Below are 72,089 nucleotides of genomic sequence, written 5' to 3' on the forward strand. Positions count from 1 at the left end.
GCAAAAAAAAAATAATAAAAGAAAATCAAAAGTAGTTCCAAGTCATCTCTCATGTAGCACGCAAATCAAGAGGCAATTTGGGATCCTCACGGAGGAAGATCAGGATATGGGTCCATTGGAGATAGAGGTGGAATTCAAGACAAAAAACTCTCAACATCATCCACAACTCAAGACATGTCTCTGAAGACAATTCAAGCACTTTGAATAAGAAGCATTCAGCATCAAGCAAGAAGTCCTTATGGTTTTGAAGATTCCCCGCGTTACACTTTCACTTAGGTTTTAAATTTCAAATTTAAATAGGTTTAGAATTCCTAGGTTCAATATTTGTCTTTGATATTTTAAGAAGCCATTGATCGGTTTCGGTGATCACATCTTAAAAGAACATGCGGAACGGGCCGAGAACAAAATTAAAAAAAAAAGAAAAAGAAAAAGAAATTACTCTTCAAATTATAACCAATATTCGAGTAAAAGAAATCGAGAAAGAATGGAAAAAGGAGTCGAGGGAGTTAACATACCCTATGTCCTTGGTGTCCCATCCCTTGATTTTAGCAGCCTCCTTGAGTGCCTTCAGCCAGAGACGCACTGTCTCAGTCTCATGTTTTAGCTTATGCTGAGTTAAGTTTCACGTCAGCAGGTGTCACATCATAGAAAATGGGCAGAACCTCCAGTTCATTGGTTTTCCTGTGCTCCATCATGTGTTTCAACTCGCGAAGGCACCAACTACTAGAAGCATAACTTTTGGAGAAGATAGGAATGCAGATTTTCGAATCATTGATGGCCACAAAATTTCCAGACCAATCTCTTCACCAATGTCAATCCCCTTCTTGTCAATGAAAACATGTATACCCTTATCTAGCAAGGCATGATAGAGGGAATCCGTGAAGTTAGCGCGAGTATCCGGTCCTCGAAAACTTAAAAACACATCAAACTTAGCTCCAAATGTGCAGTGGCTAGTGGATCCCGTTTCTAAACAACTCCTTGTTTTCATCATAGCTGCGTCTACAACCCTTAAAAAATTCACAAAATATTACAAGCTTGGGATGAAAAGAAATTTGATATTATGCACTTCAAGCAAGTTTATATTAACAGAATTCTGGGAAATCAAGTTTTTGTTTCCATTACTAGTGTCGGGGAAGAACCGGACAACAAATCACCATGAACTAAACCTAATCTAAAATTAATGTCTCCCCTAAAACTAAATTGACTGAAATCGACTTAGCCCAACAACGACCAGCCAATACAACCTTGCAATAAGAATATGACAACGAAATGATAATGAGACAAAACCAACAACACCACTAAGGTTTTTCGTGGAAACCCAATGCGGGAAAAATTGCGAATCATCCAAAAACTTCCACTAGTCAATAAGAATAGTACGATGTATAAAATATTATTCTCTAATCACATATTAGAGGCTCAATATTAATAGTACAACTGTAACTTCATTGAGACCTACATTTTCCATTTGGAGAAGAAAAAAAACATAGGTTTATGATTATTGCCTTAAAGACGAGCCTACGACCCTCGTTTAGATGCAAACTTTCCTAAGCTTATACTCCGTGTGACATTGTGGTATTCAATTTAAGTTTCAAATTGACATTATAATGATTTTTTTAATGAGGAATTGTCACAAGTCAATTGGGATCAGCTAAAAATCAAGCAAGGTATGAAAGTATACTTCACTTTTTATGCAATCAAAGAAGTGTTTTTTCGGTACCTAATCTTATTCATTTTAAAAAAATGTTTGTTAGGCAATTTGGATTGATTTTAAACCTATCTACTTACGTGTGAAATGATCATGTGAATGCGAATCATTACCCTATCAATTAGCAACTAATGAAGCATTAAATAAATTGCAAGAGAAAACAACAATCTAACTAAGAAATAGGAAATATACAATTCCTAACCAAGCTAAAGGAAACCACAATTAACATATTGAAAATGTGCAATCAAGAGTAATTGAAATAGAAATGCACAAACAACAACTTGACATTTGTCCTAAGAACACTTACACCCTGTTTTAAAACCCTTAAGACTTGTTCAATTTTAAACAATTTTTTTTTCCTTTTCAAGGAGTTTCACACACTTTAAGAGAAAATTACTCAAAAACTATTTTTAAGCTTTTCCCTAATTTAGAAAAAATAAATAATTTTTTTGGAATATTTTTAATTTTTAGTATTCTTATTTTTTTTAAAATTTAATTTTTTAAATTATTTTTTAAAAATAATTTTTAATCCTAAAAAGACCCAAGTCGGATCCTCGAATCCGGTTCGGGTGGAACCGACCCAGGTTGCGAGGCCCTCAGCTAGAATGGGCCTGACGTGCGGGCCCAGTCCGACCCAAAATTTTAGCTAAACCCTTAAGAAACTAATAAACTAAGCTCGGCTCACAGTAAAAAACAAAAGTAGGAATTGCACTAAACCAGCCCAACTCGGCCAAGCTAGCCCAGAATACAAACAAGCCCAGGCCGACCAGGCCCGCGAGCCAGTCGGACCTGGCTCGTTCTCCCCTGTTTCGCGGCGTCCTCGCCGCGACGGAGACGACCGCAGCAAGGGACGCCGCCCGTCTCCATCAGGCCACAGGAGCGCCGCGGCGTCGCCAAGGCCTCGGGCCGCCATCCCCCGACTGTCCCCGACAAACGGCCGTTTGTCGGGGACAGTACTCAAACCTGCGCCAGAACCCTCGACCGACCACATGCCCGAACAATGGAGACAAAACAAGGGGGTGACGAGGGCTGGGGCTCGCATGAGCCGGACGGCTGCGAGCTCCGTCCCGACACGCCCGAAGCAAGGTAAAACAGGGGTACACACAAAGAGGGCGAAACCGGGGGTCGGCCAATGTATGTTCCTACCCGGCTCGGAGATGACGAATGGAGGGCGAGCTTGACAGATCGGGCAACGCCCGTTCGTCTCGCACGCCTCCCAGCCGGAATCCATGGAAAACGACCCAATCCGAGTGAAATCGAAAGGGAACCGTGACTTACCGGAGGCTGCTGGCTCAAGGGAGCGGCTGGGAGTCGTCGGACGAGGCTCCGGCGTGGCCGAGCTGCCGAAGGACTCCTTGCTCTCGGTCTCGCTCCCTAGGTTTCTCTCACGCCCAATCTCCCTCTTGGCGGACTCCTCTCTCTCTCTCCGTCCGAAACCCCCCATCTCTCTCTCCACCTCTCTTTCCTTTTAAATGGCCACCGGCCCACATGGCCTCTGCCATGCCAATTGCAGCCTGGTCCCCGACAGGACGATCACGCCGTGAAGTCCCTGCTCCGTTCTGTACGTCGTTCTCTTCTCTGCCGCCCACGTCCCCTGTTCAGCAAGCATGAGGGAAGAGAGGAAAGGAGGAAGAAGGAAGGAATCTGGACCGGTGGAAGAAGTTAAAGAGAAGAGGCCGGGCCGGGCTCAGGCGGAAAGAAAAGGAAGAAAAGTAAAAGAAATGATGGCCCGCCCGATCTGTTCTTCTTCTTTGTTCCTTCTCTTTTTTTTTTTAATAATATTTTTAATTAATTTTTTCTTTAAAAAATTTTCTATTACTATTAATGCAAATTCTCAAAATATTGATATACCATGTAATTTAATGAAAATAATTTTTTTGTCAAGAGTTAAATATCATTATAATTTTCTATGTACTTAATGATTAATTAAATGGATCGCCAAATGTCAACAACTTTCTCACTACAAAAGTGAATTCATATAAATAGAGTAAAAAAAACCTAACCACAAGTGGACAATTTAGAGAAAGTTCTCAATGAATAAAATTGTGGGTCTCACGAACAACATACTCAAACTTAAGCTATCATTAACATTTGACTTTCGCATCAGGACTACGAAGTAGTAACCCTTGATTCCGCCCTATTTTTCCTTTCTTCCCGGCGTTCTCTCAATGCTCTCGGTGGGCTCTCTCTCTCTTTTCTGCCTCCTCCTCCCGGCCAGACTCACGCACGAAGTAGCGACTTCCTTTTCTTGTTGCTTTTGACCTATAGACTTTTTCTTCTCTTTTATCTTAATGTTAGTTGGGCCCACATAGAGGTGGATCCAGCCAGCAATCTGCGAAATGGCGATGGCTAGCCTGCGGCCTAACCAGAGTCAGGTGGACACAATTCAGTGGAAGTCGTACTCTAACTAAAAATGTGGGGCATCGTTAGTCAAGACACCAACAAAACTAAGGCTGTGTTTGGCAGTCGGGATAAAATTCGGGATAGAATATGATAAATCATATCTTACGTTTGGTACTTACTCAGGATAAGATAAAGTCGGATATAAATGGGATATAGGCCGGATAAAATTATCCCATGGGAGAGGTGGGATAAAGGTGGATATGATTTATAATATTCATAATAGAAAAGTTATTTTTATCAAAAAACAAATTTATTAAATTAACAAAATTAAAATTATGTTTCAATATAAATAATATTTGAATTCTAATTTAAGAAATTTAAAATTAAAGATAATTTTTAAAATTTAATCTTATTTTAATTTTATATATTCAACTTTAATTCTATCTTATAGTAAACATTCAATCTATAAATTATATATTTATATTTATTATATATTTTAGGTATTTTTGTATTTTAGGTATGTTAATACAATTTACTATTTGATAAAATTTGATTAAAGAATGATGAAAGGGGAAAAAAGAAATAATAAAGAAAATAATTTTAAAAAGAGGAAAAATAAATTAAAAATAAATTAAGGAATAGTGTCATGAGATATTTTCACCATCTTTGTTTATGAACTTTTAGATTCATTTACAAGTATATGCCATTTATATTAAAAAAAAAGTACATGATATGATATAAATATATCCGACTTTACTACTGCGATTCACCAAATAATTAATATGATATAGAAAAATCCAAGGATTGTATATCCTATCCTATCCAGTCCTATCTTGCTTAGAATTTCGGACGACCAAACGTGGCCTAAAGGAACAATATAAAGCACACTAACCCAAGTAAAAAATATAAATAAAAAAGGAAAGAAAAAAAAAAAAGAAGAAGGCGTGACCATAGAAATTTCAGAAGATAAAGATCGGTGCAAAAAGCCAAAGGCTGGAGGCCAGGACAGGGAAGAAAAATCATGGTGTTATTTCGCAAGAAGATGATCAAATTGGAGAAGTTTGATGCAGTGATCGTGAATACAATTTTGCTACCCAACAATTTCGTAGTAATCGAGCCATCATGTAGCGTGATCCATCATTATTATCCAGTGATCTTAGAATGAGATTTGCCCAAAATGAAAATAATATGTGATAGATGTATCATCCCAAAGTATCTACAACCATCAGTGTGGCTTGTGTAAGTTTCTATAAGGATCAAAAAGCAGTGATTGATAGAGAAATATCACTTGGAGATATGCTTAGTCAAAATGATAATTCTAATATAGTCTTCAAAGACATGGTTGGAGATGGGTTTGAATGGACTACTTTGTGTTCACATATGATATGAGACCTGTTACAACTTATATGTTAGTTGACTCAGTTATGTTCTTATACGTTTTCCCAGTTTTTTTTTTTTTTTTTTTTTAATTTTTAATTTTCTAACGCCTGAGCTGGAAGGGTGGGTCCAAGAAGCAAATGAGTCCTGAAAAATGTGACCTTCACTGTTGTATATCAGATCTTACCATGGATTTGCGGGATTGTTGCTCCAAATCAACAGATATAGATGTTGGAAACGGAACTAGCTCCGTTGGAAGGAGATTTTAGGTCAACGAAGCACATGGAGAGAGAGAGAGATGTTGGAAATGCAACTAGTTCCGTTGGAGGGAGATTTTAGGTCAACGAAGCACATGGAGAGAGAGAGAGAGAGAGAGAGAGAGAGAGAGAGGACTTTACTGGGCGTCTTCTAAGATTACTGAAGAGCCAGTACAGCAAGAATCGAGGAAAGTGATGTTTGGTCAAGAAAAGGCACATCCGTCGTCGGCTAATCATCAAAATCCTCCTTCGCGACGTGGTGCCCTTGTATCAGAATACTTGTACATCACCGTTAGTTAAGATGTTGAGTTGTATTAAAAAAGTCCTACATTGGATAAATTATGTGATGTAAAGCAATTAATATATCCATATTGGCTCATAACTCATTAACTTAAACTTTTGCGTGAAAATCGGTTAAACTAAATATATTGATAGACTTGGATTTGGTTCTCTCTTGACAATCTCCCCTAGATGAAGGTAGTGAAGATTTTTAGTACATGTTCCCAACACCGTTAAACATGTTCATCGTGTTTGTCTGAATCCTGCATTTGAATTGTTAAAGATGGCGAGTTTTCCTGAGGTGAATCTCCGGATCGCAAGATCCATGCACTTCTCGGTAGTGACCTTATACATCTTCCTTGGAAGGCAGTCACTATTTATTCAATGATCATTAAGCGAATGAATTGACGATTTCAAAAATTAGGAAAGTGAAAAACATAAAATACTATAGATGGAGAAGTTTATTGTGAGAAATGAACGTGGCACGGTACAAAGTAATGCAATTAAACGAGCATTAGCCTTCCATAGAAGGCTGTCATTGTCTATTCAACTGGCATTAGCCACATGTACCGACGATTTCAGACAATAAGAAAGTGAAAAACTTAGAATACTTTATACGGAGAAGTTTATTGCGAGAAAAGAATCTGGCATGATACTACTGCAATTGACTCGATTCAACGTGCTCCAATATGGAAATGAAATCTTAGTCAGGCAAGATAATTTTTGCGGGGTGCCAATAGCAGTCAGCTTGCCAAACTGGACGAAGATACCTAATTTATGCCAATTAATTTTCCCTAATTAAGCTACTTGGGCAGCGAACTTGCTTAGACGTGGTAGACAAGGACCGCGATTTTTTGTTGTTGAGATTTTGAATTTTTTTTTTTTGGTTTTATTTCCTATTTTCCTAGACTAATGTAGTAGTTTGATGGATGGTGATGGAGTTGATAGGGATAAGATTGATCTGTCTGAAGAAATAATAAAAAAACAGAGAGTGATTAGATGCAGGTTTGACCATGTCATTACACGTTCTTGGCCTATGACGGGAGAAATTAAAGTAAGAAATAATCAAATGAAGAGAGTGATTAGACGCAGGGCTTGACCATGTCATTGCACCTTCTTTTCAATAAAAGCCAGAAAATTGGATATATTCTGTGTCCAAAATCCAAATGAATGCGAGATCGCTTTCAGTGACTTGAGAGGCAACTGAAATTCCTTAGACAATGAAAAATGAACTTTCAAGTGGTGCGGACTCTTAGATGGCCGAAAATGACGTTTCTCGACCTCAGATACAATTTTTCAGATCCACATGCGTGGTCAAAATTATTGAACCTACTAACATTATAAAACAAGTAAGACGCAAGCCTAAGTCAGGTGTGGTCCAAACATCACTGTTCATATGTGGTGGTGTGAGATGTTCAACCAGTAATGTGCACACTAGGTTTACTACACAATGACCATATCGGCATTTTGAGAGTCCAATCAGTTTACAACACGTTGATCTTGAAAAGATGCGAAACAGGAGATAGATAAAGGGCGCCTCAGTAATCTTCCCTTTGCAAAATCAAAATCAATCTCCATAGTGTGTGGTACAAGCATGGTAAAGAGGGTTAGCAACGAACTACGTAGGAGTAGACGCCACCCATTAGACATGAAAATAATGGTCACGGGATGGATTTAGTAGCACGAAAACGATATACTGGAAGACCCGAACGGCATTGCTTGTTATTAGATGGTGAATTGCAAAGCGAAGATGCCTTCCACTCCAACTATCAAAAGGACTTGGCCTCGGACATTGGGACATGCAGTATCTAAGAAAGTGGCAGATTTGGTACTGTTTTCCCAAAGATTCCCCTAATCAAGGTCTGCTCACTTAAGTAGACTCATCTGGACCAAAGCAAGTAATAAAAGACTTCATCTAGGTTCTCGTACGGATTTCGGGATTGCTTGGATGTCAACAAGAAGAGGGTATCCGTGGGTATGATGCAATAAAGAGATATTATACCAATTAAGGATACACAACATGCGGGCACTTGGGTTTGCTTCCTTAAGAAGACTCGTCAATGAAGACCCATGTTGAAATTACCAAATGTGATAACATGTTATCTATGTATTATTGGTTAGATGGTTACATTCTAAAAAGGAACAGGAAATAGACATGACTCAAAGCTAAAGTCTGACACTGCAAACTAAAATCATAATCATAGAGCAAAAAATTGGAGATAAAATAAGGTAAATGTTACGATTTGATTGAGTGTATTTGCCCTTCTTCTTTAGTCCCTTTATAGTTATGAGCGTCTAGCATGCCACTTTTCATATTTTATGACTTGTCAACCACATTTTGGACAATATGCTTATGAGACGTGTCTGACCACGATCTCCATTGCTTTTTATATTGTAGGAATAACTTGAAAATAACCATTCCTGCACTATTCCCCGACTTTAACCGTTTGACATTATTCTACCATGTGCGTGTCAGTCGTTTATGCCACGCATCATGTCTCGAGGTTCTAGAGTCGAGGCATAAGAGTCTTTACTTCCCTTTTCCATGCTTGCATCATCATAATTGTCAGTGTCAATCTCGCGCATGCCAAAACTCCGACTGGCCAAACTTATGCCAATCATAACTTGGTTGGGATAATTTATTGAATATCATACAATTATAAAGTCGATATTTTCTTCTCAAAATGACCAACTCCTATTTTGGACCTTTATAGGTGTTAATCCCAACTGCCCACATAATTTCAGGACAGAAAGTACAAAGACAGCCCACATGACCAAGATGCGACGTATGATTAGGCGAAAATTAGTTAATAAATAAAATATGCAGATTTGGTGAGAAGATTCGACTTAGTGGTTGTCCTCAACTCAATGAGTTTAATATAAGTGATTATTAATTTGACTTGATTTTATTAAGGGCCCGACATCAATTGGATTCTTCTCTTTACAAAAGGTAAACATTTTCAAGGTTGGGCCATCAATTATATAATTATCAATGTTTCAATTGTTGCAAAACAATGGATTTTTAAGAATGGCATTTCTCTTCCTCGAAATAAAACAAGTTACAATTTCTTAATCCCTTACGCACTTTTTAGGATAAAACTTTTTCAGCAACCAATAAATAATAGTCATTTTTATATCTATTTTCCATCATTCTTTGACGTCTTGCAATGAATTTGTAATATAATTCTAGATATATAAATGAAAAAGGATGTCCCATGATCTATACTATTAATAAATATGTATGTCAATCTATACTAATCAAGTTGTGTATATCACTTAATTCGTGGAATAGATATTTATAGAAATCAATCTAATTTTCATTTTTACGAACCAAACACACTTTGAAGAGAATGAAAATGGAGAATTGGAAACCGTTTCAAATAAAAATATTTTCCGTACCAAAAGGCTGGAATCTACATTAATTTCAAGATTGAATTGAGGGTCGAGGATCATTTTTGAAATATTTTCCTTAGTCTTCATCAACCTCATGATAAAGTGCCACGCCCAAATTGGAATTAAAATTTGGCATGGTCAGGTTGGATTTGATCAAATCTCCCCTTCTACGTAACCCAAGAATTACTCCAACTCTTCGTTAATTTTGCAGGGTTTCGTGATGGCTCACAAAACATAAAACGGATCTTTTTTATGGTCAATATCTCTCCACAGGAAGCAAAATTTTTGTCATTTCTTTCCTTCAAAGCGCTCCTATTTCTCGATAAGAACAAACTGACTTGCATAGGTAATGTCACCACACCAAGTAAAAATATACTCATTAACATCCCAAACATGTGCATTCGTTGTCATTGTCTATGATTGATTTAAAAAAACTCAATTGTGGATGGTGAAATCAACATGTAATCAAATCAGACCATTCATGAACAACAGGAGAATACAATTCAAACACAACACGGATTTATTGTGAGAAATCATGATTCAGTGTGAGATGATTTAACTCGAAGCTAACACATTTTCATCCACTATTTTGAAATCATGCTTTGAAGTTATAATGAAACATCTTGGTTATGACACGAAAAGACATGAGTAATTGCTATAACACGTTGCCAACCCGATGTCATGGGGTGCATTACATATTTTATTGTTGTTACATTTAGAACCAGTAAAGGTAGGTGCTTGAAGGAAAATCTATAAAATTAAAATTGTTGATATCTAAATTTTTGCTTTAAAATTATTCATGCTTTTTATCAAAAATTGGGATGAATTCACTGACAACGACTGAATTTAGTCCCTAGCCTAAAACATCGATCTTTTATAGTCTTGCATTCACAGTTCTTACGACATTTCTTTGCATTTAGTAACTACAGGCATCTTAGTTTTAGTACCTTGGACCTGACGTTAAGAATTTAAATTAACGAGGACATTAGAGTTCCCGAATCCTTCAAAAACACAATAAAATCAACCTTTTCTTTTCCCTCCGGTTCACACGTTCTAATCACCCACTTAATCTTACATTTCTTCATATTAAATAAGCTCCATAGGCCACCCACAATTTGCTGATAATTAGACAATAAATTGAAGGAGAAATGGGCTAGAAATGAGAGCTAAAGCCTTGGGGATTGCAGCTAAATTGACCGTGAATTTCAATTGCACCAAGGACAATTCTCAGCTAAAATTTATGAGCTGGAAGAAGGCAGGATGCTGCAGTTTCTGCAACAACTTCGTTGACCATCCAAGAGGGAATAAAAGGGGAATGGCGGGACTTTTGTGGGGCCTCCTTCACTTAATCCTCTCCTAAAGACCTTCAGTTTGCTGAGCGCGTTCGCCTATCTTTCTCATCATTCGAGGTAGGAGTCCTTCTATTCTTGTTTCATCCTTGTTTTTGTATCATCATTATGTTCCTCGAGTTCGAACCCAGTGTTGTTGCCAAATCTTGTTGGTTGGTTCCACCTTTATGCGGGTCCTAGCTAGTACATAAAATAAAAAGAAAAAAAAATCAAAAAATAAAAGAAAGAGAGGTAATGTTTTTCGTGTGGGAAACCAAGGGCTATGAGTTGATAGGTTTTTTCATTGAGAATCTCCTTCGAATTCTCCAATCTCGATTAGTGTTTTTTTGCTCCGTTTATATTAATCCACTTTTATGGTGAGGAAATACGACTATATTGTTAATGTTGAGCCTCTAGTATACAACTAGAGACTAACACTTTGTATATGCTATTATTATTAATGATTAATGGAAGTTTATGCAGTTCATGGTTTTTTTTCGCATTGGGTTTCCATATAAAACCTTAGTGTTTTTGTCGGCCTTATCTACTTATCATTTTTGCATTATATTTACTTATTGCGAGGTTATATTGGCTGTTTGTTGTTGAGGTTAAGTTGATTTTGGTTGGTTTAGTGGGAAAGATATTGATCTTGGATTGAGTTTAGTTATTAGTAAATTGTTGCCCCGATTCTCCCCAACAAATATGATGGCTTGCCTGGCCTTACTGGGCATCGCAAGCCTATCACCTTGGTCTATTAGTTGATCCAATTGGCCATAGTGTTGATTGTGTGTCATTTCATCTTTAGATCATGCAATTACTTTGTTTAAAGTCATTTGTCATGCCTTGAACCCCTTATCCAAACTTTGGCCATGAGTTTGCCTTGCCAGTTTGCTTGTTGCTTCCTCTTTTTTTTTTGGGTCATCTTTGCTTATTTTCATGTTGATGCACATTACTATTAGAATGGAGCTTTAGGCCTTTGCTTAGATGTTGTTTTGGTTGTCCATATTTGTATCTCAGTATAGGAGCACGTTATAGTTAAATTTGCATTGACTAGATTTGCTTGATTTTGATGGGCTATGTTGAGTTTTAACTTTCAATTAGAGATAAGGATATTTTAGACTGTGCACTTTTGTTTTAGGATTTTTTGAAAAATATGTTTAATAACATATCAAAAACACTAACGTCCATATTATTTTTCATTTTGTTTTTTCTTATCTTCTTGATAGATCTTTAAATCTTGCGGCTCACCAAGTAGTTTTTAGAACTTTTGGATTGTACTCTCGTACTCTTTATTGAAGATAGTGAAACCCTCCTCTCCTTATGTGATATTTCCCATTTTGGGTTACCATGTAAATTTTGTGTCTCGCATGATTTCAATTTTACTTTCATCCTTTGCTACTTGTGCTTAGATAGGTGCATCTTTTGGCATTTTTTTTTTTTGCAACAACTTGGTATCGAAGTGAAGGAATTTCAGTCTTTTTTTTTGTTCAAGATGGCATCTATCAAGTTCGAAGTGGCATCCTTCAATGACCAAAACAATTTTGAGCTATGGAGGATCAATATGAATGTGTTATTGCATTCGGAAGGTTCAGTTAGAGCCTTAGGTAGGAATTATCCTAATGATATGACTACGACAGAGATCTAGGAGATGGAAGAGAGGGTGCATAGCACCATCCAATTGTCATTGTCTGATAAGGTGTTTCGTGAAGTTACTAATGAAGAAACAGTTTTAGGATTGTGGAATAAACTTGAGAGCCTCTACATGAAAAAATCTCTTACAATAAGATTATTTTTAAAATAGCATCTTTATGCACTAAAGGTACAAAAATGTACTCTTACCAATAATATCTAGACGAATTTAATAAGATTGTTATGGATATAAAAAATCTAGATTTGACGTTAGATAATGAAGAGGAAGTTCTAATTATGTTATGCTCACTATCGAGCTCGTATGAAAATTTTGTGAATTATATGTTGTATAGAAGGAAATCCACAACTCTTGAAGATGTGAAGGTATCGTTGAATTCTGAGAGATGGGTCCAAAGTTGAATTTGAGTAAAAGTAGTGATAAAGTCGATGGCTGAATTGTTAGGGAAAGATCGAATCATTGTGATAGAAGTGCAGTAATAGTAAAAATCATTCGAAGTCTCGGTCAAGTGATAAGAGTAAGTTGGAGTATTACTATTGTCATAAATTTGAACACTGTAAAAGTGAGTGTCCAGTGCTCAAAGCTCAAGGGAAGAACCCGATGGAGAACTCCGATTTGGCTAGTCTAGTGAAAATAATGAGTTAGCTAATGCAAACATAGTTCTTACTATTTTGTCTTTAGATTTTCATGTCGATGATAAATGGATTTTGGATTCAGTATGTTCATTTCACATGTCCACATAGAGATTAGTTCCACATATATGAGAAAGTCAATTGTGGTTTAGTTTTAATGGGCAATAATGCAGTTTGCAAAATTGTGCATATCAGTACAGTGCGAATAAAATATCATAATATTGTAGTAAGAACTTTGATAAATGTTAAGAACATCCTAGATTTGAAGAAAAATATTATTTCATTGAGTAATTTAGATTCTATTGAGTGCATATACACAGGTGGAGGTGGAGTTTTGAAAATTTCAAAAGGCTCCTCGATTGTGATGAGAGGTAACCAGCATAACAACCTTTATGTTCTACATGGAAGTACTATTGTGGGTCCTTTAAATATATCATCATCTTCAGATTTTGAAAAATCAATGTTGTGGTATATGCATTTAGATCAAAAGAGAAATGACTATCTTGAGTAAACGTGGTTTACTTTGTGGGGTGCATACGATCTCACTTGACTTTTGTGAATAGTTTGTTTCCAAGAAACAGTGCAAGTTGGTTTTAGTCTTGGGGTGTACTCAACGAATGGCACAATTGACTATATTTACTCCCATTTGTGGAGACCGACACAAGTAACATCTAAGGGTGATGTGGTTTATCTTTTGATATTTATTGATGATTTTTTTAGGAAAGTCTAGGTTTATTTCTTAAAACGCAAAAGTGATGTTTTTTATACGTTCACGAAGTAGAAGATGTTGATAGAAAATCAAATTGGGAGGAAGATAAAGCGTCTCACATTGGACAATGATCTTGAGTTTTGCAGATGTGATTTCAATAAGTATTGTGAAGATTCGAAGATTGTTCGAAATCGAATAGTTAGGTATACAACTCAACAGAATGGGTGGCAAAGCGCATGAACTTTGGAAACTTTGGAGAGAGCTAGGTGTATACACTCTAATGCTAGAATTGGGAAAATTTTCTAGGCTGAAACCGTGAATACGACATGTTATTTGGTGAATCGTTTTCCTTCAATTACAATTGAATATAAAACTCCTAATGAGATATGGTCAAGTAAACCTTCTAATTATTATGGTTTAAAAACATTTAGATGCCCTGCTTATTATCATGTAAAAGAGGGTAACCTTGAACCTGGAGCTAAGAAGTGTATTTTCATTGGTTATGTAGACAAGGTTAAAAAAATAGGTTATGGTATTCTGACCCTCAGTTATCAAAGTTTATAATTAGTAGATATGTTACTTTTGATAAAAATTTCATACTTGAAAAGAGAAAAGTTGTTATTGGATCTACACGTATCTGGGAGAAGAATGTTCAAAAAGAGGTGGAGCTTCATGTAGAACATTCACGAAAAATATTTGAAGATGTTCATATTCAACCACAAAGTGACAACGAGCAACAAGAGTCAGATTTATCAAAGATTGTTGACACCTAAATTTTAATATTTTATTTATGACTCAATTGCATACAAAATTAGGAATTAGTCACTAAAAAAAAACAACAAACAACAAAACAACAACAAAAAGGAGAAAAAGAAAAAGAAAAAGAAAAAAACTCCTAGAGGTCGGGTCAGGTTAGATCTAGCATTGGCCCGGCCCACCGCGCGCCTCTCTCTCGCGTGCACCCACCCGTTTCCCCTTTGGTCGAGCCCACGCCAACCTGCCTTCTCCATCCTCCATCTTCTCGCAAGAAACCCTGGAGAAAAAAATGGAGAGAGGCAGAAAAGACGAAGAACAGACAGAGAGAGAAATACATAGAGGGAGATCGAAGAGGGGAGAAGGAGCGACGCTTTTCTGGGCAGCCAATCCTGCTCACCGGAACCTCCATTGTCATTGGATTTGAGCTCGAAGAAGGAAGGAGAGGAGAGAGCACCGTGAGAAAGAAAAAAAACAGCAAGAAGAGGAAAGGGAGGAGGGGAATGCCGGAGGAGGAAGGTCATCTACATTGCTCGATGTCGTCCAAGCTGCCGTCGCCCTCCAACCCCGACGTGTTCGAGCCATCGTAGACTGAGCCCCCCTGCAATCTGCCCGACGCCGTTCAAGCCGTCGCCATCTGACCCCGACGCCATCCAAGCCTCCGCCCTCCGACCTTGATGCCATTGCCGTTGCAACCCTCGCCGTGCCACCACTGCTGCTGCGATGCCAGCAATCCAAGCCCCCTCGCCACGCCACCGCTACCCTCCAAAAGCCAATGCTTGCAACCCACGACGCCGCACCTCTACTCGTCGATGTTGCTTGACGCCGTCTTTGCCGCCGCCACCCAACGTTGTCGCTGCTATATCAGGTGAGCCTCTCCATCACCGCCTCTTTTTTCGAGAAGCTGGTAGTCGCTAGATGAGTCGTCGCCACCGTTGACGTTCTAGCCACCCCCTCGACGCCATAGATCGCTGGATTTGAGGGCTCCAGAATCCGGGTCCACGAAGAAGAAGCCAGGTTGGGCGCGGATCGCGAGCCGGGTAGGGCTTTGAATAATTTTGATCGGGTCTAGGCTGTTTTGGGCTATCGATCTATGGTGGGCCCGCGGTGGGCCCATTTTTGCAAAAGAGGGGTTGGGTCCGCAAGCCAGGCCCAACCCCATTTTAAGTGATGGCCCAACCGGAGGTGGTTGGGCCCAACCCTTTGTCTTTCGGGCGGGCCAATCGACTCGGCCCCCCCAATCGAATCGAAATCGGGTAGGATCTCCAACCGGACCCAATCCTAGGAAAAACTCAGGTCGGGTCAGATCGGACCTGACCCGGCTCGGCAGAGTTATTTTTTAATATTATTATTTTAAAATAAAAAATATTATTTTAAAATAAAAATATTATTTTAAAAACAAATTTCAAAAATTTCAAAAATCCAAAAAGTGTAGGATTTGGTTAGGAATTGCTATGTCTTGCACTCTTAGTGTATATAGGCATTTATTTGCTCGTATATTGATTATATCGTGTGTTTAATTTGCATATTTAATTATGTTTAATTGCATGTGCTGAATTTTATTGCAATTAGAATCTTGATAGCTATGATTGTTATTTTAATAATTGCACATCCGCATGATCACCTCACATGTTAGTGGATAGGTATGAAATCAATCCAAATTGCTTGACAAAAATCTTTTATCTTAAAATGAACAAGATTATATACCGAAATGACACTAATTAGTTAATTAGTATAATCAAGTCTCCGACCCTAGATTGTTTAGTTGCGTAGGAAGTGAGGTATACTCGCATACCTCACTTGGTTTCTAGCAGACCCCATAGGCTAATGACGACTCCTTTTTGCGAAATTCTTGAGAATACTCCAATGTCACGTGAGGTATAGGTTTGGGAGAGCCCGCGCCCATCATGGGCCTTAGGTCCGTCCTTTAGGTAATACCCCTAAACCTATCCCTCCCCCCGAGGGGTAGGTCGCGACAAGATGAAGTAGAAAAAATTAAGCAACCTTAGAGTATGGTTGTAAGGAGGGCTAAACGACAAATTAAGCCTCTCTAAAGATATGGTTTTGCTTATTTGGCAACATGTGCTCTTACAGTAATTGAAGAGCTTGGTATTGAAGAACCTTCTACATTTCATAAAGCTACTATTTATTCTAAATTTGAGAAGTGGCTTGTTGTGATGAATTAAGAGATATAGTCTCTCCATAAGAACCAAACTTGGGATTTTGTGAAATTGCCTGAAGGCAAAAGAGTTTTTGGGTGCCAATAGGCCTTCAAAGAAAAGAGCAAATTTTAGAGGTTGAAGATTAAAAATTCAAGGTACATTTTAGTCAAAAGAAGGGGATCGGCTTCAGTAAAGTGTTCTCTCCAGTTGTGAAACATAATTCCATTCATGTGTTACTCGTGTTAGTAGCCATTTATGATATGAAACTTGAGCAACTTGATGTTAAGACCACTTTTTTATATGGCGACCTTAAAGAGACAACATATATGTCTCAATCCAAGGAATTTGTTGTTGAGGGTAAAGAAGATCACATTTGTAGGTTGAAACATTCTTTATATGGTTTCAAGTAATCTACATGACAATAGTACAAGAGATGTGATAGATTTATGTTAAGTCATGACTATTCACGAATTACGCATGACAATTGTGTGTACCATAAGAGATTGCATGATGGCTCTTTTATTTATTTGATATTATATGTAGATGACATACTTATTGTATCGAAGAACATATGTGAGATACAAATTTTGAAGAGGCAACTTAGTAGGGAATTTGAGATGAAAGATCTTGTAGCTACCAAGAAAATTCTTGGTATGGAGATTCGTAGAGATAAACAAGTTGGGAAGTTTTACCTTTCGCAGAAGTAGTATAATGAAAAAGTGCTCGAACGCTTTGGTATGAAGAATGCCCAACCAGTAATACTCCTTTGGCATTCCATTTTAGGCTTTCAACTTCTTTATTGCCTAAAACTAAAGAAGAGAAAGATGAGATGTCCAGAGTTTCGTATTCTAATGCTATAGATAGTCTCATATATGCTATGGTTTGCCCTCGTCAAGATATTTCACAGTCTGTTAGTGTTGTGAGTAAATATAAGGCACATTCGAGTAAAGCTCATTGGCAAGCCATGAAATAGATTTTTCGGTACATCCAAGGTACCTCAAATGTGGGTCTGGTCTTTAATAAAGATTGTAATATAGGACATTCGGTTGTTGATTCTAACTACATAAGTGATTTTGGTTAGTTGGAGAGCAATTTTGCAGGATAAAATTGATTTGTCTACCACCGAAATAGAGTACATGGCAATAGTGGAAATGGTAAAAGAAGATCTTTGATTGAAGCATTTGATTATAGAACTTGGAGTGAAGTAGGAGGGAGCTTCCGTTATTTTTGGTAATAACCAAAATGCGACCTAGTTGATCAAGAGTACGATGTATCATGAGAGCACAAGACATGTCGACATACGGCATTACTTTGTGCATGATGGGGTTACCAAGAGTACAGATATGATGAAGAAATTATTTGCGGCGAATAATCCAACAAATATGGCTGGCGAGTTGTTGGTCTTGACTTAGTCATTTGATGAACCTCAAGCCAGCCCTCATGGGTCCTTATGGCTTGGGGTGCATCACCTCGACTTTTTGAACTTTTCTAAACTGTTTTTGAGTTAAATAAAAAGTTAAGAAAAATAATTAGATGACAATCTTTAATTTACTGTGAGAATAACAATATATTATAAATTATAAAAACTAATAAATAAATAATTATAAATGGTTGTAGATTCTACCATTTTAAGAATTTATGACTTTCAATAAGCTGTCAAAATTGTGTGCATGCTGGATAGTGGGCATTTGCAAGGCTATTGGTTCATTAACATTATTGTGAAGTGTCTCGGGCCGGTCCTCATCAGCCCAGTGGCACATAGATGCATTGAGGTGTCTTAGCCTTTGCTTGGGGTTGTGTGCTGTGCGAGATGAGGTCCGTAGCCTGCCGTTCAGACCATACAAGTGGCTGGACAGCAAACTTTCAACAGTTTTCTGTTGGATAACATTTTTTCATTTTCTGATGTTTAGATCATCTAGGAAGATGAGATAATGCACTATCATTTCGTAGTCAGCAAGAGGCCTATACCTTGCATTCAGGAAAATAATTTTCTTTTTAAAAATCAGAAAATATTGGCTTTTCATAAATTTTCGTTTTCCTTCGGAATGGGCCAGAGCAAGCTGCATGCCCATCTCAGTTTGTTTTCTTGTGGTAGAGGAAAAAATAGAAAGAAGCAAAAGTCGAGAGGTAAAAGTAGAGGAATGAAACACAATAACCTTCCTCATTGCAATTGAGAATTTGGAATCAAGAACCCACAGGAATTATCCATCACTTCCTGCAGAAACATGAATTTACTGGCCGGTCGCGTGTTTGAAAGCACTTCACTTGTTCCAGGCTGACCTAGAAGATCACAAATGATCCACATCAACGGCTTCATCAAATCAAGCATGGATATTTTCTTGAGCCGTCACTTGAGCGATACCGCGTCCAACTTCTCATTGTTGACTTGGTGCCCATGGCATGGGTGTATTCAATAGGATGCTCTTGAGCAAAGCACGTGCATGAGAGGGGAGATACATTGGGACTTCGTATTTCGATCCCAACACAGCAACGAACGTAAGCCCTTCGTATACCTTGATCCAACCTCCAAGCTGATCAGAAACCAAAGAGTCTTGTTTCTGTTTGATGGTTTTAATTGGGGATGGGCTTAAGGCCCGTCCGCCCATGCTGGGCCCAAAAGGCCCGGCCCACGGGAATAGGGCCCGTGGAGGGGGAAGGTATAAAAGGGAGGAGAGAGAGAGAGAAGAAAATGTTTTTGCAATTCAACGTACGTCTTTTCTCTCCTCACGCTCTCTCTCCCAAAAAGGAAGAACAGTAAGCATACGGCGCGCTTTCCTTCCCTTCAAGGCTTCATCGGATCGAACAGGACCGTTTCTCTTCCTCTTGTCGGCGTTGGTGCTTAATCTGTGGCTAACAAGGTACGCTCGAATCCGTGGTGTGCTTTACGATCGGTGATACGTGTTTTCCCAGATTTCGTCTTCCGCATTGATTTAGGGCTTCGATTTAGTGTCGAATCCGGTATTTCGGGGATCAGTCATTCCCTACATTGGTATCAGAGCCCTAGTTCACGTTTTCCCGATCAATTTCATGTTCTTTGATTGAGTTTTCGCGAAGAAACTTTCGGCCGTACGGATCGGGAAAAAAATCCCGACACCCGAGCGTTCTTCGGCCTTTTTACTAAGTTTTTGTATGTCGAAACTGTTTTCTGAAAATATGGGGAGAAAGGCGACGTCGAGACGAGTCTGGAGGTACGTCGTGCGCCGCCGGGCGACGCCGCGCGTGCCCACACGCGCGGCCAGAAGCCGCTGCGGGTGGGCGCGACGCGCTCGGAAGCGTTGCGTCGCCCAACGCGTGCGGAACACGCGCCGGACGGCGAACCGGCGCGTGCGCACCGCCGGCTGGCGAGCCGGCACGCGCGGGTCCGCGGACCGACGCGTGCTGACGTCAGCATGACGTCACCCAACGGTCAATAACCGCTAGGGTGACGTCATCGATGACGTCAGCACGGCGACGGTTCGTCGGACGGTCACCGGCCGGCGACCCGACCGGCCAACCGACCCGACCCGCGCGAGACCCGGCACGCGCGCGACACGTGCTGGATGACGTCTGCGTGACGTCAGCCCGCGCACGCGCACGGCACGTGCCGTCGGTTCGCGCGAACCGGGCCCACCGGCCCGACCGGTCGGACCGGTCTGTCCGACCCGATCGGTCCGACGACCGACGACCGTTGACTTCCGTTGACCGTTGACCACCGTTGACCGTTGACTATCGTTGACCGACGACTGTTGACCCGAAAAAAGAAAAAAAAAAAAAGAGGAAAAGAATGTGTTTCTTTTTCAGTTAAGTCTATGTGGATTATGATGTGATCCCTTATTTGTTTTGCATTTGTTGCAGGAACAATGCCTCCCTTGAGGTTGCGCACACTTATTCGCGCAATTACCGATGAACAAAAGGATAGACTGTCTAAGATGATAGCTGAGCTGACTGATCATCGATGGGAGAGAGGTGACTTAATTGATCATGTCCTTGAAGTCAACGGGAAAATTCAACAGGTCGTATGGAATGGTCGTCCTATGTCACAGTCAGAGATGGTGCGATTTTTCGTAAACACTCTTCCACCTTAATGGCAAGATGTGTTGAATCGCATATGGAATGTCAACGGAGCTGCTTCCTATAAGAAAATTGTGATGGATTTTGTAAATGAATATTATTGTATTGTTTCAAGGGAAAAGATCAAGAAATTGAACAAAAGAGGATCTTTCCCGGTTCGTGTCTTGACTTGGTGTTAGTTGTATTGGTGATATATGTTAAGTGTGATTTGTGGACATATTATGTAATGATTACTACCTAATTGTGTTAATTGAAAGCATTATTGTTTTTATTGGATGTTCTATTATATATTGATTTCTGTTATTGCTGGTTCTTTGTGGGTAATTAGCTGTGGGTAGTTTTAGAAGTTTTTGTAGCTTCATAGAATTGATTTTGCATAAGACAATTATATTGATGATAGTTTTAAGTTAGGATTTTGGAGGATGATTGGAAACATAGTGACCTTTTGATTTTGAAACCTTACTTGAAATTATTCATTAATATGATGGGTCTATGCAAATAGGGATGCATAAAAGATAGGCATTAATTATTCGTGCATATAAGTCTGATGTGTTCAGATCGATGGTTTCAGCAACTAAGAACATAATTGCTGATATAAACGGCAGCAATTGTGAAATATTGAATATGAAGATTCAATATGTGCTGAAAAAGCAAGAAGCACTAGAAGCTTTTGACCATGTTATGGAAGATCTTATAAATGATGTGCGCCACTTTGAGCTAGCTGAGGACCGACTAACAGCATTTGAGCAGAAAATAGATATTTGCAATGCTGGTTCTAGCTCAGAAAGGGCTTTGTGCTCTAAGCGCAAGCGTATTGATTCGTTCAGTATGTGGGAATGCAAAGGATCAAGTCCTTATTGCAAGAAATCAAGAGTTAACCAACACAAGAGAGGAAAATGTCCTCAAGTAAAGAAAATGTCAAGGGTGAGGTGTTACAAATGTGACAAGATAGGTCACTATACTCGCAATTGTTGTGACCCAAAAAAAAAAAAAAAGATAAACACCTCTTGCACATTTGAGAACTTTGCTTATGTGTCGAGTTCTGCATTATTGGCTGAATCCAATCCTTTGTGGACTGTAGATTCAGGAACGACAGACCATGTAAGGAATGATAGAGGATCCTTCGTGAAATTCCGACGATACCAACTGGAACTATGTGGATCTATGTGGGAAATAATTTCAGAGTTGAAGTTAAAGGGATTGGCACCTGCCAATTGAATATGCGTGGTGGACGCACCTTGTTCCTACATGATGTCCTATATGCTCCAGAGATTCGTCGAAATTTAAGTGTCTGTTTTGATGTTGGTTAAGCTTGGTTTTAGTATGAACTTCCATAATAGATGTGTAGATTTGTATTTGGATACAAACTACTATGATTTTGGTCACTTTCGGATGGTTTTATTGTACTAAATGTTGACTGTGGTGATGTCAATATGTTATTCCCTTGTTTCACGTCTTCTACTTTATATGATAATGATGTGAATATGGTGGCATGCTAGACTTGGTCATATGGGCCAACAACATATGAAAAGACTAGCCAAAGAGGGCTTGTTGGGCAATATTGAAAAAGTCGATTTGCTCATATGTAAGCATTACCTAGAAGGGAAAACAACAATGAAACCATTTGGAAAAGATAAAGAGCTGAATTTCCTCTGCATTTAATCCATTATGATGTCTGTGGTTCAATGAATGTGAGAAGAAGGCATGGGGCTGTTTATTTCATCACTTTTATCGATGATTATACTCAATTCGGATATGTCTATTTGATTTCTCATAAATCTGAAGCATTATGTTGTTTCAAAATGTTTATGAACTTGGTTGAAAATCAATTAGACAAGAAAATAAAAGTATTTAGATCCGATCGAGGTCGAAAATATTTATCTGATGAGTTCAGAAAATTATGTGATGAAAAAGGAATAGAAAGACAGTTATCTATTCTATATACTCCTCAACGAAATGGTGTTGCAGAGAGAAGAAACAGAACCCTACTAGAAATGGTTAGGTCCATGATGGCGCATGCTAACTTACATATCACTTTTTTGGAGTGATGCGTTGTTAACTGCTGCCTATATACTTAACCGAGTGCCTTCCAAATTAGTTAGTTCCACTCCATATGAGTTATGGACAGGTAGAAAACCGGACTTAGGTTTTCTTAAGTCATGGGGTTGTGCTGCCTATAATGAATCCTCTCACAAATTTAGGAAATATGGTCCCAAATGAAAGAAGAGTATTTTCATGAGATACTCCGAACACTCGAAAGGGTATGTGTTCGTAGGTGAGCAGGAAAGTGGGAGAATAACTGAATTTGAATCACGGGATATCACATTCTTAGTGGATGAATTTCTTAAGAAGGGCGAAATAGGGGAATATTACTCCCTATTTGAAACCTTGGATCAAGATAATGATATTAGTGGAGTTCGTCCAAGTGGGAGTAATATGAGAAGTGATGAATTGAATTCAACTCATTCTCAATTACAACCACATGATGAGATGATATCGTCATTGTCTAATCCGAGTGGGAGCATAATTGGGAATGATGTGCTAAGTGTACTATCTCCCATACGGCAAACAAGTCGCCACTTTTATAATTGCTCCACAAGATGAGGATGAGCCAAGAAATATTAATGAGGCTCTGAATTGCCCTAGTAAGGAAAAATGGATTTATGCAATGAAAGAGGAGATGGAGTCAATGAAATCAAACCAAGTCTGGGAACTAGTTGATCTTCCAAAAAAAGGACGCAGAGCTATTGGGAACAAGTGGGTTTTTCAAAATAAAGCAAAAGGCTGATGGCTCGATAGAAAGGCATAAGGCTCGCCTTGTGGCGAAGAGGTATAATCAACAGGAAGGAATTGATTATTAAGATACATTTTCTCCTGTAGTAAGATTTACCTAGATTCGCATTATAATGGCAATAATGGTTAGTATGGATCTTGAGTTACATCATATGGATGTAAAGACTGCTTTCCTCAATGGAGAATTAGAGGAAGAAATATATATGGAACAACCTGCTGGTTTCATAGTGAAAGGCCAAGAAGAAAATGTATGTCGACTTTGGGGGTCGATATATGGCCTTAAGCAGTCGTCAAGACAATGGTATATACGTTTTCATAATGCCATAATGGCATATGACTTTACAATGATAGACAAAGGATCATTGTGTATATATATCAAAAGATCCAATGATCAATTTGTGATCATATCATTATATGTTGATGATATACTGATTGCCGAAAGCAATATGGAGTTTATTAATACTATGAATAATTGGTTATCTTCCAACTTTGATATAAAAGACATGGGTGATGTTGCATACATTCTTGGAGTTAAGATTTCAAGATTGCGAACCCATAGACACTCCTATTGCAAAATGTGAAGGATTGAGCCATAGACTGTGTCCAAGGACTCCACAAGAGAAGGAACAAATGAAACATGTTCCTTATGCTAGTGCTGTTGGAGCTTGATGTACGCTATGATGTGTACAAGACCTAACATATGTTATACAGTTGGAATGGTGAGTAGATACCAATCTAATCCAGGTCAAGCATGTTGGAAAGCCGTTAAAATGAATACTAAGGTATCTAAAGGGAACTGCTGATTATATGCTGAGTTATTAAGGAAAGGATCTGCAACTCAAAGGCTATTTTGATACTGATTGGGAAAGAGATTTAGATGAAAGAAAATCTATCTCTGGGTTTGTTTTCTTATCGAATAATGGCACCATATGTTGGAGCAGTAAGAAACAAAAGTGTATAGCCTTGTTCACGATGTAAGTTGAGTTCGTGGCATTATCAGCAGCAGTATAAGAAGGTGTTTGGCTTAAGAGATTTTTTGAATCATTTAGGTGTTATTGAAAGTGCTGCAGATTCATTGTTGGTTAACTATGATAGCCAAGCAGCAAAAGTGTACACCAAAGATCCAAAATATCATGGCAAGACCAAACATATAGATACCAAGTATAATTTCGTCAAAGATATGGTTGCACGAAAAGATGTGAACTTATAGTACATACTACGCATAGAATGGTAGCAGATCCTATGACAAAGCCAATACCTAGAGATGTGTTTTGTGGCTATATGAAATCTCTAGGATTGCGTAGAGGCTGATGTACTGAATATTTTAATTTCCCTAAGTGTTCACAATTTGATGAATTTGTGTTTTCATCATTAATGCCTATGAATCTTTGTTTGATCTTTATGCATCTTAATGCTCAGTGCATTACTTTAAGTTAAGAGAAGTATGTCGGACAGATATAAGATTAGCCCACTCACACGGGTAATCGCCTCTATTTACTGTGTGATAAATAGAGATGAGACTGTTTTTAAGCTTATTATCTAGGTGATAATCGAGAGCTCAAGCTTAAAATACGTATGTCGCCTTAACTAAGTGTTAAGATGAGGACATAATACTTACGATGTCCGAAAGTAAAACACCCAACATATTTTACTTTATCTGTCTATGATGCCAGATGTGAGTTCTATGAATTTTGTGATTGAGTAGATATGTGAACTCAAGTTAGACATTAGGTATGTCTGAACTATCATCTGTACGGTATTGAAAAGTGCAGACATACGCTCCATGGGAAAGGAGTTAATACCGTAATACGTATTTCATACTACGTATGCATGAGACGACCAATAAGAGTGGCAAAAAGTTTGATCTCAACTTTTATGACGTGTGAGACTCTTGAGGAAAAGAGTTCCTCAATTTTTTAGTCCCCTCAGGACTCTTACTTATTCTCAAGATTTCTATTAGTGTTTGCTATCTTAGGGTGTTGCCAATGGTCATGAGATGATTTGATCTAATGGGGCATTTCTAGAAAAGCAAGCTGGACTGAAATTGAGAGTTTGAAGGAAAGAGGAAGATCGATTTTGGAGAATCACATTGTAGTTTTTGTATTCACCGGTCGACCAATTATGATTGTCTTTGTGATAATTATAATTGTGAATACAATATATATCATTGTTTAAAAGAGATTAAGAGAGATATAAATGTGATCGATCGATCTAGGGTACTGCATACTAAATCTACTCGGAGTGTGATGCCCATTAATGAGCTGCTATATATTCCTAACAGATGTATAGCAACGAGCTCTCAAAGTATGCTGGTCGCACGGATTATTCACCGGTATGAATGTTGAAGAGAGGTAAAGAGAATATTGTTCGGCCCACCATGTGCGAGTGGGAGATGATGGTTTTAATTGGGGATGGGCTTAAGGCCCATCCGCCCATGCTGGGCCCAAAAGGCCCGGCCCACGGGAATAGGGCCCGTGGAGGGGGAAGGTATAAAAGGGAGGAGAGAGAGAGAGAAGAAAATGTTTTTGCAATTCAACGTACGTCTTTCTCTCCTCACGCTCTCTCTCCCAAAAAAGGAAGAACAGTAAGCATACGGCGCGCTTTCTTTCCCTTCAAGGCTTCATCGGATCGAACAGGACCGTTTCTCTTCCTCTTGTCGGCGTTGGTGCTTAATCTGTGGCTAACAAGGTACGCTCGAATCCGTGGTGTGCTTTACGATCGGTGATACGTGTTTTCCCGGACTTCGTCTTCCGCATTGATTTAGGGGTTCGATTTAGTGTCGAATCCGGTATTTCGGGGATCAGTCATTCCCAACACTGTTTAATGTGAGTTACTGCATGAAAGCTTTTCTTCAGCTTGATTTGAATTGCGCTTACCAGATTGTTTTGGTTCCAAGGGTACCATTTATCCTGTAGTTTGAGCTTAAGGGCTTTAACGTTGCGCCAAGCCGTTGACAAAGGAATGGCTATATCTGTAGTCCCACTGCTCAAAAAGATAAAAGTTTAATCTGTGAAAGTAAATATTTGGTACTATTAATGTCTAAAACCGAAAAAGACATCTTGATGATGAATCAATATATAACTTCCATAATTGTCAATTAATGTTTATGCACTAATTCTACCAATTGTAATACAATCATGATTGTATCTCAAATTAATTAAATGTTGCAAACTCAAGATTAAATGCATTGGCATGATTTTCTTCTCCTTTCTAACATCTAATACGCCTTACCTATATATCCAAATCTGCATTTGGGTCTCTATGAGTTCTTTTAGAATCTGCAACATCGATGATTCTGTGTCACTTTCTATGTAGTGTTCTGTCGAACCAGGTCACTGTGTAAGCGAAACCGCATGATTTATCATTCCCTAGGAATTTTCCATGCCCTTGATTTGATTGAAGTTCTTGTATCATGAACAATTCCTGGCTAGAGTATAGTTCACTGGAATATACAAAGGGTCGCTGTGGAAAGCTTCCTGCACCTCTTTCCTTCTCAAAGTGAGTACTAGTGTCATTATCCGAGTAACGTCCAAACCCATCTCTGAACATCAAATCCTACTTGCAAAGAAAAACTGAGGATTGAGTATCAAAGTGCTGTCAAGCTTTCTTACTGCTCATTTTCCGGCCTCTAAGAATAAATTTAGGAGTTATCTCACCTGTATGGGGCTCGCAGATGGTCTCATAAATAGGTTAAAATTGTTGACGTCTACAAATTCATTCATGTATGCTTCATCCCAGGCTTTATTGCAGCCATCAGAATGTCTATCGACAGCGCAAAAGTTCCGTATGTTTCCGTATGTAGTGTCTGAGATCAACCCATGATTCCACAGGTAATCAGCCATACCCGGTTCTCCAGTTTCGTCGTCAAGGAGGGTTTCCTGGCTAGGAAACTTTTACCCAAGAAAAGAGCACTAGCTTAGTCCAGTTTAATAGCAAAATAGATATGCTTCGACATTGAGATTCGACATTAGTCATCTCACCAATATTCCCTTCAGATTGATGATTGGTCGCACGATCCCCATGTTGCGGTTTGCTATCAGTCGAGCGAGTTGAGGCACACAATGTCCTGGAATAAGCGTTTATTATTAAAAACACGTGCGTGACCTAAAATTACGTTATACATTAAAATGGCCACAGAAAACGCGAGCCTGTTTAGCTCTATCGGGCAGCATAGAAGTCTCGGTATTTGTATTTCGGAAAGATTTCGAGCCATTTATTTAAGAATCTGTGACTGTCCATGGCTGAGATGGAAAGAAAAGGAAATAACTTGAGACTTTTTGAAAGAAAGTGTAGAGTGGAAGACTCAATAATCAAACCAGGGCAAACAGGTAGAGCAAGTCATTAAGTCCCGACCGGTGCTGTTATCTCCGATTGACTCAGCGAGGCTGAGGATAGAAAATCCAGCTCCAGCAGGGGTAGGAAAATAGAAACCACAAGATGTTATCATTCAATCTTCATCTTAAATATGGATTTAGTGACGACGCATTGTTTATGAATTTGAAAAATGTAATCCAAATATAAAGACAAAAATGGATCATTTAGTCTGCCGCCATGAAAAAGCCGTTACTTTGGTCTGAAGTTATACCATATAACGAGTTAAAAGGGTAAAACTAACCGACATATATAATGAAAATGTCGAGCCTCCATACTACAATCTACACACTAATTATGTCACTATTTAAACTTGGCACATTTTTTTGACAAAAAAAGAAAAAAAAAAACTTGGCACCTTCTCAATTGAGTTTCGTCTTAGAGAGAGGCGGGCTTTAAGTTTCTTGAGTTTGATTTTCCCTGATCAATAAAACCAAACAGCAAGTCACATAAGGTAATAGCCATTCGAGACATTCAACGAACGAGTCTTAATCGAGATTTAATACGCAAAGCGTTGCAGAAACAAAATTACCAGTGTTCCATGCAAATTGTCTCTTAAAAAGCTTCCCGTCGGGCAAGAACTGGAAGGGTCCAATCTCTTGAAAGGCTCCGCACCCGATTGTCGTGGCGCTGGGTCCTCCATTGAGCCATAGAAGCAGAGGTTTAGACTCTGCATCCGATGACGCTTCAACCAGCCAATAGAACAGCTTCTTTTTTTCGTTTATGGTCACATGTCTTGAATACTGAGCAAAACTCACGTCCATAGGCTGTCCCGGTAACGCCTTAATCTTGGCATTTACTGCTTCATCTACTGAAGGTCTAGCAGTGATGGCCGACACCAGTAAGTTCAATAAGAGAAGGCAAACGATATTCGATGACGCTTGTTTCGTATTGTTTCAGTTGTCTTTTGGTGGGGCTTCTTCTTGATGTTCTTGGAATCCTTTTCCTCTTATGTAAATGTATACGTTGTGGTGTTAACCATCGACTGAAGATATAAAGTTGTTTGCATGGTTGTGGGTAAATAATAGTATTATGTTATCTATTGCTAACAATAGAGATAAGCGGTTCTAGGTTCCATATAGGTTTCATTTGAAACATAGAACCTACCCATTGGAGCATGTTCCTCAATTTTTAGAACTTGGAACCCGTCCTACATACCCTAAATCCTGACACTTTCCCTGTCACAAGTTTTAGGGTTTACCTAGGTTCCACTTATATTATTAATTAAACGGTTGCAGTAAATTAAAACATTTAATGACCTCAATTTATTGTTATAATTCATTGACCATATAGACATATGAAAAATATGAACATTAAAAAGGTAAAAGTCTCAGTCATAAAATAAAAGCTCAAATTAGTACTTCCAAATTATACATTCATCATCAAGCGACATGGAAAATTGGAGGATCGTGCAAAGACATGAACCAATAAAAACATTAAAACTTATTTTAGGTTATAGGTTCCAAGTTCTAGGTTTCTCCAATCAAAGAACCCTGAATCTACCCGTTCAAATAGGTTTCTCATTTTTTGGAACTTGTAATCTACCCCGCATACATTAGAACCTAAAACCTACAAGTTCCCATCAGTTCAATTATAAGGTTTTAGGTTCTACTATAGAACCATGCCCACCCCTAATTAGCAACAATACATCATTCTTCTAGTGTTTTAGAAGGTTTTAAGATATTTATTTTGGCAATGTTGAGCTTTTTTGAGTTGTAAGCACAAGGAATGGTTGAATTAGGATTGTTCCAATGAAGGGCAATTAGTCCTGAGACTGCGATGCAAGATATGTTACCAATGAAAAAAAAAAAAGGAAAATAAGGAAAAGAAGGAAAAGAAAAGAAAAGAAAAAGGAAAGAAAAAAAAAGAAAAGAAAATAACAATAATAAATTCAAAAAAATTCATGTTAGCGCCAGCTGGTGTCCACGTTAGCGATTTCCAACCAAAATTAGCTGGATGAACTATATTGTCAAATTACCAAAATGTTTATAACTAGATTGACAAAATTGAGAGGTTTAAAATTGAATTGACATAAGTACAATAAGTTTAGTAATTTTCTCAATTATTCTGATGTCGCTAAATCCTAATAAGAAATAGGTGGCTGATTATATAAATCTGAGTGATCCACTTAGCTATGACAAATCTATTAGCATCATGCCTGATTGAGTTTTGTGAAGCCATTGCCAAGAGATATAGTGAGATTACTATTCTTGATCTGCAGAGAAAGAAAAAAAATTGAGCATAAAAATTCCTCTTCAAACTCATATTTCTTGACCGTATTTGTGCATTAGAATAAGTAAAACATATCTCCTGTGTCCTGACTTTCATTTTTGTCAAGAAAAGACATATGTCCTTATATCATATTTTGATAAGCAATTGAGGAAAACATGCAGTTGGACGGGATAATAAAGGGGAACAGGGAAGGAGAAGTTGAGATTAATAATTAATTAATCACTATACGCTTCACTTCTTCTTCTCCTTATAGTACTGAAATATCTTAGAATATTTTTATGATATAACTAGGATGGACAGAGATACGAAAATAATGGTAGCGGGATTTAGTCGGGCAACAATGTCAATATTAATAGTACGAAAGCGATATGCTAGAAGACCGATTTGGTCCTGTTATCGCAAAACAAACAGCCAAATGAAAGCCAGCTCTCTTTATAAATTCTCTTCAATAAAGACCGAGTTTAAAATTAACAAATTTGAGAACTTCTTGTCATTGTGTAATTGATTGGACGATTACAGTGTAAAAAGGTAAAAGAACCAGACTTAATAATGAATCAAAACTAAGATCTGACGGTACGAACTTCAATCATAGTCAAGTGTGAAAGCCTCACAAAAGAAAAGAAACATAAACTTTGATCGAATAAGCTAAATCTGACAGTTTGGTTGAGTGTGTGCGCTCTTCTTCTTTCATCCATTTATAATCATAAGCTTGTAGGATTTCACTTTCCACATTTCAAGACTTGTTATCTTGACCTTCTGGACGTGTCCCTGAGGTTCTGGACATTGTTTCCTACATTTTGTAAATGGTTGGTATCAACTTATGGTAGCTGGTTTGGCATTCATGTCAGTCTCTTCTCGCGAATGTGAATCTGCTGTTGTCACATCTTCATTATTACGCCCTCACCCTAGCAACCTTTGCCGGCTGTCACTTGGATTGGTGATCGGCGGAGGGAATAGAAAAATAAAAAAGGAAAAAAAAATAGAAAGAAAACTAAAGAAAAAAGGGAAAAAATTCAAAAAATTCAAAAATATTGCAGAATGCTATTTCATCCCCGGCACTAATTGAATCTCCACATTAGCGATTTCAAGGCAAATTGGTTGGATGGACCACATTAAAAAAATCTTCAAAAGATTTAGGACTAAATCGGCTAAACTTAAAAGTTTAAGACCGAGTTAGTGGCCACATGATAGAATTTTGACTTTTTTTGACAAATTACCCCCATATATGATATTCCTCTATGTCAGATGCAGTTTTTTGGATCCATATGCATGGTCAGACCCCAATAATGTGATACCCTATTAATGTCATAAACAAAGTAAGAACGAGTCTAGTAGATGGTCCATATGGTGGATTGTTTACCCATGATAGCGTGAAACATCGAACGTAAAATATCTACGAGAGGTTTTATATCACATTGACCACATTACTGATCTTAGAGTCTAAAATAGATTTACTACACATTGATATCGAGAATGGGCGAAGCAGGAGATAGATAAAGGGAACCCCAGTTACCTTCCCTTTGCTAACTCAAAATCCATCTCCAATGTATGTGTGGTACCAGCATGGGGAAGAGGATTGGCAACAAATTACACAGGAGTCGACGTTGTTTCAGGAGAGCACTGGTGGTCAGTGGCCACAAAATACCGATACCCCACGTTGTATTTTGAAACACAGGCTAAATTCTGCAACTGTGGGTACAAGGACAAGGTATTCGACGTTTGTGCTGGAACGTGGAGCAGGGTGTTGTATATGAAACTCTAGACATTAGCATCATAAAGAGTAGCTAAAGGAATGGTGAATTGCCTAGTTTGAGGACAACCGGCCATTTCGAATCAGAAAATGCAAGCGTTCCATGTCTTCTATCAGAGGAGAGGTGAAGGCCCATAATGTATTCTATTGGCAACATAGTGAAAGGCCTCGTTTGGTATCTTGAAGATTCTCGTAGAAGGTTTTATCACAAATTGCCAAATAGGGCTTCGGCCGCATTGCCTGTCGCAATACCGATCCGACGACTTATCAGCAGTGGCTTGATTTGGGGAGCCTTGCTGGGCGTCTTACCACTGAAGAGAGAGTACAGCATAAGGAAAGTTATGTTTGGACAAGAAAAGGATTGTCCGACATTGTGTGCTCATAAAATCCTTGCTAGCGACATCGTATTCGGTATTTGATGCCTTGTATCATGACACTTGTATTGTACGCTAAACGCATTAATCCTACTTGTCTAAACCCTAAGGTAAATTTCCATATCAATAGATCTGTGGACTCCTCATGAATTGCCCGATTTGCCTTGTTTTAAGGCCGTCATTATTTATTTTTATTTTTTTGGTTGGAAAAGCCGTCATTATTTTATTCAATCAGCATTAGCCAAATATGGAAAAATTTATCAGCGGAAATGAATGTAGCACGATGTTGACGAACTTAATCGGGATGCAACTTAACATGGTATTTTTTGCAACTTAATCTTTGCTGGGACATGTTGAGAGGGGATGGCAAAATTATCATTTCAAGCCAATAGCAGACAGCCTGCCAAATTTGACCAAGGCCCAAAAATTAATGCCAATTACTAAATCAAGTTGCCTGGGCCCTAGGCGACGACCTTGCTTGGACGTAGTAGACTTGGACCACAATTTTTGTGATATTTTGACATTTTATTTATTTATTTATTTTCTTGAGACTTCTTCACTAGTTTGATGAATGGCGACGTGATGACAATGATAGGGATAAGCCAAAACATCTTACATATATATATATATATATATATATATTTTTTTTTTTCCTTATCGATATGAATATGAGTTTGCTTTCAAAGATTTGGACTTTTGCTCGAACACAAGTTGGACCGTTGAACTTGAGAGGCTATAGAAATTCCAAAGACATTGAAAAATAGAAATTTAAGTAGTTTGCACTTCCATAATGGCCAAGAATGTGGCTATTCTACATAGGATACAATGTTTTGGGATTTGCATTGCGTGGTCAAAACCCAATAATATCATAGGCCCAAAAAGTTCCAACAAAGTTCTAAGAGGCCTAACAACGTATGTATCCTTTGTTCATCAAAAGTAGAGGCCTCAGCACATGAAATCCTCCATGACCCAAAAATAAATAAATAAAAGGAACCTACTAGTATCACGGATCAAATAAAACACGAGCCAACATAATAAGGATTTGCCAATCCTATAAGCTTTTTTGAAGTGCTAGAGTGGGAGATCATCACTTCGAGCTACTTGTTTTCCTCTCGCCAAATCTGTCACAAGAGCATCAACATCCCACTCCGCCAGCTCCTTCCAGGTGGATAGATCAGGTAAACAAAGCAAGGGACTGCAGTGTTTGATGTAAAGACTTTTCAATGATTCCAGTCTGTCAAGACCTCGAATTTCAACTAGACTCGAACAATCCCATACTGTAAGGTCCTCGAGATTCTTGAAGTTAGATAAGTTGGAAAGGTCCACAACTTCAAGAAATCTGCAATTGGTAACTGTAAATACCCTCAAATCAGAGGGCAGATGTCCAACACAACGCAAGTTGTCACAGTTCTCAAGTTCAAGTTCTTTTAGACAATGAAAGCAACCCAAATATGAGCTTCTGCTGGTGAAAATTGAAAGTTCTAACCTACAATATGGGTTGGACATGTAACTTTTTGGAATCCTGGGACACACAAGGTATGTAAGGGGAAAACAAAATTCCAAATTTCTTAAATTCACTAAGTTGGAGATCTCAGGAGCTTTTTCCGAGACTGTTGAGGACAGACATAGACTTACCAAACTCTCTGGAAGCTTTGGTATATTCTCCATACGAGTTTCTGTTAATTTCAAAATCTGCAAGTATGATAGTCTCACAATATCACTTGGAATCACTTCCAGCTGCCGGCAACCTTCTCCATAAATTTCCTCAAGTTTCTCCATCATCCCAATGGCATTAGGTAACTTTTGCATGCAACTCCCGTCAATCTTCAAAACTTTCAAACTCTTTATATTGACAATGCTATTTGGCAACTCAACAATTCTTGTGAATGAGACATCCAACTTAACTAAATATTTCAGCATTCCGATCGAGTCGGAAAGTTTTGTAAGCATTTGACACCCATTTAGAATTAATTGTTCTAAGGATAAAAAAGCAGAGAGCTCAGGAGTTTCTTTCAACATTCTGCAGTCTGACAAATCAAGAACCTTCAATCTGGTAGCCACCTGTCGAATGAAAAGATATATCCAACGAGTTTAATTTATATTAGTTTTGTAGGACATAAGCAAATATATCGACTAAGCAATCATTCAACAAAAGTAACTTTATAAATACTCTCTACATGCATTCCTAACATGAGCCAAAACCACTCTTCGTTACCCTTTATTTCTTCAAATATTGTCCCCATCAATCGATAAAATAACATGGATCTTTCTTTAAATTATCCTGACATTGAATAATAAAAACACAAAATATAACCAACACTACTCTTATAAAATGAAACTTCTAGAATATTACAGGAAAACATAATTTTAGATTTTTAAGACTCATTAAATTGGAGATCTCCGAATCTTTTTCCAGAAACATGTGAGTGTAGATGTAAACTTACCAAACTCTGTGGAAGCTTCGGTACATTCTCCTCACGAGTTTTAATTGATTTCAACGACCCGAAATCTTGTAGTTCCCGAATACCATAAGAAGTCACTTCCGGCTGCCGGCAACCTACTCCATAAATTTCCTCAAGTTTTTCCATCTTCTCAATGGCATCGGTAACTTTTGCATGCAACTACCATTAATATTCAACACTTTCAAGCTCTTTAGGTTGACAATGCTATTTGGCAACTCTACAATGTTTGTGTTTGAGACATCCAATTCAACTAAATATTTCAGCATGCCGATCGAGTCGGAAAGTTTCGTAAGCATTTGACACCATTTTAGAATTAATTTTTCTAATAATAAAAATGCAGAGAGCTCGGGAGTTTCTTTCAACTTTCTACAGTTTGACAGATCAAGAACCTTCAATCTGCTGGCCCCCGTCAAATGATTAGATATATCCAACGGGTTTATTAGTTTTGCAGGACATAAGCAAATATATTGACTAAGCAAGCATTCAACGAAAGTAACTTTATAAATACTCTATACATGCATTCCTATAAGCCAAAACCACTCTTCATCACCCTTCGTTTCTTCCAATGTTGTTCCCAACAATCGATAAAAGAACATGGATCTATTTTTAAATTACCCCGACATCGAATAATAAAATGTCAGATTATAATTAACACTACTCACATAAATGATAACATATAGAATGTTATGGGAAAACATAATTTCTGAATTTTTAGACTTACGAAATTCGAAATCTCCCAACCTTTTTTTCTAAAACATGTGACGATAGATATAAACTTTGCCAAGCTCTGTGGAAACTTCGGTAAATTCTCCACACGAGTTTCTATTAATTTCAAAATCTGCAAGGATCTCAGTCCCACAATATCACAAGGAATCACTTCTAGCTGCCAGCAACCATCTCCACAAATTTCCTCAAGTTTCTCCATCATCCCAATGGCATCAGGTAACTTTTGCATGCAACTACCGTCAATCTTCAACAATTTCAAGCTCTTTAAATTGACAACGCAATTTGGCAACTCTACAATACTTGTGCATGAGACCTCCAACTCAACTAAATATTTCAATATTCCAATCGAGTTGGAAAGTTTTGTCACCATTTCACACCCCTTTAGAATTAATTTTTCTAATGATAAAAATACAGAAATCTCATGAGTTTCTTTCAACATTCTATATTACGACAGATTAATGACCTTCAATCATGTAACCACCCGTCAAATGATTATGTTATATCCAACGAGTTTAATTCATATTAGTTTTGCGGAGCATGAGCAAATATATTGACTAAGCAAGTATTCCATGAAAGTAACTTTATAAATATCGTGTACATGCATTCCAAACTTAAGCCAAAACCATTCATCGTCACCCTTCATTTCGTTCAACGTTGTCCCCAACAACTAATAAAAGAACATGGATCTATTTTTAAATTACCCCGGCATCGAATAATAGATAGACAGATTATAACCGACACTGCTCTCATAAACAATAATATCTACAAAGTTACGAGAAAACATAATTTCAGATTTTTTAAACTCACTAAATTAGAGATCTCCAAATCTTTTTCTGAAACATATGAGGGTAGACAGACTTACCAAACTCTGTGGAAGCTCCGGTATATTCTCCATGCAAGTTTCCGTTAATTTCAAAATTTCCAAGGATTGTAGTCTCACAATATCACTAGGAAACACTTCTAGCTGCTTGCAACCTACTCCATAAATTTCCACAAGTTTCTCCAACATCCCAATGCACTCAGGTAACTTTTGTATACCACTACCGTTAACCCTCAACACTTTCAAGCTCATTAGATTGGCAATGCTATTTGGCAACTCTACAATGTTTGTGCCTGAGACATCCAACTCAACTAAATATTTCAGCATTCCGATTGAGTCGGAAAGTTTCGTAAGCATTGTACACCCCTTTAGAATTAGAAATTCTAAGGATAAAAATGCAGAGAGCTCAGGAGTTTTTTTCAACATTTTGCAATCCAACAAATAAAGGACCTTCAATCTTGTAGTCGCCTGTCAAATGATTAGGTATATCCGATAAGTTTAATTTATATTAGTTTTGCAAGACATAAGCAAATATATTGACTAAGCAATCATTCAACAAAAATAACTTTACAAATACTCTCTACATGCATTCCTAACTTAAGCCAAAACCACTCTGTCACCCTTCATTTTTTCCAACGCTATCCCCATCAATCGATAAAATAACATGGATCTTTCTTTAAATTACCCCGACATTGAATAATAAAAACACAGAATATAACTAACACAACTCTTATAAAATGTAACTTCTAGTATGTTATGAGAAAACATAATTTTAGATTTTTTAGACTCGCTAAATTGGAGATCTCCGAATCTTTTTCTAAAACATGTGAATATAGACATAGACTTACCAAACTCCGTGGAAGCTTCGGTACATTCTCCTCACGAGTTTTAATTGATTTCATCAACTGGAAATAATGTAGTTCCCGAATACCATAAGAAGTCACTTCCAGCTGCCGACAACCTACTCCATAAATTTCCTCAAGTTTTTTCATCTTCTCAATGGCATCAGGTAACTTTTGCATGCAACTACCGTTAATATTCAACACTTTCAAGCTCTTTATGTTGACAATGCTATTTGGCAACTCTACAATGTTTGTGTTTGAGACATCCAATTCAACTAAATATTTCAGCATGCCGATCGAGTCGGAAAGTTTCGTAAGCATTTGACACCCTTTTAGAATTAATTTTTCTAATAATAAAAATGCAGAGAGCTTAGGAGTTTCTTTCAACTTTCTGCAGTCCGACAGATCAAGAACCTTCAATCTGCTGGCCCTCGTCAAATGATTAAATATATCCAACGGGTTTATTAGTTTTGCAGGACATAAGCAAATATATTGACTAAGCAAGCATTCAACGAAAGTAACTTTATAAATACTCTATACATGCATTCCTATAAGCCAAAACCACTCTTCATCACCCTTCGTTTCTTCCAATGTTGTTCCTAACAATCGATAAAAGAACATGGATCTATTTTTAAATTACCCTGACATCGAATAATAAAATGTCAGATTATAACCAACACTACTCCCATAAACGATAACATATAGAATTTTATGGGAAAACATAATTTCTCAATTTTTAGACTAACGAAATTTGAAATCTCCCAACCTTTTTTTCTAAAACATGTGAGGATAGATATAAACTTTGCCAAGTTCTATGGAAACTTCGGTAAATTCTCCACACGAGTTTTTGTTAATTTCAAAATCTGCAAGGATCCCAGTCCCACAATATCACTAGGAATCACTTCTAGCTGCCGGCAACCATCTCCACAAATTTCCTCAAGTTTCTCCATCATCTCAATGGCATCAGGTAACTTTTGCATGCAACTACCGTCAATCTTCAACAATTTCAAGCTCTTTAAATTGACAACGCAATTTGGCAAATCTACAATACTTGTGCATGAGACCTCTAACTCAACTAAATATTTCAACATTCCGATCAAGTCGGAAAGTTTTGTCACCATTTCACACCTCTTTAGAATTAATTTTTCTAATGATAAAAATACAGAGAGCTCATGAGTTTCTTTCAATATTCTATAGTACGACAGATTAATGACCTTCAATCATGTAACCACCCGTCAAATGATTATATTATATCCAATGAGCTTAATTCATATTAGTTCTGCGGAGCATGAGCAAATATATTGACTAAGCAAGTATTCCATGAAAATAACATTATAAATATTGTGTACATGCATTCCAAACTTAAGCCAAAACCATTCATCGTCACCCTTCGTGTCGTTCAACGTTGTCCCCAACAACTAATAAAAGAACATGGATCTATTTTTAAATTACCCTGGCATCGAATAATAGATAGACATATTATAACCGACACTGCTCTCATAAACGATAACATCTACAATGTTATGAGAACACATAATTTCAGATTTTTTAAACTCACTAAATTGGAGATCTCCGAATCTTTTTCCAGAAACATGTGAATGTAGATGTAAACTTACCAAACTCTGTGGAAGCTTCGGTACATTCTCCTCACGAGTTTTAATTGATTTCAACGACCCGAAATCTTGTAGTTCCCGAATACCATAAGAAGTCACTTCCAGCTGCCGGCAACCTACTCCATAAATTTCCTCAAGTTTTTCCATCTTCTCAATGGCATCAGGTAACTTTTGCATGCAACTACCGTTAATATTCAACACTTTCAAGCTCTTTAGGTTGACAATGCTATTTGGCAACTCTACAATGTTTGTGTTTGAGACATCCAATTCAACTAAATATTTCAGCATGCCGATCGAGTCGGAAAGTTTCGTAAGCATTTGACACCCTTTTAGAATTAATTTTTCTAATAATAAAAATGCAGAGAGCTTAGGAGTTTCTTTCAACTTTCTACAGTTTGACAGATCAAGAACCTTCAATCTGCTGGCCCCCTGTCAAATGATTAGATATATCCAACGGGTTTATTAGTTTTGCAGGACATAAGCAAATATATTGACTAAGCAAGCATTCAACGAAAGTAACTTTATAAATACTCTATACATGCATTCCTATAAGCCAAAACCACTCTTCATCACCCTTCGTTTCTTCCAATGTTGTTCCCAACAATCGATAAAAGAACATGGATCTATTTTTAAATTACCCCGACATCGAATAATAAAAAGTCAGATTATAACCAACACTACTCCCATAAACGATAACATATAGAATGTTATGGGAAAACATAATTTCTCAATTTTTAGACTAACGAAATTTGAAATCTCCCAACCTTTTTTTCTAAAACATGTGAGGATAGATATAAACTTTGCCAAGTTCTATGGAAACTTCGGTAAATTCTCCACACGAGTTTCTGTTAATTTCAAAATCTGCAAGGATCCCAGTCCCACAATATCACTAGGAATCACTTCTAGCTGCCGGCAACCATCTCCACAAATTTCCTCAAGTTTCTCCATCATCTCAATGGCATCAGGTAACTTTTGCATGCAACTACCGTCAATCTTCAACAATTTCAAGCTCTTTAAATTGACAACGCAATTTGGCAAATCTACAATACTTGTGCATGAGACCTCTAACTCAGCTAAATATTTCAACATTCCGATCAAGTCGGAAAGTTTTGTCACCATTTCACACCTCTTTAGAATTAATTTTTCTAATGATAAAAATACAGAGAGCTCATGAGTTTCTTTCAATATTCTATAGTACGACAGATTAATGACCTTCAATCATGTAACCACCCGTCAAATGATTATATTATATCCAACGAGCTTAATTCATATTAGTTCTGTGGAGCATGAGCAAATATATTGACTAAGCAAGTATTCCATGAAAATAACATTATAAATATTGTGTACATGCATTCCAAACTTAAGCCAAAACCATTCATCGTCACCCTTCGTGTCGTTCAACGTTGTCCCCAACAACTAATAAAAGAACATGGATCTATTTTTAAATTACCCCGGCATCGAATAATAGATAGACAAATTATAACCGACACTACTCTCATAAACGATAACATCTACAATGTTATGAGAACACATAATTTCAGATTTTTTAAACTCACTAAATTGGAGATCTCCGAATCTTTTTCCAGAAACATGTGAGTGTAGATGTAAACTTACCAGACTCTGTGGAAGCTTCGGTACATTCTCCTCACGAGTTTTAATTGATTTCAACGACCCGAAATCTTGTAGTTCCCGAATACCATAAGAAGTCACTTCCAGCTGCCGGCAACCTACTCCATAAATTTCAGCATGCCGATCGAGTCGGAAAGTTTCGTTAGCATTTGACACCATTTTAGAATTAATTTTTCTAATAATAAAAATGCAGAGAGCTCAGGAGTTTCTTTCAACTTTCTACAGTTTGACAGATCAAGAACCTTCAATCTGTTGGCCCCCTGTCAAATGATTAGATATATCCAACGGGTTTATTAGTTTTGCAGGACATAAGCAAATATATTGACTAAGCAAGCATTCAACGAAAGTAACTTTATAAATACTCTATACATGCATTCCTATAAGCCAAAACCACTCTTCATCACCCTTCGTTTCTTCCAATGTTGTTCCCAACAATCAATAAAAGAACATGGATCTATTTTTAAATTGCCCTGACATCGAATAATAAAAAGTCAGATTATAACCAACACTACTCCCATAAACGATAACATATAGAATGTTATGGGAGAACATAATTTCTCAATTTTTAGACTAACGAAATTTGAAATCTCCCAACCTTTTTTTCTAAAACATGTGAGGATAGATATAAACTTTGCCAAGTTCTATGGAAACTTCGGTAAATTCTCCACACGAGTTTCTGTTAATTTCAAAATCTGCAAGGATCTCAATCCCACAATATCACTAGGAATCACTTCTAGCTGCCGGCAACCATCTCCACAAATTTCCTCAAGTTTCTCCATCATCTCAATGGCATCGGTAACTTTTGCATGCAACTACCGTCAATCTTCAACAATTTCAAGCTCTTTAAATTGACAACGCAATTTGGCAAATCTACAATACTTGTGCATGAGACCTCTAACTCAACTAAATATTTCAACATTCCGATCAAGTCGGAAAGTTTTGTCACCATTTCACACCTCTTTAGAATTAAGAGCTCATGAGTTTCTTTCAATATTCTATAGTACGACAGATTAATGACCTTCAATCATGTAACCACCCGTCAAATAATTATATTATATCCAACGAGCTTAATTCATATTAGTTCTGTGGAGCATGAGCAAATATATTGACTAAGCAAGTATTCCATGAAAATAACATTATAAATATTGTGTACATGCATTCCAAACTTAAGCCAAAACCATTCATCGTCACCCTTCGTGTCGTTCAATGTTGTCCCCAACAACTAATAAAAGAACATGGATCTATTTTTAAATTACCCCGGCATCGAATAATAGATAGACAAATTATAACCGACACTGCTCTCATAAACGATAACATCTACAATGTTATGAGAACACATAATTTCAGATTTTTTAAACTCACTAAATTGGAGATCTCCGAATCTTTTTCCAGAAACATGTGAGTGTAGATGTAAACTTACCAAACTCTGTGGAAGTTTCGGTACATTCTCCTCACGAGTTTTAATTGATTTCAACGACCCGAAATCTTGTAGTTCCCGAATACCATAAGAAGTCACTTCCAGCTGCCGGCAACCTACTCCATAAATTTCCTCAAGTTTTTCCATCTTCTCAATGGCATCGGTAACTTTTGCATGCAACTACCGTTAATATTCAACACTTTCAAGCTCTTTAGGTTGACAAAGCTATTTGGCAACTCTACAATGTTTGTGTTTGAGACATCCAATTCAACTAAATATTTCAGCATGCCGATCGAGTCGGAAAGTTTCGTAAGCATTTGACACCCTTTTAGAATTAATTTTTCTAATAATGAAAATGCAGAGAGCTCAGGAGTTTCTTTCAACTTTCTGCAGTCTGACAAATCAAGAACCTTCAATCTGCTGGCCCCCTGTCAAATGATTAGATATATCCAACGGGTTTATTAGTTTTGCAGGACATAAGCAAATATATCGACTAAGCAAGCATTCATCAAAAGTAACTTTATAAATACTCTATACATGCATTCCTATAAGCCAAAACCACTCTTCATCACCCTTCATTTCTTCCAATGTTGTTCCCAACAATCGATAAAAGAACATGGATCTATTTTTAAATTACCCCGACATCGAATAATAAAAAGTCAGATTATAACCAACACTACTCCCATAAACGATAACATATAGAATGTTATGGAAAAACATAATTTCATATTTTTTTGAGCTAAATTTGAAATCTCCGAACCTTTTGTCTAAAACATGTGAAGATAAATATAAACTTTCCCAAATTCTGTGGAAACTTTGATACCGTCTTCACACGAATTTCTGTTAATTTCAAAATCTGCATGGATCTTAATCCCACAATATCATTAGGAATCACTTCTAGCTGCTGGCAACCATTTCCTAAATTTCTTCAAGTTTCTCAATTATCCCAATGGCATCAGGTAACTTTTGCATGCAACTATCGTTAATCTTCAACACTTTCAAGCTCTTTAAATTGACAATGTTATTTGGCAACTCTACAATACTTGTGCAGAAGACTTCTAACTCAACTAAATATTTCAGCATGACAAACAAGTCAGAAAGTTTCTTAAGCATTTTACACCCCTTTAGAATTAATTTTTCTAAGGATAAAAATGCAAAAAGTTTATCAGTTTGTTTCAACATTCTGCAAGGCAACAGATTAAGGACCTTCAATCTTGTAGCCACCTGTCAAATGATTATGTATATCCAACAAGTTTAATTTATCTTAATTTTGCAAGACATAAGCAAATATATCGACTAAGCAACTATTCCACCAAAATAACCTTATAAATACTATGTATATGCATTCCTAATTTAAGCCAAAACCACTCTTCATCGCACTTGTTTCAAAGTTGTCTCCAACAACAAACAAAAAGAAATGAATCTATTCTTAAATTACCCCCCATCGAATAATAGAAAAAAAGATTATAACATTGCTCCCGTAGACGAGAACATCTACTATGGTATGGGAAAATATAATTTCAGATTTTTTTAAACTCACTAAATTGGAGATCTCCAAATCTTTTTTCTGAAACGTGTGAGGATAGGCAAACTGATCAAACTCTGTGGAAGCACTAGTATATTCTCCACATTAGTTTTTGTTAATTTCAAAATCTTCAAGGATGAAAGTTCGACAATATCACTAGAAATCACTTCTAGCTACTAGCTGCCAGCAACCTATTCCCTAAATTTTCTCAAGTTTTTCCATCATCCTAGTGGCATCAGGTAACTTTTGCAAATGCAGTCAATCTTCAACACTTTCAGGTTCTTTCGATTAATAATATTGTTTGACAACTCTACAATGTTTGTGCATGAGACATCCAACTCAACTAAATATTTCAGCATTTCGATTGAGTTAGAAAGTTTCGTAAGCATTTCACACCCCTTTAGAATTAATTCTTCTAAGGATAAAATTGCAAAGAGCTCTAGAGTTCCTTTCAACATTCTGCAATCCGACAAATCAAGGACCTTCAATCTTATAACCACCTGTCAAATGATTATGTATATCCAACGAGTTTAATTTATATTAATTTTGCAGGACATAAGCAAATATATCAACTAAGCAAACATTCCATAAAAGTAACTTTATAAATACTCTGTACATACTTTCCTAACTTAAGCCAAAAGCATTATCACTTTTTTCATTTCTTCCAATACTGTCCCCAACTACAAATAAAAGAAAATGGATATGTTCTCAAATTACTCCCCCCTCGAGCCAACACATCCTATAATTATAACATTCCTTTTCAACGTCATCATCAAAGTAGCGATTTTGTCCCCACCACTCGCACTTATGGCTGTAAACTCCACGGTTGTTCCTATGTGAATGTATCTTCTAAATTTCAATATAGAAAATAATCTTACATGTTTTCTGACTATAAACTAATTTATATTTGCACCTTTACTTTTTACTTTTGTGTTTCATTTATTAAAATAAGGGCCGTATTAGCTTTCACATAAGCTCAAAAGAGTATAATGTTCATTTAATAGTATTGATGTTCAAAATAAATTAGTTTGCATGTTCAAATTTATTTACCAATTTTTATTATTTGCTAATTTCTCTCCATTGTTTGCTTTTTCTTCTGCATAGCATCCTTGTATATTATAGATGGTCACTACTTATATTTCACTTAACTTTAAACATTTATTATTTGTGACAACTAGTTAGGGGGATTAGGGAACTCAAAACAACGTGAATGTTTATAAATTATTCTTTAAATAGTAATGATAGTCAATAGATATTAAGCGGTGACATTTATTCCATTAGACAATCGAAAAACCTTACAAATTATATAAATCACGAAATATGTATGAATATCTAATCAAGTCATTACATTTATCTATTGTGCAACCCAAAAATGTAGTTACTAGTAACATAGAATGTACAAATTACAATACCTTTTAATCATGCCGCTACAAGCAATTTGAATTGAAGAAAACCATTGGAGAAGAATTGGCATAAATGGTAAAACAACAATAACATAATATCAATGTAAAACTATAAAATGCAATGCGGATTGATGACTGCCAACCAAATCATAACATCTTTTTCCTTTTTTCGGTAAGTTGATTATTTGATTAGGTAAAAATGACAAATGCAATCTTGAAAAATCTACACAAGCTAAATTCTCTCCATTAACACAACAAATTATCTATTAACACAATATTGAATCAACGAATAAAAGTGGTCAAGGGTACCAGTCTTTCCGTTGACCAAAGTGTCTTCACCGGGGATATACAAGTGGCATTATCTTTTGAATGACATCTAGGACATAAATGTAAAGTAATTGTTTGATTTGATGTTTTTCTAGTGAAAACATAACGGTTAAGTTTCAGACCTAAGGAAAGAGGGATTGGTGTCATAAGCCTTATTCAATACCAAGAGTTGTTTTATGAATTAAACCAATAGACTTCAATAAAATAATAATAAAAAGGAGATCAAGGATGACAATCGACGACCACATGCGACACAAGAATTGGTGTGACCGGAAGAAAATACAACTTGTTATCCCAAATTATTTGCACACACATACATACCTTGAGTTGAGTCCAACCACCCCAATGTTCATCTATTGAGCTGCTCTGATACAGGTCAAGGATGACTAGATTTTTTGGGCAAAAGTTGGTTGCTTGTATTTCTTTTGGACAATCCCCCCAAGTAAGCCATCTCAATTCTGAAAAGAGATCCCCAAAGTCTCCAGAGAGGGTCCAACCAGACAATGAGAGAAATCTAATATTTGGCACTTTGATAAAGTCTTTTGATGTCAAAACAGAGTCTTGGAGAGGCTCCTTAGATTGATCATAGTATGCTGCAACAGTTTCGGTTCCCTAAATTGAGAAAGAGTCGGTTCAAATTGTGGAGTTCCAAATAGAGCCCAAAATAAAGGCAAAACAGACCAAGGAAGTTTTCTGCAATGAAAAAAGAATACGAGGGTGCACTTAGACTTATACCTTCTTTTGCTGGACAATATTTGAACCACCTTGCCAATCCCGCCACACTCGAGAACCCTTTGTGGGGTCTTTGCAATTTTCTTCATACACAATGCTCTTGCCTAAGTCCTTAAGCTGATCATGCATCCATAGTTCATTCCATTCTCTAATCTTCACTAAGGACATTAAAAGCAGAACATCAATCCCCTCACTTGGAAAAAATCCACAGCCATCCCACATGTAACATGGATAGCTCTTATCTTGTCCAGCTAGAAAGCAAGCGATATCAAGAAATATTTGTTGTTGCAGATGATCTAATGCCTGATAACTCAACATTAACTTTTCCTTCACGTCCCTCTGTTGACAATATTCCATCTTTTTCAATGTATCTTGCCACACTCTTTCCTCTTTTTTTCCACATAACAATGAGCCAATAACTTCAATAGCCAGTGGAAGCCCTCCGGTTTTTGCAATAACTTTCTTAGACAAACTCAAGAATGCATTTGGAGGAGAGTTGCTTCTAAAGGCATGCTTGCTAAACAGTTGAAGAGCTGTGAGATTGTTGAGTTCCTTAACTTCATAAATCAAACAATGTTCAAACTGATATTGGAGTTTACAGAAAACACTTCTGTCTCTTGTTGTAACAACTATTCTACTTCCCGAACCAAACCATTCTTCCTTTGCTACCAATGCCATAAGTTGGTGCTCATGATCTACATCATCAAGAAAAATAAGAACTTTCTTTCTGCAAAATCGATTTTTGATCATATTCTTTCCATGATCAATGCTAGAAGGTTCAACCACTACGTTACCAATGATGTCAGAGAGTAACTGCCTCTGCATATTTAACAGACCAGAACCTTGCGATGCTTCTCGAATATCTGAAATGAAGCTACAACTGTCAAAATTAGTAGATAGTTTGTTGTAGACAACCTTGGCAAGAGTTGTCTTGCCTATTCCACCCATTCCCCACATACCAATGAGCCTTACGTCCTCAGATGTAACATTCAGCAAATCTACTACTTCATTTGCTGACTCGTCCATTCCAACTAAATGATCGGATATATGCACACAAGACACCTTAAGTTTAACCAACACTTTCCGAGCAATCAAATGGGCAAGTTCTCCGTGGCTGTGTCAGGACACAAAACATTATCAAGTGAATTACTAGATTGCTGGCAAACTTTTTCACTTGCAAGATCAAAGAATAACATGAACTTACGAAATTGACGCTGGACCCAGCAAACAAAAGAATAAATACATGACTCTCTGGTTATGTTCAATCTAGGATGATAGGTTATCATGCTTATGTCGAACAATGAATATCAAGTGAATTTTAAGATTGGTGGCAAACTTTTTCACTTACAAGATCAAACAAGAACCTGAAGTTATGAAATTGACGCTGGACCCAGCAAACAAAAGAATAAATACATGATTCAATATGGTTTTGTTCAACCTAGGACGATAGGTAATCCTTGAGTCGAGACAATGGAGTGTAGAATTCACAGCGATATCCATCATAATTTTTGGTCCAGAACTAAGAAAAAATTGTGCTTTTCAAATCATAATCTGCCTTCAAGCAAAAGAAACAGAGAGAAAAGGGAAGATGGAGTGGAGTGAGTTAACATACCCTGTGTTCTTGGTGTCCCATCCCTTGATTCCAGTAACTTCCTTGAGTGACTCCGCCCAGCACTGCACAATCTCAGGCCCATGTTTTTCTTTATGCAGAGTTAGTGCATCCACATACACTCCGGTTTCAAGCTTCACGTCAGAAGGTTCCACATCATAGAAAATGGGCATAACCTCCAATTCGTTGGTTTTCCAACGCTGCATCATGTGTTCTAGCTCGCGCAAGCACCAGCTACTAGAGGCGTAATTGCTAGAGAAGATGGGAATGCAGATTTTCGAGTCATTGATGGCTTGGTAAATCTTGGGACCGATCTCTCCACCAACGTCAATCCCCTGCTTGTCTATGAAAACACTGATACCCTTATCCAGCAGGGTATGATAGAGGTAATCTGTGAAGGTAGTGCGAGTATCCGGGCCTCGAAAACTCAAGAACACATCGTACTGAATTCCAGAGGAGCCATGGCTCGTGGATCCCGTTTCCAGAGAAGAGCTCCTTTTTCTTTCCATCTTATCTGCGTCCGCTAAAATTCTGAAAGCAAATCACAAAAAATTTGACATGCTTTAACAGAGGCCAAGAAACAATGGTCAGATAGGTAAGCGAGGCTCAGTTTCCATTTCCGTCATGTTGCGGAATTGATCGAGAGAAATTGCAGATATATGATTGAAGGATTAAGAAATGGCCAAAGCACCCCAAGTTGACTGGTAGATGGTAAATTCGGTATCGTGTATTTCGAGCAAGTTTATATTATTTGAGTCCTGTGAAATTCCGATTCCGAAGGTTGGCCCGGGGCCCACCAGAGTAAAGTCTAAGTAAACCTAAAATTAGGAAGGCATATTGACGTTAGTGTACTGCTCTAGAAATGTTATATTAAATCAAATGTGATGATTAAGTTTTCTTTTCTGGATAATTTATGGATAATGTTAAGGGAATTATTGATAGGCCTAAGTATACGCATATTCTAGTTTCACAAATGACATATAATAAAATAGAACGTAAGGAGGAAATCCCAATGATCAGAGCAGTTTTCGTAAGACTTAATTTTTTGTGCTTTTTAGAAAGCATAACTGTTCTTACCAAAAAAAAAAAAAAAAAGCAAAACCGTTTACTTTGTTGTTAAAATTTAAAATGTTATTCAAGTATAAGAAAATCATACGTAAATTACTTATCAATTTTTATGTGTTGTGAAAATATATATATTTCAAGGGAAAAATGTATAATTGTGTCGGCAATAAAGATCTAATCAAACAACCAATAAAACATAAAATTCACCGATGCAAGCTCGAAACCAGGTTTTTTTTTTCTTATGCTAGTGAAAGGGTAAAGCTGGAAATCCACTATCGGTGGTAGACCATATCATTGTCCTTTAATTTTATTTTATTTTGGTCGGTTTTGTCCTTTAATTGGAATGTGTCGTCTTTTCGCTTTTTCCCTTTTTTTTCGTTACCTTTTTTTTTTCCCAGAAAGGTGACCAGAAAAAAAGGGTAAGAACCGTGTTGGTGAAGCAAAGCCACAAGTTTTCACTTCCGTTGGCCTGGGGCCCACCGGAGTTAAATCAACAAAACGCAGAAGTTTGACGTCTAAGTAAAATGTAAATATGAAGCACATGTATCTAAAAAGGAAAAAGAAAAGAAGAATTGGCACTAGCTTGAGATTAAAATTTCTCATTGAAAAGAAAAGGGAAAGGAGTTACTTGACAAGATGACAATCCAAAAAATAAATTAAAAAGAGAGACAAAAAAAATGCACCCCGATTGCAATAGCGTCAGAAGCAAACCTACTACTGTGCAAGGATGCTTTGAGTGGCCTGATCGTTTTGTTCACGAACAAAATGCTGCTTTTGTGGAGTTACTTTATTGTACTTTTACTAGTTAAAAGCAACACGAAAAATAAATCTAAAAAAGCTGGATTGTTGACAATTTTAGATGCTTTTTTATTTTAATTATATATGCATTTCCAAAAGAAGATTGGGAAAGTAGAATTTTATGAAACTTTATTAACTTATATTCATTTAGGTTGGATGGTTTGTTTATGTAATCTTTTATTGAATTAAAATTTACGTATAAGGAAAATCAAAATTATTATTAAATTTAAAAAAAAAATTGTTTATGCAATCCATAACCCAGATCAAATTATTGAAATAAGAAATTTCCTAACATGGAAATGCTTAAAAATCTCAAACAAATCAAGATTATTATCGAATACTATCAACTTAGATAATCAATAATTGCTACCTATCAAATTGGTTCAAGAAATTACCTAGTTTGAAGTATTTCTTTCCAAGAATTGGGACTGACGACGGGCAGCTTTACAGCGACGGGTGAGGACGGACGTCAGGACCAAAGCAGCAGCGATGGCAATTCAGCACGGACGCAGCAAATTGCAGACAGGTTCGCTAGAACAAAAGATGCAACGGTGATGGTTCGTTGGTGTTGGCCAGTCTAACTAGAAAGGTGGGGTCGCCCGGACCCTCCCTGACGGCGACAGTGTGGATTCGATCAATGCTAGTCTGCTCTATGCAACCTGCGAAAGGAAATCAAACGTAGCAGACGAAACAAAACATCAAGCGGTGGCGTCAAGTGGAGCCCGGATGCCGCCTGGAATCACCGGAAACCGCCAGGGACTGCTGCTGTGGTGTTAGAATAAGCCGGCAAGCGAGGTAGAGGCGCGACGATGGCTAAGCCGGCAGTAAGCGCGGTGAATGGTGAGGGGCCGCGGCGATGGGCAAGCCGGCAACAAGGTCTCGAGAATTTCGAAGAGAAAGCAAACCAGACCGCCGGACGAAAGCAGCAACGACACCGAGAAGTTTGGCAAGACCCAGCCTTACGGATCCACATCTCACGCTACGGCCTTCGTCGAATAGATGAATGGCTTCAAGATGTCACCCATACCTCAACAAGTTTCAATCTCCTAGCCACAGTACTCTGGCAGATCTGGAAAGAGAGAAACAACACAATTTTTCGCCAACAGAAACCGAACCCAAAGAAAATCATCAGCTTAGCCAAGGCGAAGAATCTCTGTTTTACAAATCAGGCAAACTCAAAGAAGAAAGCGCACGGTGACGAAGGCTCCTTACCTCAGAACTGGAAAAGCCAGACTGCAAATGCCCTCAAAATCAATATTGACGGGTCTTACTCCTCGGATTCGCCGGTAGGAGCAATAAGCTGCGTGTGCCAGAACAACGATGGAGAATTAGTGCACGGGTTGGTGAGATGGGTGGAGATCGGCTTTCGCTGAACAGACGGAGAGTATCGCAACGGTTGAAAGCCTTAGATGAGACCAGCTGTTCGTGGGATTTGGAGAATTTGATCAACGAGGCGTCCAGCCCTCCGAAACCCTTTTGGCTTTAATTTGTTAAAATTCAAGTCTTTTCTACTCAGACTTTCGAGCTATTTGATATATTTCCATTTCGACAAAAAAAAAAAAAGGACGATCAAATTGTTTCTTTTTATAGTGTTTTTTTTCTTTTTTACTTTTTACTTTTTTTTCTCTTTCTTTTTTGTCTCTCAAATTGTGAGCCGTCCTCTCTAATTGTTGCGTGTCTTAAGGGTCGCGCGGAAGCGGCCGTTCCAATGAGCCTTTTATACTGTTTTTTTTTTTTCTTTTTTGCTTTTTCTTTTAATGTGTGAACTATTAATCCCACGTTTCTTGTTTTAAAATAAATATATATTACTCTCGACATTCCTTTCCCTCTCAAACCTCGCGTAAAGCTCCCAGAATTTGCTTCCGATATTCTTTCTTGTTGACCGGCCAATCGTAGCTTGGATTGGCTCACATCTTTTCCTTTTTAATTTATTGTTTTCCTTTTGTCGTCTCTCCCGATGTGTACGACCGCGATGCATTAATGATGATGTCGACTCGGGCGTGTGTGTTGAGGTTTGGATCGAATCCTGAGGAGTTGAGTCGAGTCTTGCGCGCAAGCTCATAGAAATTTAACGTGGAGAAAGGACAGATGTGGGAAGGAATGGATAGGAATATCATTATAATATCTTAATTTTTGGGCCCGGGGGGAGGAAGGGAAGGGAAGGGAAGGGGAGGGGATGGGAAGGGCAAGGGCAACGATCTTGCATTGTTCCCACCAATATAGGCCGTTGAAATAGAACCAATCTCGCCGTGATGTGGTTGCGAAGAAATTGCTGCAATGTCCTTTGAATTTTCTTTATAAAATTAATGTCTATATCCCCCTAATTTACTCTAATGAATTAATTTTTTCCACCTTGGCACCGCTTAGTTCTTCCATTTATAAATTTCGGCCACTGAGTGTTTTATGTACTTGGCAAAAAATTTATGCTCTTATTGGCTCAAACCAATTTATTGTGGAAGTTCAACACAATTCTCTTAAATCCACCAGTCATCTATCCAATGTAAATATATGGGTTAAATAATGGATAAAAGAAAGAAACTAATATGCAAAATGCAATTATTGATTTTTGCTTAGGGATCAAAGTCGATTCCCAAATTTTTTAATTTAATTAACAACTAACTGGATTACAAAATTTTAGGTATCAACAACAGATGTACTACTAATACATTTTACCCAAAGCAAGTGCACTACAATTGTAGCGGCGTCATCCACTACAATTTGTCCTTTTTTAATGCATTTATGTTGGGAAACCTGGGGTATTTTATGCATATAAGTAATTTTGTTTGAATGTAAGTGTTGGGAAAATAGTAATTTCAATAAATAAAAAATCACTCATAAGGTGGTCATAAAAACTCTAAGCCCAAGGAAAGAGTATAAACGGCTCCTTTTTATTTTTATCTTAATTGCACCTCCTAAATTTATGAAACAAATCACATTACATTTTATGGTGATTTTACAAGACTGGGATGATGGAAAACACGTCATGATTGATTTCAAGGAAGTGGCAAGGACTATATGTGTTAAACAGGGGTCAACAAGCGATGGTCATGCAGGAAAATGAGACGTGACAGAGACGTGATTGAAGGAAGGACTAAGAAATGGCCCAATTACATAGAAAAGTACCTCAATTTATTTGGTGATTTCCCGATTTTTTCTAGATTAAGTTGCTCGATGGAAAAGTTAATAAATTAAAAAAAAAAAACATTGATAGTTAACTCGAATGAGATCTGGTAACCAGTTGAAAGCTTAATTGAAGAAAAGGTTGACAAATAAGAATTAGTAAATTTAAGGCACAATAAAGAAACGTGAACGAAAAATTGATAGAAAAATAAGAAAAGTTGGTAATTGAAAAATTAAACTTGGTAAGTATTCATATAAGAGTTAGTAACTCAAAATTATTTGAAAATTTAAATGGAAAAAAGTAGTTCCGTCATTCTAATTAAAGTCGGTAATGTTAAGGCATTTTTGAGAAATGCAACTAGAAGTTTGTAGATGATAATTTAAATGGCAAAAAGTAAATCCATCATTCTAATTAAAGTTGGTTATGTTAAGGCATTTTTGAGAAATGCAACTAGAAGTTTGTAGATGATAAAAATAAATGATAATTAAAGTTTGAAGGCGTTACCCTTTCATTTTTGTTTTCTAGCTAGGCTATGATTGCAACTCCATGTGTCTACATTATTTAGACATTTCATTTGACTCTCGCCCCGTACGCCGATGTTGACAATTATAACGAATTTGCCAAATAATAAGAGAATTAGTTCATCAGTCAAAAAGAAATTGGGAAAGAAAAAAAAGGCGTTGGTTGCCAATTTCAGACCCACGAGGCGCTTTCCAAGAAGGACGCTCGAAAGGTAATCTCCACTGTCGGTGTACCGTGTAAAATGGAAAAGTATTGAACACTTCTTTTGCAGCCACCACCAAAAGGGAAAAGTTAGAGATCAGTCATGGATGGAGTCGCAGACGAGCCTTACGTTTTCTCATCCATTATCGTGCCTCTATTAGCTTTCTTGGAATTTTACAATCAATTATTATTGTCTTAAGCAGCGTCGATCTCTTTGTGATCTTGACCAAGATCGAATTCAGTAGACCCAGAGTAACTTGTCCTGTCTTAACAATGATTTCGGTCTTCAACAAATCCTGATCTACGCTATGAGAGAGTGTTAATATGTTTAAAATTCTACGTAAGGATCTAAATGAAAAGTGTATTGTATCAAAGTTCAATTCGTCTCATAAATCATAACAACATAATAGTCATTTTACAATGGATAGATAGAAATTTCTCTAATGTTTTCCTTTTCCACTAAATGTTCAGATATGTGAGTAGCGACATAATGTTTATTAATCAAAACAGTTTGGTCATGAAAAAAATCAAAACAATAAGGTTGTGTATAGTTGTGTGCTGGTGTATTTTTTTTGTATCTGCTAATTATCTTTTCGTGTGTTTTTGACAAAAGGGAAAACAAGAAAAGAAGACCCCACATTTGACCAGCACTAGCACTAGAAAAATCTTTCAAGAATGCTCTAGAGGGCGATAGAATTTTTCAGAAGACAATTAATTAGATCTCCTAAATCAATCTCTCTCTTTGACTTGGATAGCACTTCAATCATCATGCATCTATTCAAGTTTATATGATTTTTTTAACTATAAAAACATGAAAAATCTCATGTAATTCCTCGATATTTAGAACCATCAGCTCTAGCTTTTTTTTTTTTTTTACAAGTTCAGCTCTAGCTTTAGCTTAAGCATCTATGCATCACAAGCATCAGCTAATCCTGGTCATGTAGACCCAAAAAAAAAAAAATGAAAATTATACAAATATCTCGTATATTTTGAAATTTTGTACAAATAGCCAGAGTCAATTGTTAGTCACTCTCCTTATGCAGATTTGACAACACTTGGGGTGCCCAAATTGAAGACCTAGCTCATACCATTAAAGTATGATATTCCAAGATCATCTATTCCAAAAATCACGGACTAATTTACTCAATAGATCAGTGAAATAACGTGATCAAAACTTGCTAATCATTGATAACTCAGATTAAGAAAAGAGCTAAGCACGTGTTTTTTAATAAAAATAATAATTTTGAATAAATGTGTTATAGGTGTAACAGTTTAGCATTTTTTGTAAGACGAAAATTAATTTTGAATAAATGTGTCATGCGAGTACCTGATTAGAATTTTTAATTGTTATAACTGAATAATAGACAAGAAATCGTTTGGAGCTAATTTCTACGAGGAAATTTCCAAGGACACTCAAAAGGTTATCCCCATGATTGGTACACCGGCTGAAGTGGAAAAGACTTTGACACTATTTGCCTAGCCATGAACAAAAAGAAAAAAAAAAGGTTTAAGATCAATCATGAAAAGGAATCTAGACGATCTTGCATTTTTTTTCATCCATTATCGTGTTTCTATGACCTTTCTTGGAAATCTAAAATCAATGTTCTTTAAAAACTTTGGAATACCTACACACATACAGAACATAGCAAACCAGAGGAATTAAAAACAAGAAGGCTGGGAAATCGAAGAAAAAAGGAAATAGTATTAGCAAGTTCGATTAATGTAGCCACAAGAATAATTGCCAGGTGGCTTGTCATGTAATTTGAAACTTCATTAAGGTTGTTTTTTGTATGGATGTGAGCTGGCGTACTTTTTGTACTCTGCTTTTTATCTGTTTTATGTGGTTTTCATAAAAGGGAAAACATAAGAAGAAGAAAATGCATTTAACCAGCACTAATCTATTAAATTGCAATGCATCTTTTGAAGAGTTCTATAGACGATCATGAAAGATTGCAAAGAACAATTAATCCGATCTGTAGAACTATAGAAATAGGGAAACGCTCATGTAATTGCTTTACAGTGGAAGCTAGAGGAGAGAGGGGGGCCTTCAACAGAAACGAAAACAGGGGAAATAAAGAAACAGGGGAGAGGAGAGAAAGAAGAGAAAGGAAATAGGGAAAAAAAAAAATTTGGCGTGCTTACGACCCGGATGCCTCATCAAGCTGACTCAACTCCGTTTTGCAATACCGGTAATTGATTTGAGCTTTAATCATCTACTTGAAGCAATCGTTGCAATTAGAGCTCGAAATTTGGATTTATTGGATATTTATGCGACAAAGCCCGATTTTTGAGTCATTGAGCTACATATGTTTGCAGAAATAATACTTTAAGATGTTGTGAAGCTATAGCATCTTATGGATAGTAATTTGAGCTTGCATTTGTATGGAACGAAAATTTAAAATTGGGGACGTGTTCTGGAATTGTAACAAACAATAGCTTTGAACCTGACTTTTTGTTGTTTTCGGTGTTGTTTTGGGGCGGCTAAGATGGGCTGTTGTAGTACATCAAGAGAGCTTTCTAAGAACTACAAGACGGCTTGAAAACTAAATTTTGTAGAGGAAGTTTTAGCGCAACAAAGTTAGCGTGTGGGCTGTGCCTATTAAATGATGGAAAATGCGGTATGATGCATTTCAAGGAAGTTACAAGAACCCCATGTGGAATAGGGGTCAATGAGCAATGGTAGGAAAGTGGGGGTCGGTTTCCATTTCCATTTCCATTGTCATTGTGTTGTGGCATTGATCGTGAGTAATGGTAGAGATATGATTAAGAAATGGCCCAAGCCCCACAAGTTGAGATAATTTAGAAGAAGTGGTATCAAAATACAAGGGAGAGTGGGAGTGGTTGCTCAGTCCCCATCAATTTAAGGTATCATATTAACACTAAATTCCAAAGCAACATGTCCGAGAAATATAACTCTATACATATGGGTAGCACATTTCACCTAGCTCGAAAACAAAAATGAAAAAGGTAATATCATTTTGATTGCCTAACAATTAAGAAATCACAAGTTGAGATAATTTAGAAAAGTGGTATCAAAATACGAGGGAGAGTGGGAGTGGTTGCTCAGTCCCCATCAATTTAAGGTATCATATTAACACTAAATTCTAAAGCAACATGTTCGAGAAATATAACTCTATACATATGGGGTAGCACATTTCACCTAGCTCAAAAACAAAAATGAAAAAGGTAATATCATTTTGATTGTGTCACTAAATTTAAATATCTTACCTTTTCAATTAGTTGCCTAACAACTTAATTTGAAAACACTCATTGACCAAATCCTTCTAATTATAGAATTCCACGACGGTAACATTGCACCGTCATCTAGACAAACAGCCAAAAATGAGTTAAGCCACCATCTATGTCTTATGCATTCTAAAACATTATCGTCGTGACCGTGAACCTGTTGGGAAGGATCCTTTCCAAAGTCCGCTCAAATACACATCCACACTTCACAGTACCCACCCCCTCACCCGCATATGCTCGAGTGGCAGGTGATCCGGGAGCACATGCATCGTAGTTCGTGACACAAACCTTGTCCTGAGGGACCCCAAAAAATTTATTTCGCCCCAACCAACGCAGTGAACCCAACAACATTTTCAACTTGAATAAACAAAATCAGAAACAAGACCTTAGAATCGAATCAGTGCAGCGATTCCCAATGACCAAGCCCTAGACTCACAAAAATAAAGTTGTTCCTTCTACTCTTCGACGCAGATTCTCAACGTACAAAGCACGAGGTGAAGTTGGTTTTCTTTCCATTCGAAATTATAATCTCTTGTTATTTACAAACTTCTATTTGTGCAAAGACTTAAAATTACTGACTCTTTCTAAAAATTACCAACTTTGGTTAGAGTGGTGTACCAACTATTTACTATTTAAATTATCAATTAGTTTGAGGTTACTAACATTTCTTACCAAGTATATTTTTTAATTATCAACTTGTTTTATTATTTTTTACCAACTTCCGATTACCTTCCTTAATTACCTGTTTGCACCCAAATTTAACTAGGGCATTGACATGAATAGATACGTGTTTAGAAACATGTGGTTATCAACACTAGATATGAAAGCCATTGTTGACAACCAAAAGAGTTGTTGATATTAGTATACATCGACGACCATAAATTAACTGTTGATATAAAATCTATTTATCATTTGAGTTGTACAATACGACACATTTAATGTGTTTAAGATATGAAGATATAAACGTGTATATATGTTTCGATGAATTTAGATATGAAATCGAGTCATTAACTTTCCCGCCAAAACTCAGTATATTTGTTATGTTTTAGAAATTTATGACAAAATAGTGTATTAATTTATATATTGATTATTAATCTGTACATTTTGAAAGGTTTAAGGAATAATTTTTTTAACTTAAAAAAGCCAAAACAAACGATAAATTTTTTTTAAAAAAATTCTTTAATTCTAATTAAACAGAATTTAATTTTCATATATAGAGAAAAGATTTCCCGTGCTAATCCTTTCATTTTGTAATTTAATGGGTTTTTCGTCACTATTTACCCATCTCTCTTTTTTCTAGTGTTGTTTTCGGCTTGAAGCCTTGGACCCACTTACCCGCATCGCCCCCGCACATTGATCTAAAGGGCAAAGGGGAAAGCTCGACTCAACCACAAATCTCGAGAGAAGCTGCCACGCTTCGCGGAATTTCTCCTCTCTCGGGAAAGGCTGAAAGCGCGTCTGTCGGCACGGCCCATCCTTTGTGGCTTCTTGTGCTGGAACATCGATATGCGTTCTTTGAATATTTTGTCTCTTAAGAAGAAAGAATCAAATTGATGTTTGTTGGAATTTCATATTATTTTTCAATTCAACACCAACTCCAATATAGTTAGGTTACATTCACGACCACGTGACTGTTCATACAAAAGAGCTGAGTTGGTGAGAGTAAAGAGCGATGTTTCTTCTCTCCCCCCTTGATATTCTCGTTTCACTGGCCATCTAAACAGGTCATGTCTAAAGGATTCTTTTACACTCCTCTTTCAATGAGCCCCAATTATTTTCCTAATGAATGGAAAATTACTATTGTTAGTCCTCGTAACTCTAATATAAACTAAACTCTACTAATCGACAGCGTAAGTCTCTACGGAAATGCAGATAAAATGGGATTATAGGAGGTTGAAGAGACCAAAGTAGAAAATGGAACCGCCTCCTGCAAAATCTACTTCGTGAGTTTGAAAAGGAAAGGACATAAACCCCCAGCGGTTGGCGGACAATTCGCTTAATGGCAGACATGACTGATGCTCATGAGAAACTTCCAAACGGTTGGAATATGGATGACTCTTGTGTTTCTGAGCCGGTAAATTCGTGAAACTGTTGATGACTATCAAATCTAGTTGGTAACAATAAAGTTGTTCGACAACTTGTTTGTTGTAACGTCCCATGTCCTTTCCATATTAAACAAGTAGTTAATAGTAGATGATATATTTATATAAGAGTTAGTTACTTGAACAAATATGTAATATCAGCAGATACAAAATGGTATCTGATCAAAATAGTTTTCAAAACAACTAAATAGAAGTTGATATGTCACTCAAAACAAGATCATATTACCAAGATTATTTAGCAAATCAGTCGAAGATAAAGTTGCTAGAAAACTTAAGTTATGATTGCTAATTATATATAGAAGTTAGTAACTTTAATACATTGGTAAGTTTCAAAAATAAATATTCGTAAACTATGACAACTATCAGTTGTTTCAATACAAAAGATTGATAAGTATCTCAAACAATATATGCTAACCTAAAATTAGTTGGTATCTTGTTATCAGGATTGTTGGTAAAATATTGAAGTTCGTAATTTCTTGTGAAAGTTAGAAATTTTTACACGTAGATAAGCCACACAAAAACAAATGTCGGTGGATTGCTAAAATTCTTGGTAAATTTGGAAAAACAAAATTGTCGGTAATTTTCAAAATCTATTGGTACCTTATCAACAAGTTATAGGCCAACCAATTTGTCTTGCAAAATTTAGTTACCAACGGATTTTGGAAGCAGATAAGAACAAAAGGTAAGTAAATCAAGACGGAAAAAGTATATCGATCTACCCTATATTCATCTGACGACAACAATCTCTAATACATGAGTCATGTGCTCTTAGACCACTTATTAACGAACTGAACAAAGTAATTTTATATTTTTTAACGTAGTGACTTCACTACTTTGAAAAATAAATTATTCTCTCATTTAGTATGCTTAATAAGTGCATTTGGTTTTGAGTTTAAAAAAAAAAAAAGTGCCTTTGGTACACTTATTAACGGGAGCCGTGAAAAAAAGAAGAAAATTCCGCTTCTCAAAATTCTGAAAGTCCTTCTAAAACCCTTTTCACGTTATAATGTGAAAATGTACTGGGTTATTAATCTTCAATGCCAATATCCAACTCTTGAAAGTATACTATGAATCCTTGTAGCTTTTTTTCTCTCAATATTTTCTTGATATTTATCAAATTGGAAAGGTATGGAAAGTAGTTCACGAATCTTGATTAATATATCAAATAAGCTATTAACACTAGTTCCCCAATATTTATAGATTTTTTATCGGCAAAAAGGTGGCAACCAGCGCGCGCGATTTGCAGCAACATTGAAAGATTAATGATGGAGAACCACATAAAAAGGCAATCCTTCTCAAAAGTTGAGTTGTTTACTGTAAAAGAAAGCTTTGACTAGGATGAGATGTCCCTCACAAATCAATGTCTATCGTCACGATCAACGGCATCTCAGACTTTTGCCACTGTTAAGACATTTTTTGTGAGACCGTTTTCTCTTTTTACCACTCGTGAGCTAGATTTTCTGTGATGAGACTTTTTGTCTACCATAAGGTACAAAAACATCTGAAAAACTTGCAGTTTTTTGTCATTTTCACAGGACTACTAACCTGATATGATGCTTTTTAAAAAATATGAGTATTCTTACGATTGTTAAAGATTGTGCCCCACCTCTGAGAGATGTTAACAACAAATGGGATCATTTAATGCATTGGATTGGAAACTGATGCTGCAGTATTGTATGATGTTTCTCTCCATGCGATTCAGGTTTTTGGATCCACATGGGTAGTCGAAGCTCATTGAGAATCTGGTCTCTGGTAATCCACCGCCGCTTCTTGGAAGGCGATTATTGAATTCGTTGAGATGGATTTGAGTCTCTGGCAATGGGGTCCGTGATGGTATTATTTTCAATTTCAATGGGAAGAGATAAGCATCAAAGGTGAGGTCTGAACATGGTCCTCTAGAGAGGCACATGCTAATAGTTAGTAGGGGGCTTTAAAAAATTCAGAACACCTTGTTCTGCTTCTACAAAGACAGACTAGTGCAGCCTAGTTAAGTTCATGCCAAGTTATCACCTAACCCAGAGCCAAGCGCGGGCGGTGGATTACCTTAGGATCGGGACAGACAGCTGAGTGGAATAAAAAAAGACTTGTACAAAAAAGAATTCTTTTGAGGGTTTCAAGACGACTGGGAAAGTTTCCCACATATATTGGTAGAACGAATTACTTCTACGATGAAACAATGAATAATTAAAGCGCTGCCTTGTTCACCAGAAAGAAGCTTGTCTCTGTGTTTACATAATCAAGTGCATCATCAATCAATTCGTTATTCAAAACATTCTTGTCACGATCCAAAAGTTTCTTTTTCTAAGGGTTCATTTTCCTAAGGCCTTTCCACTACCCATCGCTGTTAGGTCTCTGACTAAAATGATCAATTTCCTAAAGTTTTGCTTTGGAGTCACTATCAACCTTTCTTAATAAAATTTTATATGTTAGAACAAATGATTTGTTGTAGTGTTTTAGTGCTGATCACAAACGTTCTTCTATGAATATGGGCTAACACTATTCACAAAAAAAGAAAACAGGCTGGTTAATAATATTAGATAATGGCACGAGAGTCAAAGTACGGTAATGATGTCAAATTATATTGGACTTTTTTTTTTTTGTTTCAAAAATTATATTGGACTTCGGGTATCTCCGTTTAATACAAATGTGGGTGGATAGTGAAGTTCGGTATTCTAATAGCCATCTTTTGTGAGAGGCTGTTAAAATATGCTCTATAAATAGAACATTATTGCGCATATTTTAAATCATTTTATTGCAAGAGGCTGTTAAGATATGCTCTATAAATAGAACATTATTGCGCATCTTTTAAATCATTGTATTGCACGTCTTTTAAATCGTTGAAGAGACACCACAATTGAAAATAAAGAAAGTAATGCTTGGACAAGAAAAGGCATCTTCCACGTCGAATGCCCATCAAAGCCCATTCCTATGATGCTGCGCTAGATGTTATGGATGGTCATACCTATATGTAGAAATGGTCAGTCAAATTGTTACGATTACGTGTTTTCCTGAGGGGCATCTCAGGAGCATGAAATTTATGGGCTTCGATAATAGCCTGATATGCCTCATAAGACTATCTTGTTCGGTAAGGATGTGTTTAAAATGCCCGAATTATTATTAGTGTTAAAAAAGGAAAAATACAGCTGTGAGATATGAATGCAATACAGTCGTGCCTGGTTTGTGGATCCTGTTTCTAAACAACTTCCTTCTGCTTCCACCGTAGCTGCGTCTACCAACAACAAAGATTACACAAGATTTTGCTGACTTGGGATGATGGGAAATCCGGTATTGTGCATTTCATGAGAATTTGAGTTTCTGTTTCCAATTTCCATGGCTGGCCTGGAGCCCACCGGAGTCAAGTGGACATAATTTAGTAGAGGCTGAAGTCTTGGTAAACTATAAAAAAAATGGGAGCGTCGTTGGCCAGTCCTCATCAATCTACTGTGTTGACACCGATAACTTAAACAATCGCCAATCAAGACAGACAAGCAAACAATGATCAGCCCAAGTCCATGGCCAGGATCGGCGTGCTGTGCACTACCTCTTCTTCTATTCACATTTCTTTTTGGGCCAAGATTATAATTTCATCGTCACACGGAATTCGAAAAATTGAAGCTATGAATCAAAGTGTCCACTATACATTATCCGTACGATTTACTTCTACAATGAATCATTTATTCGCCAAAAAGAAGCTTCTCTCCATTCCTATGTACTCAAGCGTATCATCAACCAACTCACTATTTGTCTTTTTATTATACAACCCCACCAAAACAAAAATAAGAGAGAAAAGAATGAACAAATTCTATAACCTAGCTAATCTCTTCTTACATTACAGAAGATTCTCCTCTTGAGTTGGATTTATATAGATGTGATGTAGAAGGTTGGGTCGATAAGTGCCTCAAAGCATTGATTAAACACACATATAGTCAAACTAAAAGATACCGATTATACAATATTAGAAGTTTGCTTAATTGGTTGTCTAATATTTTGTTGTCAACATAATCATTCTGAAATTTCAATATCAGTATAACATTGTGATGGCAACTTCTCCGTTTATGATGTCCGGAATTATATCAAGATATAAAGAACAACTGAAATGGATAAGTTAACGTCACCTTTCATAAATTTCAAAATATTGTTATCACGATCCAAAAGTATTTTCCAAGAGATCATTTCTAGTAAGGATAACAGGTTGGTAGGTATTGCATTATAACTCAAGTATGGTAACGACATCAAATTATACTGGACTTTGTATCTCCTAGTTTGGTAATAATGTGGGTGGATAGTTAGTGTAGTCCGGTATTCTAGGAGCCATCTATGCGGCATGCCCCTCATAGACCATTCCCATGACGTACTAGATATCATGGATCATAATACTCATATAGACAAGTTTCTTCTCTTAATATTCACATTTGAATAGTTGAGATTACGTGTTTTTCTTGAGGTGAATCTTAGAAAAACGGAATGTATGGGCTTCGATAGTCACCTAATGTGCCTCAGGAGACTGCCTCAATCAATGAGAACTAGTTTAAAATGTCTGAATAATTATCGATATTTGAAAAGGAAAAACTCAGTTAAGGGAAATGAACCTAACATGACACTAGTACAAATAATCCAATGTGATTTTATGAGCTCTTAAATTGAGATGAAATGTAAATCATATTAGATAAAAGTATTTCTGCAATGACACGTCACAAGTTGGTTTGGATACCACCTTATCGCTAAATGAAAGATTTACATAAATTCCTCACTTCATTGATATATATTGAAATATATATATATAAAATTACTCAATTCTTTTTTGGGTTAATACCCTGAACGACTTCCTTCTGTTTTCATCATAGCTGCGTCTACTACCAACAAAATTTTTGACAAAAGATGTGCATTTCATGGGAAATTGAGTTTCTATTTCTGATTTCCATGGCTGGCCTGGAGCCCACCAGAGTCAGGTGGATCTAATTTAGCAGAGTCCGAAGTCGAAGTCCAAGGAACAATACAAAACAGTATACCGTGTCGACACCAATGAACTTAACGATACAAAACAAAAGGACAAGGGTGATCAGTTCGAGTCAATAATTAGGATCCGCGTGTGCAGCGTATTACGTTTTCTTCTGTTTAACCTATTTTCGTGCCTTCATCATCCAATAAGAGTCGATGTCATCCATCGCTGATCTGTTCATTGCGAACCAGGAAACGCCATCCAATTCACTCATGAACACAGATAACAATGTTTTCCCTACCATTGTTATTCTCTGAGAGAGCCGTATAAAATGCCGTCACATTTTAATAGTCGCATTTGCTCTCAATACAGTAGTCACTTTTAGTATTCCTTAGTTCAGACATGAAGGAAAAGCCAACTAAATCATTATCACGCGGAAATTGGAAAACCGACACTATAAATCAAAGTGTCCCTATATTTTGGTCGAGTGAATTGCAAAAATGAACCATTTATCATGATTGCTATACCTTATTCACCGGAAAGAAGCTTGTCTCTGGTCTTACATAATCAAACGCATCTCAATCAACTCATTATTGGCCTTTCCATATTGCTGCCCCGCAAAAAGGAAAACAAGAGAAAAGAAAAAGAAAAGAACGAACAAATATTGTCACGTTCTTCCCATGTATTCCAAAACATTGTTGTCGCCATCCTGTCAGAATATTAGGTAGAAAGAAGCCAAGAATTGGTAAATGTATTTTTCTTTCTCATCTATTGAATTGTACAGCTTACAGCTCTATTAATAACATACAACCCTAAACTAATTAGAGAAAAGAAATATACAAAAAGAGGAAAGAATAATTTCCCAAATATACAAAATTCTAATTTTCTCTAAATATACCGATCAGATCAATACGGATCAATTATGATCAATTATGGGCAACAGTATCTTCAACACATCCGAAAGTCTTTCTAAGGGATCTTCCCCAAAAAGGAAAAAAATAAGAATGGTCGATTTCTTAAAGTTTTATTTTAGAGTCATCATGAGCAAATGATTTTTGATAGTTTTTGAGTGCTGATCGCAACAATTTCTCTGTATGGGCTAACACTAATCACATCAACGGAAGAAAGAAAGAGGCTGGTATATAATATGAGACAATGCATGATAGTCCAAGTACAGTAATGACTTGGGCTTTGCATATATAGGCCTTCTTCCACCGGTGTTGTTGATGTGTGGAGGATGCGTTCAAATGCATTGGCTACTTTCAGTAATCTGGCCAGGAGGGGCATTCGAACGGGGGCGCGCCGTGGGAATGGAAGAAACTATAATGCGATTGTTATGAGCGTGTTTGGTTTATTCATGCTTAAGTTTGTTTGTATACATGTCCATGCGTAATCTCCTAGCAACTCCATATTATTAAGAAAATAGACAAGTTCATGTTTGAACAGATCACTTACCCTAATAGTATACTACCACACCAGCAAAAGCCCGAAGTAGAATGTTCTCGAATTAATATAAATACTGCTACTTTGATGATTATTTTCATAGACCACTACATTATTGCCAAAAGTAAGCTAGATCTGGAGAGATCAAGTGCTTGATGACATTTCTAAATCTTTGTGTAGGAGATTAGATGTGCGAGAAGATAATGGCTAAGCTTATTGAAATTAGCATTTGGGTGAAGTGTGCCTGGAACAGCCGTTAAGAAACTTTAGAAAACCGAAATTTCACATTTTTGGTGCCTCTTTCTAGTTCCTACCTCGGTAACCATATATATATTATTTCTTTGATGACAACTTCCTCCAAAACTGAAAATTCAGGATTTGCTGATCTTACAAACTTTTTCAATTGCTAGAGTGGGAGATCATCGCTTATAGCTACTTGTTTTCCTCTCGCGGAATATGTTGAAAAAACATCAATCCCACTTCTTCATCTTCTTCCAGTCGGATAGATCAGGTAGGCATAGCAAGGAATTGTGGCGTCCATTGTTAATATTTTCTAGTGACTTTAGTCTGTCAAGATCTTGAATCTCAACTAATTTCAGACAATCCCATAGTATAAGGTCCTTCAGATTCTTGAAGACAGATAAGTTGGAAAGGTCAACAACTTCAAGAAGATTGCAATTGTTAACTATAAGTTTCCTCAAACCAAGGGGAAGTTGTCCAATCTGGTGCAAGTTCTTGCAGTTGATAAGTTCAAGTTCTTATAGGCAACAAATGCAACAAGAAATATGAGCTCATACTAGTGATCCTCGGAAGGTTTTTTTTATTAGAATCCTCGGAGGTTCCAATTGTTGATGCCTAAATTTTCATTTTAATTAATTAGGTTTTACTTTATTCTATTTTATCTTTTTCAGATAATAAATAAACAAATAGACGAAAAGAAAAGAAAAGGAAAGAACATAAAAAATAAAATAAAATAATAAAAAAAGCAAAAGCAGCCCTCGCATGGGCCTTAAGGGCCCATTTTTGCCTCAGCCCGGCCCCACCAGATCTTCTCCTTCCTCGCGCCTCTGCAGCACGCCCAGGGGGCGCGACGCTGGAAGGGGGGTGGACGGACAGTGATGGGGACGTGCGGGGGAGTAGCTGGCGTCAGATGGGACATCGGTTCGGCCGGCGAAGGCCGTGGCGACCGACGGTCAAACTCCATCGATCGGCCGCCCCTCGACCTATAAATAGGTCGTTGATCCCAGCAGCCACAGGGGAAGCCGAGGGTAGAGAGAGAGAGAGAGAGAGAGAGAGAGAGAGGTGGCAAAGGTCGAGGGCTGCAGATCCTCGAAACCTCCCAACTGAGAGACTTTAGAAAGGGGGGCCGAGGACTAGCAGGCCGAGATCTGAGGTCGGTTGGAGTCGTTCGAGGCGAATCCGAGTGTGAGGGGGGAGATCCGAGTGTGGGGGGCTGAAATGAAGCACACCGACGCGGAGAGAGGGCGTTCCGGTTGGGTTCCGGCTGAGTCTAGGTTCTCGCTGTCACCGTCATTGTTCGCCGCAGTCTTCACCATCGTGGATAGAGCCCTCTGGCTTCGTCTTTGCTCGCGTGGCCTTCGCCGACGCCGTTATTGCCTCCGTTCAAGAAAAGGTAAATTTAGGCCTGTCGCCGTCGTCCCTGCCGTTCATTGTAAACACTTTCCATCGCCGTCACTGTCGTCGTAGTCGCCGTCATCGTTGCTGTCACCGCCGTAGCTGCCAATGCCGCCATAACGCTTCAGTCTCCGTCCTCGGCACCGCGGATTTGCAAACCCTAGGGTTTGCAATTTTCCGAGTTGCGAAGCGGATACGAACCCGGAAAATCGGGTAGGGATCGCAATCCGGGGCGGCCGGGAAGCGGGTCGTGTGCGGAGTCGGGTTGGGTAGGGTTTTGCCGGGAGTGGAGAGTTGTGGAGCCGGTCATCGCCGGGCCGGGCGTTCCCAAATGCTCGGCGGTGGAGTCGTTTTGTTCTAATTTAAAATAAAAATATTTTGAGGCTGGCTTGGGTCGGACCCAACCCGCGGATCCGATCCGGGTCATTTTTTATAATATTTTAATATAAAACAATATTTTAATAAATAAAAAATAAAAGAATTTATTTTCCAAAAAATATTAAAAAATATTTTAATTTCCGAAAAGTAAAAAAAAAATATTTATTTTCCGTAAATCAAAAAAATAAAAATATTTCATAATTTCCAAAAAATGCCAAAAATTCATTAAAAAAAAAGGCAAAAAGACTTGTATTTTCTCAAAAAATACCAAAATACCCAAAAATCCCTTTTATGTAAAAAAAAAAAAAAAGAAAAAAAGACCCCAAAAATGTTTTTCCTCCCCAAATTGCATGGAAAATCTCTCAAACATCCAAAAAACCTCAGGGTTTAAACAAGATTAGGTACCGAAAGGTCATTAGTGATTAACTAATGTAATCAAGTCCCCGATCCTAATTTCTCTAGTTATGCAGGAGCGAGTATTTCTCCCGATATTTCGCATGAGTTTCTAATCAACCCACCCCAAATTAATTAGTGGCGACTTTGTTTTAAAAATTAACTTACAGGTTAAAAACTTAGACTATTAAAGTCGTGAATTAGTGGACTTGGGAGAGTCCAGGCTAAAATAGACATTAACTGAACCATTAGCTTCCTTAGGCGCCTATACTCGATTGCGGGCACAAAAAAAAAGAGGTCGCGACACCAATATAGAAAATGCACTGTCAATTCTCAATTTTGCCAAGGCAAGGGGTCATGCGTTGATTGATTAACTCACAAGGTTGGAGATCACTGGAGCTTTTTTAGCAGTCTTTGGGGACAGATATAGACTTACCAAACTTTGGGGAAGCTTTAGTACATTCTCCACACGAGTTTGCATTAATTTAAAAATCTTCAAGAAAGGTAGTCTCATCACAATATCACTAGGAATCATCTCTAGCTACTTACAACCCTCTCCACAAATCTCATCAAGTTTCTCCAACATTCCAATTGCCTCGGTTAACTTTTGCAGGTGACTTCTATTCATTTTCAACACTTTTAAGCTCTTTAGATTGACAATGGTATTTGGGAACTCTGCAATAACTGTTTTTGAGAGATCCAACTCAATTGAACTTTTTAATATTCCAATCGAGTCTGGAAGTTTCGTTAGCTTGATGGCTCCAAGAATGACCAAGCGCTCAAAATTTACGAGTGCTTCAACTGAGCTTGGGACTTGACTAATGCTTCCTTTTTTTAAGTAGTTACCTATGAGTAACTCAATCAATGCTTCCAGACAACCTAATTCAAGAGGCAGCTCTTCGAGCTGATGACATCCATCTAAATTCAAGAGCTTCAAATGCTTCAGATGACCAATGGACCAATCATTGCATGACAAATTCGTACACCCTCCAAAATTTATGTTTCTAAGGACAAATATGCAGAGATGTATACTGTTCATCCTCCTCTCTAAAAGGGGCGAAACTAGTCATGTTCACCCCGTCTGGTTCGGTGCTTGCTCCGAGTGCTACACCTGACCGTTTGCTCCAATTTTTGGAGGGGTTCTTCCTTGGTCTACCCTTCATATTTCCACCGATCAGTTTGCCCTATCTTGGCCTTGAAGTGGAGTTCAAAGTTGCCCTATTCCAGACCCGATTCGCTGCTTCTCCAGTCTTGCGAGATTTGCTTTGCTCGTGGATTGGAGGGCGGTTCGTGGGGCCTTGTGGTGGCTAGGGGCTCGAGTAAGTACCTCCCCTCTCCCTTCAATTGGCTTGGTATTGATTCGTTGGCTACACTGTAGCAGGTGTTGTCGGGCTGTTGGTGAGGTAGCTTGTCTTGATGGCTTCCTCCTCGGCTGAGGCCACCGTTAATGCTTCTGGTGGGAAGGGACGTAGCCCTCCACCTCGGGCTGAAGTTTCCCGGTCTGCTGGGAATATTGGATTGCCCCCTCAACCTGGTGAGGGATCTGCTCCGCTTGGGACTGATGTTGTGCACATTAAACAACTCAAGCCGGCTCGGGAAGGAAGGTCTAGGGACCGAAGCCGTGTGCGGGCCCTTGATAAGAGGCCCATGAATAAGCCGGCTAGTTCATCCAGGCCTCCTCAAGCTCGTTCGTGGGCCAATGTGGCGCGATTGGCTGCTAAGGGATATGACCTTACGTTTATCCCTCATTCTTCTGTGGAGGAAAGACCGGTGGTAAACTTGCTTGGAGAAGTGCTGCAAGCTGCAAATCCGAAATGGAGTGAATAACTGGTAGCTTATTTTGTAAGAAATCGACTTCCGTTTCAGCTTGTTGAGCAAACTCTAAAGAATACTTGGGGGACTAAGCTTCTGGACATGCTGGCCGACGACCAAGAATTTTTCTTTTTTCATATCCCAGATCCTACATTCCGTAGGAAGCTATTGGAGGAAGGACCGCTCATTGTGGCTTGAGTGCCCCTTGTTTTACAACAGTGGAAGCCGCTCATGGAATTGAAGAAGAACAACCAAGTCTCTGTCCCGGTTATGATAAGACTTAAAAACCTCCTTATTGACTTGTGGTCGGCTCCGGCTATCAGTGCCATTGCCAGCTATGTTGGTAAACCTCTCTACGTGGACCAACGGACGGAGAGTATGAGAATGATTTCATTTGCTAGGGTCTGTGTGGAGATTCATGTAAATCGGCCAAGAATCTCATCAGTTGATGTTAATGTGGATGGGATCACACGGAATATTGCGGTGGTTTATGAATGGAGGTCGGTCGAGTGCCCAAAGTGCGGAGTCTTTGGCCATAAGTGTCAAGACAACCCCACCCCTTCTCAGGGGGTGGTGAAGGGGCGAAACCTAGCTGCCCACGTTTCTACAGACCTTGCCCAGCCCTTGGATACTATTGTGGATGGTGCTCCTGCTCAAGAACAACCTTGGAAGTTGGTGGTTGGCAAGAAAAAGAAGCCCCCCGCCCTGGTAGACCCAAACTCGACCATCTTGGTCAACTCTAGTGATGAAGGGCGTTCGTTAAAGTTCAAGGCTGTAGCTGTTGATGAGGGATTGCCTATTGCCTCAACATATACCTGAAAAGTTACTAAAAGTCTCAGAAGTTCCCTTAGGCAATCGGTTGAACCCCCTGGCTCTTCGGATGACATTGGAAGGCCTTCGATGGCAAATGATCCTGGTTTGTCCAGCCCAGTTGAGGACCATGAAGGTGCGGATAACTTGGATTTTTCTTCTGATGATGATCTTCTATCACCATGTTCCCCTCCAAAGGTTCCTCCCGATAGTAGGAGACTCGAGAATATGCAAAACAAGGTGCTAGCCTTGGCTCCTGATCCCCCACCTCCAACAGTCCGTGCGGCTCCGCCTTCCACCAGGCGTAGCTCTTCCAAAAAGAGGTAACCTCCTCTTCCCTTCTCTTTGTAAATATGTATATAAGCTGCTGGATTATTAGAGGCCTCGTTAGCCCTTTAAGACAAGCGGAGGTTCGGAACCTCATTTTATCCAATCAGTTAGCTTTGCTTGGGATAGTTGAGACGAAAGTTCCTTAAGATGTGTTTTCTTCTATTTCGGGGAATTTAATGCCGAGCTGGATTTGGATAGCTAATTATGAGTATTCACACCGGGGAAGGATCTAGTTTGGGTGGAATCCCTCTGTTGTTTCCTTTGATGTGTTGTCGGTTTCGGATCAAGCAATCCATGGGAATCTCATGTCCTTAGATTCTGGAGCTTTTTGCCGCATTACTATTATTTATGCTGAACACTCTTTCACTTCTCGAAGACCTCTTTGGGAGGACCTTGTGAGTAGGAGTTCTACCTTTCATAGTGTTCCTTGGTTAGTAATGGGTGACTTCAATGCTATCAAGGACCCTTCTGATAGGTCAGGAGGCTCGAACCTTTGGTTGCCATGCTTTGATGAGTTCAGTCAGTGTATGGATCAAGCGGAGCTGGAGGACCTCAGGTATGTGGGCTTTCGTTACACTTGGTCTACTTCTTCAGGGGCTTCTCAAAAGGCGAGGAAGATCGATAAGGTTTTGGTCAACCCTGCTTGGATGCTTTCCTTTTCCTTCTCGGAGGCTTCGTTTCTTGCTCCTGGTATTTTGGACCACTCTCCTATGGTGGTCAAGTGGAGAACCCAGTTCTTCGAATGAGGCCTTTCAATTTTTTTTTTAATTTCTAGATGAAGCACCCAGATTTTGGGACAATTGTAAAGGATGTCTAGGAGGCTCCGGCTATTGGAGTTCCTATGTTTAGATTGGTTTGTAAGTTGAAAAGCCTGAAAAGTCGTCTCAAGCGCTTAAACGGGGATTCTTTTGGGAATATTTCCATTAGGATTTCTGAGGCAAAGAATGCTTTGAATCGGACTCAGCATGGCCTACTTCAAGATCCTACCAATGACGAGCTTGCGGTGTTAGAGAAGTCTCAACGACTTACCTTCTTGGAGCTTCGCACCCAAGAGGAGTCCTTCTTTAAACAGAAAGCGAGAATCAGATGGCTTAAGGAGGGAGACCATAATACGAAGTTCTTCCACCATTATGTCAAGAAGAGACAGCTGAGAAACAGGATTCTTTCTGTCATGGATTCAATAGGTAACCAAATCAATGATCCACAGCTTGTCCAGCGACATTTTGTGGAGTACTTCCAGGACCTCCTCTCACCTCGGGTGGATGGAGAGATTCCTAAGGTTAGCCAGATTCAAAGCGTAATTCGGAGTCAACTAAATGATGATAAGATCTCCTCCCTTGACCGGCCTATCTCTGAACTTGAGATTAGAGATACATTATTTTCTCTAGCTCGGGGTAAAGCTTCGGGCCCGGATGGTTTCACAGCAGAATTCTTCATGGAAAACTGGGACTCGGTAGGGCAACTGGTTATAACAGCCGTAGGGGACTTCTTTGCCTCCGGAAGACTTTTGAAGGAGGTAAACAACACCATTTTGGTATTGGTGCCCAAAGGTTCCCAATGCATCTTCCGTAGATGACTACAGACCTATTGCTTATTGTAATACCATTTACAAGCTTATTACTAAGGTGCTGGCGAATAGGATTGCTGCAGTGTTGAAGGACCTTATTAGCATGCCTCAGAGTGCTTTTGTTAAAGGACGGCGTATTAGGGATAATATCCTTTTGGCCCAAGATCTCTTTTCCGGTTTCCATCTTCAGTTGTATACTCCTAAGTGTGCAATTAAAGTGAGGAAGGCTTATGATACCATGGATTGGCGGTTCCTTGAGAGTGTACTCCTTGCGTTTCGCTTTCCTAACCGCTTGGTGCAGCTCATCATGACTTGTGTTCGCACGCCTCGATTCTCAATTGCATTGAATGGGGAGCTTCATGGGTTTTTTTCCTAGTGGACGGGGACTACGGCGGGGTGATCCCATGTCTCCTTATTTATTCACATTGGTGATGGAGGTGCTTTCGGGTATTCTTGATAGAAGCTC

General features: G+C 37.8%; 3 protein-coding genes across 4 annotated transcripts; all 3 read right to left on the bottom strand.

The window, feature by feature from the left end:
• Window positions 1-32,947: 32,947 nt before the first annotated feature.
• LOC120291111 (leucine-rich repeat-containing protein 7-like) lies at window positions 32,948-37,425 on the bottom strand. Its single transcript, XM_039308070.1, has 2 exons — window positions 36,207-37,425; window positions 32,948-34,217 (listed from the first exon to the last, which is right to left on the bottom strand). The coding sequence occupies exons 1-2, from the start codon at window positions 36,588-36,590 to the stop codon at window positions 33,228-33,230; spliced, it is 1,374 nt and encodes a 457-aa protein (XP_039164004.1). The 5' UTR covers window positions 36,591-37,425; the 3' UTR covers window positions 32,948-33,227.
• Window positions 37,426-37,461: 36 nt separating this feature from the next.
• LOC120291112 (disease resistance protein RUN1-like) lies at window positions 37,462-41,821 on the bottom strand. 2 transcript variants are annotated; one of them, XR_005548954.1, is made up of 3 exons: window positions 41,669-41,821; window positions 40,234-40,346; window positions 37,462-39,048 (listed from the first exon to the last, which is right to left on the bottom strand). XR_005548954.1 is itself a non-coding variant. In XM_039308071.1 (2 exons), exons 1-2 carry the CDS (start codon window positions 40,405-40,407, stop codon window positions 38,455-38,457), a joined length of 768 nt encoding a protein of 255 aa, XP_039164005.1. In that variant the 5' UTR covers window positions 40,408-40,752; the 3' UTR covers window positions 37,462-38,454. The 2 variants fall into 2 exon arrangements, 1 of the variants encoding a protein (XP_039164005.1); XM_039308071.1 differs by lacking the exon at window positions 41,669-41,821 and having other exon boundaries at window positions 40,234-40,752.
• Window positions 41,822-42,583: 762 nt separating this feature from the next.
• On the bottom strand, window positions 42,584-49,648 carry LOC104437154 (disease resistance protein RPV1). The gene is made up of 5 exons (XM_039309561.1): window positions 49,520-49,648; window positions 47,265-47,792; window positions 45,656-46,766; window positions 45,242-45,532; window positions 42,584-42,889 (listed from the first exon to the last, which is right to left on the bottom strand). The coding sequence occupies exons 2-5, from the start codon at window positions 47,768-47,770 to the stop codon at window positions 42,584-42,586; spliced, it is 2,214 nt and encodes a 737-aa protein (XP_039165495.1). The 5' UTR covers window positions 47,771-47,792; window positions 49,520-49,648.
• Between the last annotated feature and the right edge of the window lie 22,441 nt (window positions 49,649-72,089).

This window comes from Eucalyptus grandis, chromosome 3 (assembly GCF_016545825.1).
Source record: "Eucalyptus grandis isolate ANBG69807.140 chromosome 3, ASM1654582v1, whole genome shotgun sequence".
Taxonomy (NCBI): domain Eukaryota; kingdom Viridiplantae; phylum Streptophyta; class Magnoliopsida; order Myrtales; family Myrtaceae; genus Eucalyptus; species Eucalyptus grandis.

What these genes read in the sequence shown, in the direction of transcription:
- LOC120291111 (XM_039308070.1), bottom strand. Translation starts at nt 36,590, where the DNA reads ATGTTGAAAAAAACTCCTGAGCTCTCTGCATTTTTATCCTTAGAATTT. An exon ending in CGGAGCTTCCACAGAGTTTG is followed by an intron (nt 34,218 to 36,206) that starts GTAAGTCTGTCT and finishes TTCATTCGACAG; the next exon opens with GTGGCTACCAGATTGAAGGT.
- LOC120291112 (XM_039308071.1), bottom strand. Translation starts at nt 40,407, where the DNA reads ATGGTGTCAAATGCTAACGAAACTTTCCGACTCGATCGGCATGCTGAA. An exon ending in CGAAGCTTCCACAGAGTCTG is followed by an intron (nt 39,049 to 40,233) that starts GTAAGTTTACAT and finishes ATCATTTGACAG; the next exon opens with GGGGCCAGCAGATTGAAGGT.
- LOC104437154 (XM_039309561.1), bottom strand. Translation starts at nt 47,770, where the DNA reads ATGGAAAGAAAAAGGAGCTCTTCTCTGGAAACGGGATCCACGAGCCAT. An exon ending in ATATTGTCCAGCAAAAGAAG is followed by an intron (nt 45,533 to 45,655) that starts GTATAAGTCTAA and finishes TTCTCAATTTAG; the next exon opens with GGAACCGAAACTGTTGCAGC. An exon ending in GTGGTTGGACTCAACTCAAG is followed by an intron (nt 42,890 to 45,241) that starts GTATGTATGTGT and finishes ATCATTTGACAG; the next exon opens with GTGGCTACAAGATTGAAGGT.